Raw genomic sequence first — 72,089 nt, 5'->3', positions numbered from 1 at the left:
TCTGAAACTATTCCAATCATTGAAAAAGAGGGAATCCTCCCTAACTCATTTTATATACAACATCATCCTGATACCAAAGCCTGGCAGAGACATTAACAAATAAAGAGAATTTAGACCAATATCTCTGATGAACATTGATGCAAAAAATCCTCAATAAAATACTGGCAAAACCGATCTGGCAACACATCAAAAAGCTTATCCACCATGATCATGGGCTTCATCCCTGGATGCAAGGCTATTCAAATATCTTCGCAAATCAATAAACATAATCCAGCATATAAACAGAAACCAAAATAAGAACCACATGATTATCTCAATAGATGCAGAAAAGGCTTTTTGACAAAATCCAACAGCCCTCATGCTAAAAAACGTCAATAAATTCAGTATTGATGGAACGTATCTCAAAATAATAAGAGCTATTTATGACAAAACCCACAGCCATCATGTTGAATGGGCAAAACTGGAAAATTCCCTTTGAAAACTGGCATTAAGATTCTCACCAATTCTATTCAAATATATAGTAGTTAAAGTTCTGGCTAGGCAATTAGGCAAGAGAGTGCAGCAGAAATCAAGGGTATCCAGTTAGGAAAAGAAGGCCACCTGTCCCTGTTTGCAGATTACATGATTGTATATTTAGAAAACCCCATTGTCTCAGCCCAAAATCTCCTTAAGCTGATAAGCAACTTCAGCAAAGTCTCAGGATACAAAATTAATGCAAAAATCACAAGATTTTATACACCAATAACAGACAAAGAGAGCCAAATCAGAAATGAACTTCCATTCACAATTGCTTCAAAGAGAATCAAATACCTAGGAATCCAACTTACAAGGGATGTAAAGGACTCCTTCAAGGAGAACTACAAACCAATTGCCTATGAAATAAAAGAGGACACAAAACAAATGGAAGAACATATGGATAGGAAGAATCAATATCGGAAAATGGCCATATACTGCCTAAGGTAATTTAGATTCAATGACATCCCTCCCCATCAAGCTACTTCAATGAGTTTCTTCACAGAATTGGAAAAACTGCTTCATAAAGTCTATATGAACCACAAAAAAGAGCCCAAGATTCCCAAGACAATCCTAAGTCAAAAGAATGCAAGCCGGAGGCATCACGCCACCTGACTTCATACTACAAGGCTGCAGTAACTAAAACAGCATGGTAACTCGGTACTCAAAACAGAGATATAGACCAATGGAACAGAACAGAGTCCTCAGAAATAATGTACTCACACATCTACAGCCATCTGATCTTCACAAACCTGAGAGAAATACAAGAAATGGGGAAAGGATTCCTATTTATCAAATGGTGCTGGAAATTGGCTAGCCATAAGTAGAAAGCTGAAACTGGATCCTTTCCCTTACCCTTATACAGGGCTCAATTCAAGATGGATTAGAGACTTAAATGTTAGACCTAATACCATAAAAAATCCTAGAGGAAAACCCAGGTAGTACCATTCAGGACATAGGCATGGGCAAAGACTTCATGTCTAAACAACAAAAGCAACGGCAGCAAAAGCCAAAATTGACAAATGGATCTCATTAAACTAAAGAGCTCTGCACACCAAAAACTACCATCAGAGTGAACAGGCAACTCACAGAATGGGGAGCAGGGCCTTGCACCCACTCAACTTGCATGCTGGCTAATATCCAGAACCTACAAAGAAATCAAACAAATTTATACAAGAAAAAACAAACAACCCCATCAAAAAGTGGGCAAAGGACAGAACAGACATTTCTCAAAAGAAGACATTCATACAGCCAACAGACACATGAAAACCATCATCACTGGCCATCAGTGAGAAATGCAAATCAAACTACAATGATACCTTCATTCAAGCACCAGTTAGAATGGCTATCATTAAAAAACTCAGGAAACAGGTGCTGGAGAGGAGGGGAGAAATAGGAACACTTTACACTGTTGGTGGATTGTAAACTAGTTTTCTCAACCACTAGAAAACAGTATGGCGTATTCCTCAAGGATCTAGAACTAGATGTACCATATGACTCCAGCCATCCCATTACTGCTGTATATATCCAAAGGATTATAAATTATGCTGCTATAAAGACACATGCACACGACAAGTTTATTGCAGCACTATTCACAATAGCAAAGACTTTGGAATCAACCTGTGATGTCCAGTGACAGATTGATTAAGAAAAATGTGGCACATATACACCATGGAATACTATGCAGCCATAAAAGGATGAGTTTGTGTCTTTGTAGGACACGGATGCAGCTGAAACCATCATTCTTGCAGGCGTAAACTATCACAAGAACAGAAACCAAAACACCGCATGTTCTCACTCATAGGTGGGAACTGAACAATGAGATCACTGGACTCCAGGCAGAAGGGGAACATCACACAATCAAAGCCTATCATGGGGAGGGAGGAGGGTGGATTGCATTGGGAGTTATACCTGATGTAAATGATGAGTTGATGGGTGCACACCAACATGGCACAAGACATATGTAACAAACCTGCACGCTATGCACATGTGTACCCTACAACTTAAAGTATAATAATAATAAATAAATTAAATAAATAAATAAATAAATAAATAAAATAAAATAAAATAAAAAGAAAAATCATCAAAATAGAGATAGGTACTTCTAAGAGAAAATAAATATTTGAAAAGCTAATCAGCACAACCAGTAACCAAGAAAATCAAAAATAAAATAAGATGTAATTATTAGTATTGGTTATATCTGGCTTGGCACGGTGGAGACAAATGGTCATCTATACATTGTTGATAGGAGAAAGTACTATGGCGGGATGTATCAAACTCAAAGGTGAGCATGATGGCAAACAAATAGTCCTGTCTCTAGAAATAGACCTGTTAGAAATATTCAACTTGTGGGCCAGGCACAGTGGCTCATGCCTGTAATCCCAGCACTTTGGAAGGGAGAGGGGGGCAGATCACCTGAGGTCAGGAGTTTGAGACCAGCCTGGCCAACATATAGTGAAACTCCATCTCTACTGAAAAATGCAAATATTAGCCAGGTGTGGTGGTGCCTGTAGTCCCAACTACTCAGGAGGCTGAGGCAAGAGAATCACTTGAACCTAGGAGGCAGAGGTTTCAGTGAGCCAAGATCACGGCACTCTACTCCAGCCTGGGTGACAAAGTGAGACTCCATCTCTAAACAAACAAACAAACAAACAAAAACTCATTTGTGCACTCAGAGATATGAAAAAGAAGTTCATTAATAGCAAAAATATAGACAAAATTCTCAATAATGAAGAAATTATAAATACAATTGACATGGACAGGAGACAGAAATACTGGGTAGAAGACGGGGGTTCCCCAGCATAGGCTGCTCCAACCTCAAGTCTGGAAACTACAGCCCTAAGTGAGAACAGGCATTTCTGTTTTAGCGCTCAAAAAGTTGCCTTTTGGTCTGCCATGCCCCCTGTCCTATACCCATATAAACCCCAAACCCCAAGCTCCAGGAGAAGGCAAGCAGAAGAATGGCAGAACAGCGTGGCAGAGAAGGAGAAAAAAGGAGCATCTGTAAGCCGAGAGGAGTTCAGCTGGGGACAAATGGAGAGGAGATCGGCCTCTTGGCAGTCAAACTCCAGGGGAAGATGATCTTCCCACCCATTCCCTTTCCAGCTTCCCATCCACCCTGCTGAGAGACACTTCTACCACTCAGTAAAACCTCTGCATTCATCCTTCAAGCCTGTGTGTGACCTGATTCTTCCTGGACGCCGGACAAGGACCTGGGTACGGAGAGGACACTGAGCTGGTTAACACAAGCTGTCTGTGGATGGCAAAGCTGAGAGAATGCGTTGTAACACATGCCCACTTGGCCTTCAGGAGTCACAGACACCCACCCCTAGACACTGCCGTGGGGTTGGAGCCCAGACCATTCATCCTGGCTCCTGCACTTCCCTGTCTTCATGCTTCCCCTCCCATAAAGGGTTTGAGCTCGCAACGGCTGAACAGAGAGCCACACACCTGTTGCATGTCCTGGAATGAAGGCCAGGGAACTCTCCCGTCTCAAAATTATATCATATCTCTACTATGGAAAACTATGAATTAATTAAAAAGAACAAAATAAATTGTGGGAAAAGAACTCCGAGATATATTTTAAGTGAAAAAAGAAAATTAAATACCGGTAAATAGATAAGAAAATTGCAGTTATGTTGGCAGAAGGAAATAGAATTTGCTGTTGAGAGCCTAAAAGTGGGCTTTCATATTTTAATTCTATATACATCTGGGTTTTGGAATAGCTTATAAAGTATTCCTATGTTACAGATATAATTAAAAAGCAATACAAAAGTGAAATTCTTTCTGAATCTCCTATTTTTCTTGAGAAGTTATGAGGCTCAAATACACATATAAAATTGTTTTAGTTGTGTTTTAAAATACCTCAAAGAAATTTAAAAATATTTTAAAAAAGTAAAACTCACCATTTTAGAAAGAGCAGCATATTTAGAATCATAGAACTTTGCACTTACTCTTTATACAACCTGTTACAAACATCTTTGAAATCTGAACCTCACTCTTCCGTTTTCAAAATGCTATCTGTCCTGCTGATTTCTCATTTCCATAATCATACCATTCCAGACTCAATTTCTGGAGCTACTGCCAAGTTCAAAGGGGTTCTATAAAATTCATTCTGCAAACAGCATAGCATTTTATACATTGATAGGTATAGATGTAGATATAGTTAAGCTGAGACTATTGGGGAAAAATATAAATAAGCCTGTTTCTGTATATTTTAATGTAATTCACTATGTATCATATTAGAATCCACAAACAAAACACAAAATGCAGCTACTTATACTTAATCTCTTACATTTTGAAATTAATAATGTAATCTGTTTTATAAACTAAAAACTAGCTATTATAATTGTTTCAGAAAACAATATTGAAGTTTTTCTGCATTTCATTCAACAAAAAGCCAAAAGAAGAAGAAAATGTGTATGTTTTTACTCATAAAAGATTAAGGATCAGTTAGCAGCTTGCAATAAGTACTGTATCACTGTCCAGGGGCAAGGCAATTATAATAAGTATAAACTATACTTGTGTATTGCTGTAGGGGGAAAATACTTATTAGATTTATTCATAAAATTGAGTACATTTTTAACTTACAACTGCTTTATTTAAACCTCATGATATGGTTTAGCTGTGTCCCCACCCAAATCTCATCTTGAACTGTAGCTCCCATAATTCCCATGTGTCATGGGAGGGATTCAGTGGGAGGTAATTGAGTCATGGGAGTGGGTCTTTCCCATGCTGCTCTCATGATAGTGAATAAGTCTCATGAGATCTTATGGTTTTATAAATGGGAGGTCCCCTGCACACACTCTCTTGCCTGCCGCCATGTAAGGTGTCTCTTTGCTCTTCCTTTATCTTCTGCCATGATTGTGACGTCTCCCCAACCATGTGGAACTGTGAGTCCATTAAACCTCAATCCTTTATAAATTTTCCAGTCTTGGGTATGTATTTATTAGCAGCATGAGAACAGACTAACACACCTCATATGCTAAATAAGAAAGACAGATGAGATTAGATAGACAGATAGATGCACACATATAATCAAGGAAATATAAAGATGCATGTTCATAAATGACATTATACTCAAGAAAAAGTAAATAATTTTCATTTGTTTAACATTTACTCAGAACTTTTCACAGAAAATAACCTGACTAATAAGCAATTGCAATGGCTTAAAGGTAATGTGCAAGAATAGTTCTGGGGGTGGAATACGAACATTTACTTACGAAAGTGACAATTAGCTCACAAAAGAAAAAAAAAGAGAAAGAAAAGAGAAAGAGAGTAAAAAAATAATTTAGATTGAAGGTTATAGCAGCTGTGCAAATAAAGAAAATGGTACAATCAACAGTTCACATCCTTCTGATGGATCATTGAAAAAGTTCTATGTAAATAGTTTTAATGTTCAAACTCCTGTACAAAATAATGCAGTGAAAAAATGCAAGTAAGAAAATGCCTACAAAGTATGAAGAATCTTGCAATCATTTTCTTCCAGCAGATATGGACCACCAATCAGCTGATTTATATATTTAAAAAATAACTCAGAATTAATGACTTTTAAAGAATGACAAATAACCACAATCTTTGATGGAAAACAGTAGAAGCTGTAAGTGTGATATGCCCTATTGGATCATGGGTACCATGCAAATGACAACACAATGGCCTAGAATTGTAGCCTGAATGCTAAATCAAGTCTCCAAACAGAGAAATTTTTCTCACCTTAAGATTTTTTAATAAAATAAAGTAACAAAAGTTAATGGCCTGCCAGATGTTCACCACAGGGAGTTTGTTTCACGGAAATTGAAGAAGGAACTTAATTTTGAATTTATGGGAACATTTCCCCTCCATTTTCCCTTGTTTGTCCCAGGTTGCTTTTCAGCCTTGTTGACCAAAGCCAGAAGTGCCACACTGGGACTCTTTCAGTGCTATTCATCTCTGCATTAGAACAAGATGTGTTTACATTTTTCTTTATTTTTTTTTTCCTTGCCAGGGTACAGCTAGAAGTAGCAATAAAATTATCCTAAAACCAACGATTGTTCTGATAATTTTTTATCAGCTCAACAGAAAATGTATCAAATGAATCAATGAAAATATCTTGAAGCACAATCAGATATTCAATCTGTAGTATCCTGTGAAGATATTTTGTTTTTCAGCTTCCATATTTACAGTGTGTGTGTGTGTGTGTGTGCATGCGCACATGTGTGTGTTGTTTATTTAATTAAACATTTTGAAAATCAAGCGAAATTAAAACATTGCATTTGGGTGTTATTCAAGTTTATATAAGGACATAATAGTAGAAGAATCCACATTTTTCAAAGCCATTTTAGCTTAAAGTGTTAGAGACCTATGTGTGTATGCCTTGGGCAGGGGCTGAAGGAGTTGAGAATGAAAGAATAAAAACAATCAGCTAATCCTCAAATTGTAGAACTATACTTAACAATTATTTAAGGAAATGTTTAACATCCATTTACATGTGGAAATCTGCACAAAGGGTAGACTACCCACTCTCTTTCTTAGTGGCTCCTAAACTTTCAAGTATGAATAAAAATCACCTAAAAGTTAGTTAAAATTGTAGACTTCCAGACCCCGCCAAGAGAACTTGAATATTGGGAAGAATCTCAGGAGACTTTCCTCCAGATGGTGCATGACCCACAACTTGCAAAACACTGTTTTCTATTCTTATGACAAAAAAAGCACACAAATCTGTTCAGATAATTGTACCTAACAAACAATTGTGGACGTCTCTCTTTTCTTTGATATCAACAAAAATGAGGCCAATAATTTTTGTAAAACATGTATATGATAAGTGTTTTATAGTCAACTGAAAGAAAAAATAGAAACCTAATAAATATTTATTGAATATACAATTGAAAGAATAAATATGCAAACAGATTTACCCACCTGTAATCCCCTGGATACTCAAATTTTGTAGCCAGAAATAAAAAATCCCTCCTTCAAACTGATTAACTTTCTGCACAATTTACAATTTAAAAACAATTCTTGTGTTACCTTAAACCAGAATAAGCAAAATAATATATTAGTAGGCAGTACATAGTGCTTATGTTTTTTCACTGGAAAATGTTATCCTAATGCACTCTCTCTTGTTCATTGGTGTTGCGAGTAGCAAAATGCTCAGTATCCCTGACTGAGGGAAGACATATGAACTGAATGAAGAATATATCATTTACCTAACCAATCTTTCACTTTAAGGGCAGTATTTCTCAAAGTTTAGCCATGAGTATAATCTCTTCATAATTTTGGCTGCCATATCCTTGTAAGAGGTGTTAATATATCATGAAAAAGAACACAGGAATTTGCTATAGTCACTACCTATTATAGTGCATGTATATATTATATACAATAAATATATTATAATATTAGCATATGGTACCTATGAAAGAAGGACTGTTCCAAATCTTTCCATGTATAGGAAATTCTTAAAATGTTCAAAACACCTTACCCTTAAAGAGCCAAGGACTCATTATCTTCTCCAATGACCTTTGGCAAAGAGTAAAGGGAGGTGGTGATGCTACTATGGGGAGTGTGTATATATATATAAAATAATAGATATATCTATAGATTAATTTCAGTTATCTCACTAAATCTCCAGTGTGTTTAATTAGCTATATTTTTCCACCTCATATTTAAAATTTTAAAAATCTCAGCTATTAAAGTTTAAAGGTGTTTGTTCATCTACCACCTAAAATAACGTTATGTCCCAGCAGCAATTCATTCACTATATTTTGAGAAACTATGCTTCCAGACTCCAAGTCCTAGAAATTAGCAGTCCTTCAAATAATCTCATACTCACCTATGAATGAAGGACTCTTCCAAATCTTTCCATGTATAGGAAATTCTTAAAGTATTCTAAACACATTATACTTAAAGAGCCAAGCATTCACTATCTCTTCTCTAATGACCTTTTGAAAAGAGAATAGAGAAGTGGTGACACGAAATGTCTTCATCTACATATTTCACAATGTATGCTCTGTTAAAGGGAAGTCACCAGTCAAATGACAGCAGAGGACTTGGGGTCACTCTCTCTGTTATTTACAGAAAAAAGTAAAATCTACACAATTCAATTTGCCAAGATAACTCAGGCTAAAATGAGGTGAACATTATCCCCAGATTACTGAAATAATCATCTCTATCTATATATTTTTCTAGGAATAATTGACCTTAGTGTGATGGCTCAAGATTTTTTTTAATTTGATTAAGTCTACTTTGTACTGTATCGGTTTTATTGTGTTTAGTTTTACCTAAGTTATTTATTCTTCCCAGCTGGTTTGAGGACTTAAACAAAAACAGTTTATTGGGTAAAGTGTTAAAAGTATATAAGAAGGCTATGTATGTTTCTATTAATATATCCCAGAATAAAAAACTCAGGGATAAACATGAGTAGATTGCCCTCAAACTTTGAAACTATTTCAGGTATTTATTGTATTGTAAATAAGGTCTGCATCTATAGGCATTTGAGGAGGAAATTTCTAATGAGGCAGTATTTTTGTTCCTATACATTTGTATCTAATCTCAAAATAATAAATTAGTTCCATCCAGGAATGTGAAATATGAATAATACTTACTCACCTACATGAAATAATATATAGTGAATTGAAGCCCAGATCCAGCACTTTGGGAGGCCGAAAATGACACAAGTTCAGCAGATCGACCATCCTGGCTAAATACAGTGAAACCCTGGTCTCTACAAAATACAAAAATCCACGGGCTGCAGGTGATGGGCTTCTGTAGTCCCAGCTACTTCTGGGAGGCTGGAGGGAAGGAGAATGGCGTGACCTCGGGAGGCTGAGCTTGAGCCGAGATTGCCCCACTGCACTCCAGCCTGGGCTTACAGAGCTTACAGAGCTTGGTGACCCGGCCTCAAAAAAAAAAAAAAAAAAAAAAAAGAAAAAAAAAAAGAAAAATGAATGCTTAAATCATGATCTATTTGAAATGCTTACACTTTTTTACATACTTGGGGTGGAATTTAACTTCAAGTGATCCAGCCTTGCTATTGGTAAGCTTCCAACATACCAAATCGTTTACTCAACTATATATACCGTGAATTAGAGTCATTTCTGTAATTTAGCTTTACATTTTCATTAAAAAGTATTCATTACCTAATATGACTGAAATTCAACACAATAACTTTATCACATTATTAGAGTATTTCCATGTCCTACTGCTATTTAAAATATTTAACTTTAGAGTCAGCTAGGATTTTACACAAATCACTTAGTGTATACTGAGAGATCCATATCCTTTTTCAGAGCAAGTATTCAGGAAGCCCACAGTTTCCTTGGAGGAACAAAAGTAACCAAGTAATTAAACCACAATGATAATGCAGAAATGTACATGGTAATAAAGGAAGGTACATAATGTTTCTACAGCAGTGAAGAGGAAAATAGCTGTTCAACTCCTGAGGTTTCCTAGGAAGGTGTTTTAAAATCAGTAAGATCAAATAAGTACCTTCTGTTGTGACTACTATAATAAAATGCAAAAGAAGCTATGAATTAACACAGAAGACTATACATGCACCACTAATTACATGACAAGCCCTTGCTAAGTATTTTACACATAATAATATTTTATTGCATCTTTGTAGCAATGCTGTGAAGTAAATATTATTATTCTCCCATTTTACAGACAATGAAGCCAAGATTTAAAGAAATTAAATATATTGTCACAGCTTTGCAGCTAGTTAATAATGCAATCAGATCTCAAACTACATTTGTCTGATTCCAACAACTGAAATCTTGACTACTAACCTGTGCATCAGTTTGTGAACAAGTCCTTTGAAATTATAGGTAGAGTCGAAAGCTGCCTGCTTCAGGCATGGCATCCCTTTGAAATTTTGATCACTTCAATTCCTGTGAACCCTACCTTTACCCAACAACAATAGCACCAACAATAAATGTTTATATTAATACTTAAGCTTTGGAACCTCTTCAAAAATTGTTGGAGCAATACTTTTATACTTTACATGAAGATAGTGACATTTATTCTCTGGCTTTATTATGCCTCTATGAGACCTCTACAGTTTGAGAATCTCAGCTAAATGATATATGAGAATTACAAAAAAAAAAAAAAAAAAAAACCCACAATAAAATAAAATAAATTTTTTAACAAGAAGAGAAAAAAACACAGAGGAAAATGAAATGAAGATGGAAAACATTTGAGGTCATAAATGAAGTTAATACTGTAATGCCTTATCAACTTGTGACTCTGACAATCATGTTTTTATTTTTCTATGAAATGGTTATGTATAGCTGCATAAAATGTTCTAACTGCATGCATATATTTTTACACAGAATAGTTTCAATCTCCTTAAGCAAAAGACTCTACTGAAATTTCACTTCTCTACTCCGGTGGATCACTTGAAAGAATCTAGGGGATTCTGCAGGTATAAGGCATCAAGTTAAATCCCATGATCTCAACATGCAGATGGAAGAGTAGAAATACATGTCCTTCAGGAACTCGGTAATTTGTGAACATGCCAAGCAAGTACACAAGCATTTGTCTGAGACTTACTAAAAATGCAATGGAGAATGCAAGTGTAAGATACATTAAATTTCAAGACAGTAAAATGTAGTTTGAAAATTTTACAAAAAAATACACTCCACATAATACAAAACTTCTAGGAGAATCTGCCTCAGCAGAATATACCACTTCTATAATATCACCTGAACAAACAAAACTGATTCCAGAGAAAAGTTCCACGTGTGTGTTTGTATATGGATGTGTCTAACTAGTGCTTTTGTTTTGATGAGATGGATAAATTTAAAGTAGGTATTTAACTCAGATTGATCTATTTTATTTTAGAAGTGGACTTTTGCTAGAAATTTTATTTACTGGGGTTTAATTTTTAGTATTTTAAATGGAATGTTTTTGCAGTCTCTCATTTTTGTCAACTATAGTTTTACCACACACAATACTTTTCTGAACTGTATTACCTGTGGTTGGCAATGGATTACTGTGCAAAAAACAGATGCCAGGATTACACGGTATGCTTAGTAGATGCGTAACATGGATTTGGACCCAAGATTTTGAAAATGCAATCGATTACGTGATTCACAGCATCTGGAAGACAATAATCAACCACTGACAGTCAGGACATTCTTTCTCTTCCATACTGGATTTCTCATCCAGGCTCAAAGCATCTGGAGTCATCTCTGACATCTCTCTACTTCAGGTCCCATATTTAATAATCAAGTCCCGTAGTTCCACTGTCATGGATCTCTCAAATCAATTTCTTCCTTTCTATTCTCATTGTCACCACCATATTTCAGACTTGCATTACTACAGTCTGCTCTGTCACAATACAGGCTTCACGCTAATCAATCCTGAAAATGCCATCAGGTTAATCTTCATAAAATGCAATTCTGGACATGTCACTCACCTGCTCAAAATTTTTCAACAGCTCCTCCGTGCTAGAGAACAAAGTCTATGCTTCTTAGCTTAGAATTCAATGTCCCCTGTGTTATTATTATCAGTGGATGTTTAGTTTCTTCTTGGAGGTAGGTTCATTTTTTTTCCTTTGTGTGTAGAGAGTAACTGACAGAGATTTACACATAGAAGTATGTATTTATTTCCGTAGATTCTACCATGATTCACACTCATCTCCCTTTCTCAATTCCATCTTACATTGAATTATCATAGGAGTGTGCTTGTATATTTATAATTTGCTTTGTACTATGGTATTTATTACTTCAGTATTTTTTTCTATTATGTTTTTCAGAATTAAGGATCAGAGACAGTCTCTCAAAAGTAGCCATCCCTGCTTTACATTGTTGTCATAAAAGAGACTCTATTACTTATCTGTGGAGTATAAAGTCCTTGAGATCATAGATTAAACCTCATCATAGCCCTCCTAAACCTTTACTTCTTTTTCCAGTTTTTCATTGACCTGGTATGAGCACAACTGTGTTCACTGACTGCTGAATATCCAGGCACAGAAAAATCAGGTAAAAGAAAAAAAAAAAATTGCCAGTGATATTTTCAAAGGTCCTATTTGCCTGAACAAATTCTTTTACTTGAGTGCGAGTTAGATTATACTGCTGCATTCACAATCCCCCTACTCAGGTTGTTTGTCAGTGCTGCATCTCTGTGCACACAGAATGATTACAGATGAATCTCCACATGGGTAATTTAGATGGGAGATCACTTATCAGACCACTTGTGTTCAATTCAGAACTAAATACACTATTGGGGCCCCATAAATGTTAAATAGCTCTAAGAATAATAATAACTAACCTCTTCTTAGTACATGTGCTCCTGAGTACACACACTTGAATTTTTTCCAATTACATTCAAGAACATTGCAGGTCCCTTTATTCAGGACCATTATTCAGGCTCTTCTGGAAATGTTTTATTCAGGTTGCACATCTCTTCTGCACAATCTTTGATTTAGAATTCAGCTCTCTAATAATGAGTGGAAATTGGGATCTGAAAGAAAAAAACACTATTTTCTTAAATGATGAATGCTACAGGCACACATTGTTTTAATCTGAAAAAATAAATAAATAAAAGCCTGAAGCATTTTCCTAGACTGCTAAAATGCTGGAACTTTGAAAATAAAGACAAAGGGCAAATTAAAATAAAATTCAACTTTTTTTTTTTTAAAATGAGTGATCACATCTGTAACATTACAGGATAATAACATGACTAACATCAAAAAATGAACTGAGAACATTTTAGCAATAGTCTCCAGGCAAATGCACAACCTGAGTAGACATGCGTTGTTGGTATAAGTAAAAGTAGAAAATACCTGTTTTGGGGGTGGTGGTTATGATTATCATTGTTTCTGGTGATAATATAGATAAGGTCTGATCTCTATAGGACAGCTTTGCTCAACCCTTTCCCTGGGCTGTACTTTACTCTCTTATACATACCTGAGGGCAGTCAGGGCAGCCCCATTAGCATTGTAATGAGATCTGAGCAAGAAAGCCTTCAAAATAAATCAGCCTTGTTTCTCCCCAGCTCAGAAAGTTGTGGCAACTCATTGTGAGACTTCCCTGTTTTCAACTGTGGAGCAGGCCGTTTTGTTTTGACTCCTTCATCAACCCAAGTCTAACACATATCTACTTGGCCATTCTTGGAAAAATGAAAATAAAATCAGCCAGTCATGGAGCATCTGGGTATTGTAAGTTCAGCTGAAGCAATGGGGAACTCACAGCTGAGTGACTGCTCTTTAATGGAGAAGTGCACAGGACACGATGGTGGCAGAAGCCATGTCAGATAAGCATCTCAGTGGGGAGATCGGCCAGCCAGACAATGACTTGCCCAGAAAATAGGGACATATTTAGTACCACCTTGTGTTTAAATGACCACTATGACAAGAGCTGTTAAGCATTAAGCAGGTGTGTGCTATCCGTGATTGCATTTGGATCTCCCAACTTAGTAGTGTCAGTAGAACTAATGACTGAGACAGATAAAGTGGCATACTTCCTGCATGGATTAAGATTCTGTAAGCAAGCCAAAATAAAGTTCTGCACACCTGCCACATTTGAGAAAACAGAGTCATAATTCCTAAGATGCTTATCTAAACTTGCTGGTCTTAAATTCTCAAATGGATCAGCTCAGAAAGATTTCAGATATTTGTAGGTTAGAGAAAAATCACAAAAACTTCTGTAAGCATTTATCTGTTCTGAATCTCTTACTCATGCTTGCTTCAAAATTACTTTTGCTGTGACTCCTGCATGTGATCTGATAAGATCACTGACATAAATTAATTACTGTGAAATGGAACAAAACAATGACTTAGAATGAATAAAACATTGGTTTAAAAAAAAAAAAAGAAAACTCCTAATTCCAATGCTCTATACTTGAGTTAGTTACATTTTAAACATAAATGCCTAAGCTCTATTTGGCAGGTGAAATAAAAGCTTAAGTTGAGAGCGATTTTGACATTTCCCCTTAGATTTTTAAGCTGCATTGTAAACATTATATTTTCTTTGTTTTTGTAGATTCTATATAAGAAAGACTGTAATTGCGCCATTTCTGAAAAAAATCTTCTCAGCTCAGTAATTCAAAAAATCTTCTGCTCTATTCAAAGTGTTTGCTATTCATTATATGATATAAAATTATAAATAAGGCATTGGTCTATATCATCAAAAAACTTATTCTATGAGTGGAAATTACATATTCAGAAAAACAAATATTTTATATATATATATTTTTATATATATGGAATTAAATGTCATCTGAGAAACAAAATAAATAATGGAATGCAAAACATTTAAATTAAAAATTATTTTTCAAAAATTAAGACACATCCGGGACGAATGAAAAAATTTGAACAGAGACAAAAGGAAAGGCCTTCTCAGAAAAAAAGGATACTTTAAGTAATATTGAAATAGATGCCACAAAATGAAGTTATTTTTATGTGTTGGTTAGGGGCTCAGTTTGACTTGAACAAAGGGTTAATGAAGAGGAAGCAGTTACCTTCATGTACTTCGCATAAAACTGCGAAGCTTTTTTCGCATAAAAGCTCTGGATACTTCGCATTAAACTGAATAAAATGCACTAATTCTCTGCTTCCACAGAAATTAACATTCTGGAGTCATGATAACATCTTTATACATGTGTCTTTAGCACAGAATGAATTTTGGATGAAAATTTTCAAAATCAAAATAATAAAATGAATGCCTGTAATCCCAGCACTTTGGGATGCTGAGGTGGGGGGATCATGAGGTCAGGAGATCGAAACCATCCTGGCTAACACGGTGAAACCCTGTCTCTACTAAAAACACAAAAAAATTAGCCGGGCATGGTGGCAGGCGCCTGTAGTTCCAGTTACTCTGGAGGCTGAGGCAGGAGAACGGCGTGAACCCAGGAGGCAGAGCTTGCAGTGAGCTGAGGTCAGGCCATTGCACTCCAGCCTGGGCAACAGAGCGAGACTCTGTCTCAAAAAAAATAAAATTAATAAAAAGAATTCAATGTTTTTAACTGATGCATAACATACAATCTGTGTATAAGAGTGTATTTCTCCCCATACCTCTGATAACATTGCTAAGATAACAAATTTCAAATTTCAAATATGTAATATATATCACAAAGGATATATATTACATATTATTTTTTATCATGTCCTTTTTTTTTTTTTTTTTTGGCCAGAGAGGTTTACAATAATTTTGGCTGTGGTATCATGTTTTAAAATGGTTTACTAATGTCAATACTTACATAATTTACCTATATTTCCTCTAGTACTATAAAAATATTTTCACATTTAAATCATCAGCAATTTATTCTGTGTGATGTAGGAGTCAAATTTGTTTTTCTAAGAGGTGAGCCCCCTACCTTCACACCATTAATTGATTAATCCATTACTTTTCCTCAATTATTCATTCTCAAATAGTAAGTTCTTCTGTATAACAGCATTCTTTCTCTAAAATATAAGGTACAATATTTTTAAATAGTTCATTAAAACCATTTTTGCTGGCTTTAATACCATATGCCTCCCCAAATATTTCAGTAAATCCTGCAAGTATTATGACTGTTATGACTCATTTCTTACTAATTTAAAAGAATTCTGAAACTTTCTTCTATTTTTTCACAAAAGCTGATGATTTCAAAATACATTGTATTTTTTAATTTTTAAATATCTTACTCTCTAATATTCATAATTTATTTCATTTTCTGATCTGATTACATTGGCAAAATCTTTTCCTGGATATAGCTAGAAAAAGGTATAGTAGCTGTTGACAGACTTCTACCTATAATTTAAAATTCATGCTATCTGGATAAACCCTGAGAGCTAACAAACACCTCCATATCCCTATTAAACAGAAATCTTAGCAGGTGTCTATTACAGCTAAGTCATATTCTTGGATGAACCATTAACTGTAGCACCCTATATTCTACACTGATGGAAAGTAAAGAATTGCCAGGTGATAAATAATACTATTAGGAATAGAATGAGAAAATGAAGGCATAGATAGGTAATTGGTTAGCCATTGTCTTCTTTTTCCGTAGTATCCAACTAATGAGGTCTTTTTTTTCTCCCTAAGTTTTTAGTATAAAGATTTTCAAATTTGTATTAAAACAGTAGCTGATTTTGGAAGAATTCAAATGACTGTTCTTAAATTACTAAATCTAGTCCAGAAGCCATATTGCACAGATAAATGTATCAGAGTCATCTGGGGACTTTTCCAACTGGACACACACACACACACACACACACACACACCCCTCATCTACCTCAGACTCATAGAGACCTTACTATGCCTCCTACTTTCCTTTAAAATGCTACAAAATGGCTGGGCACAGTGGCTCACACCTGTAATCGCAGCACTTTGGGAGGCCAAGGCAGGTGGATCACAAGGTCAAGAGATCAAAACCATCTTGGCGAACACGGTGAAACCCTGTCTCTACTAAAAATACAAAAATTAGCTGGGCATGGTGGTATGCACCTGTAGTCCCAGCTACTTGGGTGGCTGAGGCAGAAGAATCGCTTGAACCTGAGAAGCAGAGGTTGCAGCGAGCCAAGACTGCACCATTGCACTCCAGCCTGGTGATAGGGCAAGACTCCATCTCAGAACAAAACAAAACAAAACAAAAAACACTACAAATAAACCATTGCTTCTAATGGAAGTGGATCAAATGTCGGGAGTGTGTTATGAATCACTTCTGTATTAACTAAGAAATTGAGAAACAATTCTATATTAACTAAGAATTTAATCACTGAATTACTCAATAAACAAGTCTTGAGTAACTACCACCTGCTTAGCACCTAGCCTCTAGAACACAACATGTAAGATCTAGACATGGTATTAAATAAAGCTGCAAGTTCAGGATGGAAAGACTTATGATAGGAAAAAAAAAAAATAGATCATTATAGGACTATTCAGAAAGAATATTAATCTGGTTTTGGCAAGTGAGGGAAGGATGTCCAGTGGTATTGGTATCCATGCTGAAACCCAAACATTGAAATAAATGAGTGAGGCTAAAATAGAAGAAATTTCCTAACAGAGGCAACAGCCTATATAAACACTCTGAAGTGAGAGACTGAACTGTGTTTGAAGAAACAAAAGAAAAAAAATGTAGAATGACGAGAGTGTAGAATTCAAGTAGAAGAAAGGGAGAGAAAACCAAGAGAGTTACTGAGATAAAACCTGAGGCTAGGAAAGTAAACAAGAGTCAGATAATGAAAACCCTACTAAGCCTTGTAAAGGCATTTGGATTCCACTAGAGAGCATGGAAGATAAGATGAACATTTTAATCAGGAAAGTTACCTCAATTCCTTCTTTAGAAAAAAAAAAAAAAAAAAAACCCTCTGACTAAATGAGAAGAGCATATGAGAGAGAGAGAACAAGTCTAGAGTCATGGAATCAAGTTAATAAATAAAACTGTTTTATGTTGACTTCTGATCAAAAGTTCAAGTAAATATTAAACAACCAGAACTCTTGCTAGCCATTGATTACTATGGGAATTATCTAGTTAAAACACAGTGTCTTGTTATACTTAATAATTGCACTATTTATAATCTAAATTGTTTACTCTCTAAGGTTTAACACTCAGAGAATTGATTAAATTGGGTAACTTCTCCCTTGGATAGAAGCAATAACCTTCAATGGAATGCTAACTACCTCAGAGAATTATGTTTAACTCAGACCTTCATTGCCATAGGCAGAACTAATTGATTTTAGGCCGGGTAAACTGGTTCTTAATACATACGGCCACAGGGAAAATGTTATTTTAATAAGATGCTTCTATAGGCCACATGCTACTTAAAACAGAAGGTTTTCTCTTTGTCTTCATAAGCAAAAATTGAAAGACCCTTGTTTGTCCTTAAGTTCATAGTAAACAACCATAAAGTAACTTAATACTGTGTCCGCAGTCTGCAAAGTATGTCTTTGCCAATTCAGCTATTTACTTTCTTTTTTTAAAGAAAACTGTAAATTTACTAGAAAAATAAATCTATGTTTAACATTCTTGAATACCACTAATTAGGATACCTAAATCTACTCTTATTGATCCTTCAGCAGTTGTTCTTTCATTTCGTTATCCATTGTTTTGCTCTAACTCTACCCTACAACTAAAATTAAAGTATATAAATAATTGGAAACCGTGAAGGGGGTAATAAAGCAAGAGATTAAGGCAAATAAATAGAGGGTCTTTAAGTAATGTGAGATGATTGATTCACATGAGCAGCCAAATCCTGATGTTGATTTCCAAATTTCATCTAAAGGAGTATAACCACTAGAGATTACTCAAGACTATCAACTGAATAGTGGAGAAAAAATGTTTCATGTGTTTTTCTATACATGTTTCTATACCATCCATTAAAATTTTTAATTTTGGTCTATGTTTTGCATCTCATATTAACATCATATATTATATCAAATTTATTTATAAATACACAAAGGTTTATATGTTCAAGCCTAAACCACCAATATAGCAATGTGAATATTATCTATTTAAATTTGCCAACTATTTTTATTACTGTATAGCCCCTGGTTTACAAAAGCCCACTTTACTCTTTTAGACATATTTATAAGATCAAACATTTATTTTTAAAAAAATAGTTGCTTTAGGCCGGGCATGGCGGCTCATGCCTGTAATCCCAGCACTTTGAGAGGCTGAGGCGGGTGGATCACGAGTTCAGGAGATGGAGACCATCCTGGCTAACACGGTGAAACCCTGTCTCTACTGAAAAAAATACAAAAAGTTAGCGGGCGTGGTGGCGGGCGTGGTGGCGGGCGCCTGTAGCCTAGAGAAGCATAACCATCTTGTAATTTTTGCATTATCAAAGCACCATTTGTACTTTTGTACTTGGATTGCTTTTTTCCATCTGTCTACACACACAGACACACATTTCAAATATATTCCTTTTTTGCTATTTTATTTTACATTTATTTAAATATTGTCAAGAAAATAATGTTAATATTACATTTATAGAGCACATATAATAATGTTAATAGATTACAATAATACATACAATAATGTTATAGATTACAAAATAGACCAGTTTGTGCACTAGCTCTATTTCCCCAAAGGACAGTAACATAAATACATAATTAATACAATTTTAAAAAATCTGTGTGCCACATAAAATAAGCTGATTACCACCAATGGTTTGAGAAAAATTAAGTTTGCAAAAATTATTTTTAAAGGACCATAATACCAGTCACAACTCGAAAAGTTTAAAGCAACTTTTTTTTTTTTTTGAGAAGGAGTCTCGCTCTGTCACCCAGGCTAGAGTGCAGTGCCATGATCTCAGCTCACTGCAACCTCCGCCTCCCTGGTTCAAGTAATTCTCTTGCCTCAGCCTCCCGAATAGCTGGGACTACAGGCATGCACCACCACACCGGCTAATTTTGTATTTTTAGTATATACGGGGTTTCTCCATGTTGGTCAGGCTGGTCTTGAACTCCTGATCTCAGGTGATCCACCCACCTTGGCCTCCCAAAGTACTGGGATTACAGGCATGAGCCGCCATGCTCGGCCAACTTTTATGAGAGTTGCTGGCAAAAGGACCACATCAGCACTTGAGATTTTATACTTCTACCAAAGAAGAAATCGCTTCCTGCTTGAGTTACGTATCTCTGTGTTCTATGCTTAGGGTTGAGGTTTGGAAACACTCTTCCAGCCAGAAAGTCTTGCTGGGATATTTATAGCTATTATTTAAATGTGGAAATTGTTAAGATATTTCAAACCATCTTTTCTGAATCCCAATTAATAATGAAATTTAATTCAACATATCATGAGTATGTATCCTTACTGCTTGTAATGGTTAATTTTATGTGTCAGCTTGACTGGCCCACAGGGTGCTTTGATATTTGATCAAACATTATTTTAGGTGTGTCTGTAAGGGTCTTTTTAGATGAAGACTAACATGTTAATTGATAGACTGAGTAAAGCAGATTGCTTCCATAACGTGAGTGGGCCTCATCTAATCAATTGAAGGCCCGAATAGAACAGAAGACTGACATTCCCCCAAAGTAAGAGAGAATTATTTCCGCCCATTGGCCTTTGAACTGGGGCCTCAATGTTTTCCTGCCTTCATACTTCAACTTAATCATCAGCTCTTCCTGCGTCTTAAGCCTGCTGATTCACCCTGCAGATCATGAGACTAGCCAACCTCCATAATTGTGTGAGTGCCAATTCCTTACAATAAATCTTTTTCTATATGTATATATCCTATTGATTCTAGTTCTCTGGTATATTAGTCAGGGTCCTCTTGAGGGACAGAAGCAATGGGATAGATGTATATATGAAGGGGAGTTTATTAAGGAGTATCGACCCACACGATTACAAGGTGAAGTCTCACAATAGGCCGTCTGCAAGCTAAGGAGCAAGGAAGCCAATCTGAGTCCCAAAACCTCAAAAGCAGAGAAGCCAACAGTGTAGCTTTCAGTCTGTGGCTGAAGGCCTGAGAGCCCCTGGGAAAAAAATCACTGGTGTAAATCCAAGAGCCCAAAAACTGAAGAATTTGGAGTCTGATGTTGGAGGGCAGGAAGCATGCAGCACAGGAGAAAGATGATGGCCAGAAGACTCAGCAAGTCTGCTTTATCCTAGCCACACAGGCAGCTGCTGAGATGGTGCCCACCCACATTGCAGGTGGGTCTGCCTCTCCCAGTCCACTGACTCAAATGTTAAACTCCTTTGGCAACACCCTCACAGACACACCCAGGAACAATACTTTGCATCGGTCAATGCAATCGAGTTGACAATATTAACCATCACAACGGGAGCACCTTGAATAATATACCCTTATAAAGGAGGAATGTAGACAACACTTGTATTCTAACATGAGGACTAGGTCAGTTTAGGCTTCATATGTTAACCAGTGAGAAAAACAACATAAAAAGAGCAATTATCTCTCAGCACAACATGATAACTTTGAAAACACCTGCACATTTGTATAAAATGCTCAATTTAAAAAGTAAATAATTATTGAGCCAGCCAAAGATTGTCAGTCTCATTAATAATTGTATTTTTAATTTTCTCTTCACTTAATGATTTACTTTCACGCGCTTCTGATCCTGAAAGTATACTTTAATAGAGCCATAGAGTGGTGTTAAAGAGATGGCACATTTACCATTGTGCAGTAACATAAAATCAATGGCAGCTAGTCATACAAGCTTTTTCAATTTCCATCACACATGGTACGCAGACCTTGGTTCAGTGGATAATCCAATTGTAAACAGGGACTCACTGTTAACAACTTTAGGAAATAGGATTAGCAATTTCTAATTTCAAAGCAAACCTATTTCATTTTTGTCCTCTAAATAAAAACAATGTGTTCAGAGATGTAGCTTTTCAGCTTTCAGAGCTCCCCAGAAACAAAAATGTTGGAAACACATTATTTATTGTACTGATGCCACTAATAGAAACCATCCAGTATATGTTTCTAATAGCCTTTTAATAGTTTGGTACTAAAAAAAAATAACAAATTGAAGTTTAATTGGATGAAACTTAAAATTTGAATTGAAAAGTAAAATTTAACCAAACATCCAAAAACTAGAAGTCTTGGTAGTGTCCCCTACTAGAGGTGATCTGGAGAAAAATAAAAGGCTTGTATATTATTAGAAAGCTTTGTTTCCAAAACAAAGGTTTTATTTCCAAACAAAGGTAAGATTTTGGGAATCTGGTTTGTCTCAACACACAGTTAAACTGAATCAATGATTTTCTAATTTTTGTGAATTATTTATTGTACCATCGTAAACCTATTTTCCTCTATTTTACAGTGAATTCCTTTACTAGAACATTGCCTCAATCGAAATCTCTACCTTTACACTAAATTACAGATTCCTCCCAGCTCCCTGTTACAAAGAACAGAGAATGTTGGCCTTTATCTGCTTTTAGAATGAGAAAGTGTTACCATATTGGGCCACAGAGCCTCTGTCAATAATACTGATCTCTGACTTTTAAAATCTCCATGCTTGAATCTAGTCCCCAGAAATTTCTTTAATTGGTCTGGGCTGGAAACTGCTAATCTGTACTTTTTAAGCTCTACAGATATTTATCGTGTACAGCTATAGTTGGGAAGCACTGACCTAGATTAACCAAGGAAGTATTACTCCAAAACAAAGCCTGATGCTACATACCTGAGATTTAGGACCACAATATTTATTGTCCAGGTCTTTAGCAAGAAAACTATACTGAATCTAAAGAGCAAATCAGATCAATCAAGAGGCAGAATAAAATTAGTAGACAGGAAAGTCAATATTGCAGACTGGAGGAGTTTTATGGAACAGATTTTATGACTTGTGATAATTAGCACAAAGTAGATTCCGTAGGTAGGTTGAATGAGCAATTCCAGGCTGAAAAAACTAAGTGTAAATATCTTCCTAGCTTCTTCAAAAAGAAGTTCTGTGGGAAACTTGATTACCTGTTAAGACAAAAAATTATACTATCCTAACAATGTTGTTAAATGTTTTATTGAACTTGTTAATCATTAACAAATGTATTCAAATCATTTTTGATACAGATTCATACTATCTAACATGAGAGTAAAGACGGTTTGTGTTATGTAGAGAGTAGTTAAAAATCAGACAGCGCTCCATATCCATGGACAAATGAATGCCATTTGCCTTTAAAATCTCAGTCAACTTATACATTTATAAAGTATTTTTATAAATCTACACTCTAATTGGACTTTACTAGCCACTAGAATTAATTCATTTATTAATCTTTTATTCCGTATTAGCTATATCCAGCAAACACTATGCAAAGCACTAGGCACTCAGAAAAAGATACAGCTCTTGTCCTCATAGATCTTACATTCTCATAAACTAGATAGAAACTTACCCAATAATTGAAATATGCATATGTATGACATAATTAGTTGTATGCTAAAAGATAGGAACAAGGTGTTAAAAGGACACAAGATAATTCAACAATTGTTTCTTGTGGTTGGGGATAGACTGTTGAGAAGCATTAAATATTTTTGAGAGATTATAGTTATAGTAATTTTTGAAGTAATCCTGTTGCTAGGTATATAGCCAAAAGATTATAAATTCACTCTACTATAAAGACACATGCACACATATGTTTATTGCAGCATTGTTCAAAATAGCAAACACTTGGAACCAACCCAAATGCCCATCAATGATAGAGTGGATAAAGAAAATGTGGCACATATACACCATGGAATACTATGCAGCCATAAGAAAGGATGAGTTCATATCCTTTGCAGGGACATGGATGAAGCTGGAAAGCATCATCCTCAGCAAACTAACACAGGAACAGAAAACCAAACACTGCTCGTTCTCACTCATAACTGGGAGTTGAACAATGAGAACACATGGACACAGGAAGGGGAACATCACAAACTGGAGCCTATTGGGGGATGGAGGACTAGGGGAGAGATAGCATTAGAAGAAATACCTAATGTAGATGACGGGCTGATGGGTGCAGCAAACCACCATGGCACACGTATAGCTATGTAACAAACCTGTATGTTTTGCACATATATCCAGAACTTAAAGCATAATAAAAACAGAAAAAGAAAAAAAGAAAGAGGACATTATGTTTAAAGCCAAAGATAATCCAAATAATATGTATTAGGAGTGGTGTCCAATCTTTCGACTTCCCTGGGCTACACTGGAAGAATTGTCTTGGGCCACACATAAAATACACTAACACTAGCTAATAAGTCAAAAAAAAAAAAAAAAAAAAAGAGAGAGAGAGAGAGAAAGAGAAAGAAAAAAACTCACAAAAAAATTATGTTTTAAGAAAGTTTATGAATTTGTCTTGGTTCACATTCAAAGCCATCCTGGACCACATGCGGTGTGTGAACCATGGGTTGGACAAGGTGTGGTCCAAACAGAAGCTGCAAGCTGGGAATGACATGAGAAAGATTTAATAAGACCCATGTTTGGCTTTTTCATATTCAAGATAGTTTACGTTCTGTTTGAAGGTAATAAAGAACATCTTAATTACACAAATCAAATTGTTAAAATATTAAATATAGAGAAGAATTAAAGGAAGTTAAATGGGAGACAGAAACATCAGTTAAAACACAATTAACATAATACAGTGGACAATTATGAGAAACAGAGATAAGACAGAGTTTGTGAAAATGTAGATAACAGAATCATTGATGAGATGTTTAGAAATTGACAGTATTCAGTAAACAGTAGGAATGAAGAGGGCTGGAATAATCTAGGATGATTTCCAATATCTGGCTTATAAAACCAAGGGAAGCAGAAGTGTCTTTTGGTGAAAGGATAAATTGAAATGATTGATTTAGGACATAGAAATTATAAGCACAGTTTTATACCAGCTGAATTTCAGGTACAACTGCAAAGTTAATGGGAGTTTCCTTAGATTTCTTAGAGATATATTATGATATATCTCTAAGCTATATCTAAGAGAGAAAATTTGTATTTGAGATATGAATTGTGGAGTCATCAATTTATATTTGATTCTATAGCCACAGGCCTTGTTAGAAACACTTCTACTTCTAATGCAGAGGAAACCATAGAAGTAGTTGATAGTAATATTCAGGTGACAGAAAATCTGGCAGAGTTCACAACTTTCTTACCCCTTTTTTCTGCGAAGATAATAGGGCTTATGATGAAACTATGGAAAACAGAGAAACAAAGGGTGTGGTAGAGGATATAGGCCTAAAACGGGAGCTAAAAAAGATAGCTCGGGCCGGGCACAGTGACTGCTCACGCCTGTAATCCTAGCACTTTGGGAGGCCAAGGTGGGTGGATCACCTGAGGTCGGGAGTTCAAGACCAGTCTGACCAACATGGTGAAGCACCCTCTCTACGAAAAATACGAAAAAGTAGCCAGGTTTGTGGCACATGCCTGTAATCCCAGCTACCTGGGAGGCTGAGGCAGGAGAATCACTTGAACCTGAGAGGCGGAGGTTGCAGTGAACTGACATAGTGCCATTGTATTCAAGCCTGGGCAATAAGAGCAAAACTTCATCACAAAACAAACAAACAAACCAAAAAGATAGCTCAAAAAGTAGAAGAAAAATACACCCAAGAGATGAAAGCATTTTAATGTAAAAAATGAAATGGTCAACTCTACTAGCGAATGTTCCTCAGAAATTATTTATTTAAAAACCACAAAGTACCCATTAAATTATGCAATGAGACACTTCTGGTAATTGTTGCAAAAGTAGTTCCATAGATTTCAAGGGGCAGGATCCTAATTACAGTGACCGGCATGCCGGTTGTATTGAGTAAGAAGTGAAGGATATTCTTTCAATAAAATTTATTATCAATGAATTAAATTATATAATGTGACGCCTGGAAGAATGTATCAAATTAAAGTGAGTTCTGGGTTTATTCATTGTTTTAGGTTGGAAAAACAGAAATTTGAAGAACAGAGTCTGTGTAGAAAGAAATGTTGACGTTAAAAGAGCGAGCCATGATACTGGATGGGTTGAAGTCCCTGAGGAACCAGGGATGATGAGCTCCATTTCAAAGTAGGCAGGATTTTAAAAGTTATTATTAACAGAAAGAATCACTGCTTTCTTTGAAAAGGTAGGGAAAAAAGCTAGAGTGGACACAGGTATTTTGCAGGAAGATTAAAACTAGGAGCGTCCTCCTAGTCTAGCCTGTTTTCTCTATGAATTCCAAGGCATAGTCAAGTTCTAGGACTCAACGGGTAAGGATAGGCAAGGGAATTTGAGAAGAATTCCAGGAACCTAACATAATAGTATATGGAAGAGACACTGTGAGTAAAAGCTTAAAAGATCTACAGGAAGATCTAAATACCTAATATAATAGTATATGGAGGAGACACTGTGAGTAAAAGCTTAAAATATCTACAAGAAGACTTAAGTACCCAGCTGAAACTAGGAACTATACATCTGCTCTCTCCAGTCCTCCTATATGTATGTGATATCCTTTAACAATGCTCAGAAGCCTGGATGTAGTCAACAGAGACAACAAACAACCTAGGTTGACAATTGAGCCTTAAAGTTCAGGGACAGAAGACATAGAGACAAAGCTGTTGAAGATATTGACGAAAGAGGGTCTAAAATGAGTTTTCATGACTTTAAGATAAGATGCAGGAGAAAAGAAAGCCTGGATAGGAAAACAGAAAACTGAAGAATTAAGGAACTAAAAGTCATCATGAATTCAAAGCATAGATATAGTGAGGGGAAAAAGTTGAAGGTTGAAAAGATTATATTCAGGTAGTAGCGTGTTACAGTTAATGATTGCAGAATACAGCAATTATTTTATTTTGTACACTCATCTTTCTCTACTATGGCTAGCACTCAATAAATCTTTGTCAAAATAAACTTATTCTGAGATAGAGATTTTTAAAAATACATTTATAGAATCGAGAGATAAATCATATAGTGACTTAAGTTGTAAAATCCTTTCCTCCTATAGGCAAAGCATAAAGGCTTTATATCCAAAGTAGTAAGCCACTCAAAAGCAATAGCCATCACTAAGCCTTCAATTTCAAGATAAAACTCAGAGGATGTGATTCAAATACCGTGTTTTTGGGCAGCAAGATCTAATTTTACTTTTAGATGTGACATCCTATTCATGGGATATTTTAACTAAAGATTTCACTCCATGAAGAGACTTCCTATCAGAGCTTAAAACTAATGCAGGGAAACACAGCAAAGTATACATGATCTTTATTTTATCTTTATTTATAGATATTGTTACAAGTGATTGTCAACATATGCATCCATAGGATTAGTTTCTTTAGCAGAGTAAAGTGATATTCTGGAAAGTAATAATCTACTTCTCTGTGGAATAAATTTTAAAAACCCAACACTTGTAATGATATCTACTGTTTTCATTTTAGACAAAATAAAGGTCTTTAGAGATCACTTAATCCAAGCATTTTATTACACTACATAAAGAGCAAGTCCTGAAAAAGATTAAACGACTTGTTGCTAAGATTATATACATGGAAAATAAGCAACTACACCATCACAACCAGGACCAATACACCGTAACCAGGATCTCTCTTCCACTACAGTGAAAATCACTGAAAGAGTAACACAGGGCCAGGCACGGTGGCTCACGCCTGTAATCCTAATACTTTGGGAGGCCGAGGCGTGTGGATCACAGGGTCAAGAGATCGAGACCATCCTGGCCAACATGGTGAAACCTCATCTCTACTAAAAATACAAAAATTAGCCAAGCGTGGTGGCGGGGGCCTGTAGTCCCACCTACTCAGGAGGCTAAGGCAGTAGAATTGTTTGAACCCAGGAAGGCGGAGGTTGCAGTGAGCCAAGACCATGCCACTGCACTCCAGCCTGGTGACGAGTGAGACTCCACCTCAAAAAAAAAAAAAAAGAAAGAGTAACACAGGCATACCTCATTTTATTGCACTTTGCTTTATTGTGCCTCACAGCTATTGTTTTTATTTTTGCTTTTTTTTTTTTTTTTTTTTTTTGAGACAGAGTCTCACTCTGTTGCCTAGTCTGAGTCTGACTCTGTCGCCCAGTCTGAAGTGCAGTGGCGCAATCTCGGCTCACTGCAAGCTCTGCCTCCCAGGTTCACACCATTCTCCTGCCTCAATCTCCCGAGTAGCTGAGACTACAGGCACCCACCACCATGCCCGGCTAATTTTTTGTATTTTAGTAGAGACGGGGTTTCACCATGTTAGCCAGGATGGTCTCAATCTCCTGACCTCATGATCTGCCCTCTTCAGCCTCCCAAAGTGCTGGAATTACAGGTGTGAGCCACCGTGCCTGGCCTTTTTTTTAAGGAAAAAAAAAAAAAAAAAAAAAATTGAAGGTTTGTAGCAACTCTATCAAAAAAGAAGTTTGTTAGCAACATTTTTTCAATATCATGTAATCTCTTAATTTCTTTCCATCTCCTTTTGACAATTATCATAATTTTACAATTGTCTCATTATTATTTTATCTGTTATGGTGATATGTTTTCAGTAATTTTTCATGTTTCTATTGCAATTGGTTTGGGGTGTCATGAACTTGGCCCATACAAAACAGCAAACTTAATTGATTGATATTTTGTGTGTTCTGACTGCTTCACTAATTCGCCATCCCCAGTCTTTCTCCCTTTCCATGGGCCTCTCTATTCCTAGGGATACAAAAATATTGAAATTAGGCACATTAATAACCCTACAATGGCCTGTAAGTGTTTAAGTGAAAGGAAGAGTCACATATCTCTCACTTTAAATCAAAAGCTAGAAATGATTACTCTTCCTGAAGAAGGCATATCAAAAGCTGAAATAAGCCAAAAGCTAGACTTTTTGCACCAGCTAGCCAAGTTATGAATGCAAAAGAAGAGTTATTTAAGGATATAAAAAGTGCTATTCCAGTGAAAGAGGCTCATCACTGATATGAAGAAAGTGTGAGTGGTCTGTGTAGAAAATCAAACTAGCTACAACATTTCCTTAGGCTAAAGCCTAATCCAAAGCAAGGCCCTAACTCTCTTTAATTCCATGAAGGCTGAGAGAGGTGAGGAAACTGCAGGGGAAAAGCTTGAAAGTAGTAGAGGTTAGTTTATAAGGTTAAGGGAAGAAGATATCAACGTAACATAAAAGCACAAGGTGAAGCAGCAGGTGCTGATGTAGAAGCTGCAGCAAGTTATTCGGAAGGCCTAGCTAAGATCATTGATGAAAGTGGCTACACTAAACAACAGATTTTCAATGGAGATGAAACAGCTTTATTTTCTTTATGTTGAAAAAAGGTGCCATCTAGAACTTTCATAGCCAGAGAGAAGTCAATGCCTGGCTTCAGAGCTTCCAGCTGAGGACAAGCTGAGTCTCTTGTTATGGGCTAATGCAGCTGGTGACTTTAAGTTGAAGATATTGCTCACACACTATTGTGAAAATCGTAGGGCTCTTGGGAATGATTCCAAATCTACTAGGCCTATGCCCTGTAAATGGAAGAAAAAGTCTAGATGCCAGCACATCTGTTTATAGCATGGCTTACTGACATTTTAAGCCCACTGTGGAGATCTAGTATGCAGAAAGATAGATTCCTTTCAAAATATTACTGTTCATTGACAATGCACCTGGTCACCCAAGAGCTCTGATGAGATGTAAAAGGAGATTCATGTTTTCGTTCCTGCTAGAAAAACATCCATTCTGCAACCCATGGATCAATAAGTAATTTTGACTTTCAACTCTTATTATTTCAGAAATACATATTATAAGGCTATAAGTACCACAGACAGTGATTCTTCTGTTGGATCTGAACAAAGTAAATTGAAAACCTTCTGGAAAGGATTTACAATTCTAAATGTCATTAAGAATATTTGTGATTCATAGTAGGAAGTGAAAATATCAACATTAACAGGAGTTTGCAAGTAGATTCCAAACCTTGTGGATGAATTTGATGGGTTCAAGACTTCATTAGAGAAAGTAACTGCAGATGAGGCAGAAATAGCAAGAGAACTAGAATTAGAAGTGGAGCCTGAAGATGTGGCTGAATTGCTGAAATCTCATGATAAAAACTGAATGGATAAGAAGTTGCTTCTTATGGATGAGCAAACAAACTGGTTTCTTGAGATGGAATCTCTTAATGGAGAGATGCTGTGAACATTGTCCAAGTGACAACTAGGGATTTGGAATATTACATAAACTTAGTTGATAAAGCAATGACAGGTTTTCAGAGAATTGACTCCAACTTTGAAAGAAGAAACTCATATTCTAGAGAAATCCTTCATGAAAGGCAGAGTTCATCAGTGCAGCCAATTTTATTGTTGTGTTATTTTAAGAAGTTGACACAGGCACTCCAAACTTCAGCAACCAACACTGAACAGTCACCAGCCATGAACACTGAGGTGAGACCCCACACTTACAGAAAGATTAGGAGTCACTGAAGGCTCACGTGATTGTTAGTAATTTTAATAATAAAATATTTTAAATTAAGGTTTGTACACTGTTTAGACAAAATGTTATTGCACGCAACAAACTACAGTATAGTATAACCATAACTCTTTCATGTACTGGGAAACCAAAAAAAATTAATGTGACTTGCTTTATTGTGACACTCACTTTATTGCTGTGTTTTGGATCAAAATTCACAGTATCTCCAAGGTGTGTCTGCATTAAAGAAGCACTTTAGCTTATTTACGTACATATGCATATCAAGGAAATTGAGTGAAATGGCCATGATTTCAATAGAAGCAAGTGCTTTTCATCTATGGTTTATAAGAATACTTTTGGCCTGTAAATTTTTCTCATGCATTCTTTTTTTGTTGCAAATAAGTAACATAAAGATTGAAATAGGTGATGTACATACATACACAGAGAGAGAGAGAGAGAGAAGACAGACAAAGATAGGAAGAAGGTACATGAAATGTATTATTCACAAATGGAACTTTTTCTCCCTGGACAGTTAGAAACAGACTATATTTGCGTATCTTTTTTTTTTTTTCTTAAATCTCTGATGTGTTTGATTAAAATGATAATTAGCTACGTTTTCCATTTTGGTTGAGACATATTGTATATCATGTGTAGTGTAGTCCTGGTCTCAAAAGGGACATGGATAATCAGGAGAATATTTTTCAATGTCTCTTCTCTGTAAAGATTTACTGAGTTGTCTCTAATGTATACTGACAGCTTCTGCATTAAAATTAGAGGAAAGTAGACATCGATATTGTCAAGCTAAAAAAAAAAAAAAAAAAACCCTTTCCTTTCATTTTCATTCCACTAAAATAAATCAGGTCCATATCTTTTAATATTTTATGAGAATTGTTCATTTCTGAAGGTCAAGAGCAAAAGGACTTTCAAAGTTTAAAAACGATTCAAAAAAGGTGGCAGCTAATTGATAGTCTCCAGACACCAACAAAGGTCTGGACTAGAAGCCTAAAAGTCATTATTAATTTCCTTGCTCAAGTTGCTTGTGTTACTTTAACAATGTTACTGAACTTCAGGGTATCCTGCATTAGAGTTTTTTGTTTGCAAACAAAAGAAACCCATTCTAGCTAACTTAAGTAAAAATAAATTTATTTGAAGGCTATGAGAGAGTTATCAAATGGACGGGGTTAAGGAGAACCAGGATTGAATCAGAGCAAGAACCAAGACTAGAACTGCTTTTCTGAAAGAGAAAACTGCTGGAATAAATGAGCTTCCACTATTGCTTCCATTCTGTTTCATTCCTCTCAAGCTTTATGATCCTAAAAGAGGAAACCATTTGGCTGAGCCTAGGTTTTACATGCACCCCACAACGGTACCTGTGTATAGAGATGTGGGGATTCCTTCAGCTTCCCTAAGTCGAAAAGAAGTATGATGTGATTTACTTCACCATCCAGACCACACGGAACGGGAGAGAGATCCTTTTTCAAAAGAAAATCAAGGTACTGATAAGAAATGGAAATTGATGCTGGCCAGTTAAAATATAGAAATTGTCTACTTCAGGCCAAAATGTTTACTGTTAATTGTGAGGAAACCAAGACAAGTAATTCTAAGGGTCTTGGTTTCCTAACATGAAATATTCCTGTTAACAGATAAGAAGCTATATTCATTATTAAAATGTTCAAAAATCTAGACAATAGAATGTATATTGAAAATATGGGACAAGTTTCTCCCTAAAGTGATAGTGTTTATGAATAGGGTTTGCTTACCAGCAGTAGTCTAAGTACCTATGGTGACCAACTATTTGTTTTTGCTTTCTAGATCAAGCTCTATATTTTATAAAGGTCTGGTGACTCACCATCAGTTTGATGTTGAGGTTGTCAGCAATGCCTCAAGAATGAAAAATAATCCACTACAGAAATGACTGAGCACATGCTTTCAACTAGCATTTGTGTCCTGAAAATCATTCCTGATGGTATGAACACATGAGAGACATTTGCATTCAGTAGTTTCAATCTGACAACCATAAACATTAAACCCGAATAACATGCAACGTTGCAAGGCTTTTCACATATCTACATTCATAAAGCATTATCTGTCTTGAACAAATATAAACCATCAGAAGTAGATTCAAATAGCTTCAATTTAATGTGATGACTAATAAAATAATGCTTACACTGATCAAAACTCTAAATTCCACCTCAGTGGTTCTGAAAATTTTCTATTTCCCAAAAGAATAATTATCTTAATATAAATAAATCTTATACAATATATATTTTTTCTTATGTGCATTGTATTTTGTTCAAAAATATAATATTCGACTGTATAATGAAATCAATAAACAAGTTTGAATAATTACAAAAAAATTAAATATCCACATTTATGGACAGATGTGATATTTTAGTACAATTTCTAAAGGATGTTACATAAAATTTTCAGACATATATCTTCAAAAAGTAACTGAAAAACCCTTTAGTCCAAACTTTTTCATGAGATTATCAATGCTCTAAAAGTGCATACTGTATAATTAAAATCAAAGACAAGTCAATACAGAACACAGCATTGGGTTTGGCCAGTTTCCAGCATGCTTCTTAATGTGTGTGATAACTGCTTCCAAAAAAATATATGGAAGTTGATACGCTATCTACTTTTGCATCCATCTTCAGGGTGAAAACAATGTCATCTTGAACATTGACTCTTGCCCTTTTTTTAGCCAGAGCTGCCAATTTTCAAGCTGCTCATGGAAAATGTACTGCTGTATTGGGTCTCAAATGCCTTTTTTTGACTCTTTCTTTCTTCCTTCCTCAGTATTACCATAGATCTTTACTGAGAGCAAAGGTGCAGATCAGGACCACAATATATCTAATAATTTCCTTAAAAAATTCCTGACGAAGTTTTACAGATTGAGATGTCAGGGGGAAAGAGAGGTTTTCATAAAGAATTATCTTAAAAATGTGCATTTTTTTATAGAGTAAATCATATGATTGTTCTATCTGTTTAACAAGACAGACGCACACTCATGCACACACACACACACAGAATCATAAACTTTTAGCAATAGACAGAATTGTACACATCAAAGGGTCTATTCTTTTTCCTAAATGTAGTGGGATTATTTTAGGTAGAGGAATGTTACCTTTTTAACAGGTGTATAGTACTTACATGTCAGAAAAAAATATACAACTTGAATATCAAAATCCTGAGTTTCCAAATATTTTCATTAAGAAAAAGCTAAAAGATTGTTGATGTTGTCATTGTTGTTTGGTTTGGTTTTGGTTTTTCGAAATGTTATTTTAGGATGTTAACAACTGTTAAATACAGGTGAATTCATATATGTATTCATTATGTGATTCTTGAAACTTTTCTATATACTTGAAAACTGATAAAATCTTATTCATTCCATGCCTGTGTATTTTTGCACACATCGAACCTCCCTACCTGCTTTGCCTATCTAATTCCAGTTATTGTTTAAGCTAACTATCATTTCCTCAGCCTGACAATTCACCCACACAGAATCAGGCACTCTCCTCTTCATAATCGCACTACATATTGCACCCTACAATAATATTTGTTTCATTCCTTTAGAATTACTTGTTATCAAGGCCCGTTACACTACCAGGGGTACTCAGCTGCATATGTGGAACAGAAGCACATAGAGAAAAATTTTGAGACACTGAATTCTTCACTCAGACTTGGTGAGGAATAAGAATCTGTATTTTTTACAATCCCCAGGTTGAGGCCAATGCTTGTCTACAGTAAAGAATAACTGCACTAAACTATGAATTTCTCAATATCAAGGAGTTTCACTTACTTGTTTACTTAAAACTTGTCTTTAGCGCTAATATAGTACATGGCAGGTACAGAGCAATGCTTAAGAAAGCATATAATATGTAGTAAATATCAATCAATATGATGATAAAGACAGGAATATATGAGGAAGTACCGATCGAGTTGGAAGCAGTAGACAGGCTTCCATTAACAATGCATGAAGACTTGCATTGACCTAACCTTTAAGTAAGACTTGGCTGAAGAGACAAGAGCATTGTGGAAAATCATCAGTTCTAGAAGCACAAGTTGCTTTATGTAGTCAGGCATAAATCTATAATAATAAAGTGTAAATACTTCCTGCTGTAGGGATTAGAGCTCCTAGTTAAGTCGTTCCTCTAACAGCAAAAGATTATGATGCTCCAAAGTAACTGTAAACTTTCTATTAATAAAGAACTAAGTTGCATTTAAATATTTTCCAGTGGTTATGAAAATATTTCTATGAGATTTTAAAAACTGGACCTTTTTATTTTGTCATCTCTTTTTTTATGGAGTCTTACGTCTCCTTCCTCTGTAAAACTACATTAATTCTTCTTTAACATAGTTTCCTCAAATTGAGTGTTCTGGATAATACAAAGAAACTCTTTATTTCATATAATTCAGATAAATACAACAGACATGCAGGAAGTATTCGGTTTAATGAGTCACTATCTGAACTAAAATATAAGAAAAATATCCTCGTCCCAAAGACAGCCACTGGGGATGAGTGAGGTAAGAGTAAGTGCCTCAGCATCATTGCTATCTATGATCCTTCTCCCTTCCTTTTCTCTCTCAGTATTCATACAGAAGCCATTCCTTCTCTCCTAATAGTCCCTTAATTTTGTGAAAAAGAAATCATCAGATTTCAGACGGTAATAGAAACTGAAGTGTTCAGAGACAATCTCAATATGTAACACTAATAACATATTAATTCAGTAGTAAAACGGGAGAGCACTGTAAAAACATGGGCATTGCTGTAATTATCTCTGCATCCCCATTTCCTAGAACAACACCTAGTAGATAATAGGAACACATTTGTTGAAAACAAAATCAATGAATTAATGTTATTAGATCCACTCTTCCATAGGGTAAAGTAATGCAGATGTAGGTTGGTCTTCCTGTGTTATAAAATATATTACTTCTCAAAAGCACTTAAGAGAATCCAGAGTAGCGTATCTTCAAGTTCAAAAAGTTGCAGTCAACCACAGAAGTAAAACTTGGGCCCCTCAATCAATTCTCCTGCTTGCCCTCTAAAGGCTGAGTTACAATGCCCTTGAAAATAATCCAAAGTAGAGTGAAAGAGGATTCAGAGGGATGTGAAGTTTCTTTCTTTTTTTTTTTTTTTGAGACGGAGTCTTGCTCTGTTGCCCAGGCTGGGGTGCAGTGGCCGGATCTCAGCTCACTGAAAGCTCCGCCTCCCGGGTTTACGCCATTCTCCTGCCTCAGCCTCCCAAGTAGCTGGGACTACAGGCGCCCGCCACCTCGCCTGGCTAGTTTTTTGTATTTTTTAGTAGAGACGGGGTTTCACCGTGTTAGCCAGGATGGTCTCGATCTCCTGACCTCGTGATCCGCCTGTCTCGGCCTCCCAAAGTGCTAGGATTACAGGCTTGAGCCACCGCGCCCGGCCGTGAAGTTTCTATTCAGTAAGTCAACAATAGTTATGGCATCAAAGAAAATTATAAGACCATCCAGAAATGAAAATTGTATATTTTATAAGGTAAAAAAGCATTATCTTCTATAATTTATATGTTTATAAAATGTGAGATAGTTTCCTATTATCAAATACTCAGAAACCTGAAAATGTATTTCCCAAATTATCCATAACTTAAGGAAAAAAAGTTCATGACAGATATCAGAGGACCTCTGATCCAGTGTCTTTTTCTATTTTTGCTGGGTACAAGATCATTTACAGAGAAATACACCTTGACTAGCATGTCATACAGAGGTCTTGATGCCTTTAATGTTGCTATTAATAGCTAGGAAAATTCAGAGCCTCCTACTTATTCTCTCTCATTGTTTGCACCTGATGTCAACTTAGTCAGAATGATTTGTTTAAAATATGTAATTCAGTAGGCACCTCAAGAAGTAATGTGGAATGTATAAACCTGGCCTGCCTAATTTCAAGTGAAATACAAGAGAGAAATGCATATTAATGTAAAATGACTATAAATCAAAAGCTATTTCATTTTCTAAGGTAGTGTAAAAGCCAAACCTGTTTGAAACCATAATTCAGCTGTCATAATCTCTTAGATATACCACTGACCTTCCTTGGAAGTTTCTGCCACATAGAATTGAATGGATCAGGAGGAGCAACTTTAAATCACATGGCAGTACTGTGAGCCAGGTACTTGAAGGTAATTTAGCTCACATGAGCAAAGTCTTAACCTCAAGGCACGCTTTCCTAAATACAGGTTCCTTGTGCTATACATGTACACATATTGACTTTAAAAGCATGCACTGTGTAGACTATACAAAGAGATTCATTGTGTATTCCATGCCTGTGCTTACAGATTTTTTTAATCAATATTGAACTTGATGCTCCAATGTTTCCAAGGAACAGCTGAAAGATTTTGTGTTGTAATTCCTGAAGCCACATTGTCTGATTAACTTAAGAATGTATATTTTATCTTGGTGTTTTACATTTATTATTAATAAATAGCAGTAGCTGACATGATTGCTTGGCTGCTTACCTCTCAAAAATGAATTATTCTATTAAAATTGTGACTTTCAGCGTTAAGCCTGAGGTAGGAAATGGGCTTGAATCTGAAATCGTGTTATCCACAAAGCTTATGGTGCTAGGGATCAAAACAATTCTTTTAGAAGGAGGGTCAGAGGAAAATCTGCCTTTGCAATTTAGGGGAACTTTTAAACTAGAGGAAATAGGTGATGCGCATTCAACTCTATCTGCAATTGTTACTGAATTTTCAATGAAGAGCTAGGGTTGTTTCTACAGATGATAATTATTTCATAATTACCCCAAAAGGCATAAGAAGATGAAAATGTTACTTTAAAAACTTATTAGGTAAGTCAGAATGTCTTATACTTGTGCATGAAGGAAGAGGGTAAGATGTGGGACACAGAGACCCCTGCTCAGAGCTTCAAACAACTATCTGGGAACTGTATTACAAATGGGTGGGTCTATATTCTACCTTCAAGCATATTTCTTAATGAATATCTGTTCATCTCTAACAGTTTGTATAGTGATAAGGAGAAAAAAAAAAGTCATTTTACAATTGAGGAACACAGCACAGTAATTGATTCCTTAAAGAACTTACTCTATCCACAAGGAAGAAACATTTTAAGAGTCATTTCTACTATTTACCACAAAGACTGACTGAGAATATGAAGTCCTTGGCTCCATTTCAAACTCTACCAGTCCTTTTCTGGGTGAATTACTTTGTACCTCAATTTTTTTACTTAAAAGACTTCCAAGTTAGGTAATGAAAAGCTAAAAGTGAACACCCTGCATACAGCAAACTCTGAGTTTCTTTTAAAAGATACATTAAAACATGATTTCAAATTATTTTTGTAAATAATGAATGACCAATATTTCTTAAATTTCATTTATACGGACAACACATTGGGATATATGACAAATACTATATTTTAAAATAACATGTAGTTCCTCACTTCACAAATGTTACAATTTATATGGAAAAGCCGAGTTTTCAATAGTTTCCTTCATATTTTCAGAGTCATTTATAGATTGACCATCAACGATTTTATAATAACCTTATAGCCACCCCTCACACTGGATGAACAGAAGCCTACCACAAGGGGCTGGGTCACTTTTAAGGAATCTGGTATAACTTCACATAGTTTTTTGAGAAACACAATACAAGACAGGTAATAAGGTTTGGCTGTGTCCCCACCCAAATCTCACCTGGAATTGTAGCTCCCACAATCCCCATGTGTCATGGGAGAGACCCAATGGGAGGTAATTGACTCATAAAGGCGGGGTTTTCCCATGCTGTTCTCATGATAGTTAATAAGTCTCATGAGATCTGACGGTTTTATAAAAGGCAGTTTTCCAGCACACAACCTCTTGCCTGCCACCATGTAAGACTGTAAGAGGAGTCTTTGTTCCTTCTTCGCCTTCTGCCATGATTGTGAGGACTCCCTAGCCGTGTGGAACTGAGTCCATTAAACCTCTTTTTCTTTATAAATTACCCAGTCTCAGGTACTTCTTCACAGTAGTATGAAAGTGGACGAATACAACACGTAGTTCCGTTTTTCACATTCCCAAACCGCCAGCTCTTTTAAGCTCTTACATAGAAATAAGATTAACTAAGGACTATAAGAAAACTATTGCTTTAGTTGTCACATAAAATCTGGAATTATTTCTTCCCATCACTGAATGTACTCAATTTGCTATCTCCCACTTCATGACTCTGTTCAGAATCTCCTAAAACTACTGTGGCACATCCTGCTGCCTGGAATAAAAATAATGCACTTGTGATTCCCAGCCCCCACCACTTCTTCAGACACATGCCTTGTTTCCAGTCACATTTCTAAGCATCATGCTCAGTTGTTCCACATGTAAGGACTCTTCTCAAACTTACTCTAAAGAAAAAAAAAGCCATGCCCAAAACAACTACTCCAGGAAGCTGCCACCAAACTCTACCTTACACGATTCATTTACAAAATTTGGTTCTGCTTCTGACTGGTGAGTAGATTTATTGAATTCTCTGTTATCACAATCAGTGGCAAATTAGTGGCCAGCTCTACCTCCCCCCCCCCAAAAAAAAAGGAAAGAAGTTTTTTATTTTCTGAAGTTCCAAACTCTTTCTCCTGAGAAAGTATCATTTAGGTTTGGGTCATTTACAAAATATAAAGAAGGATAGTGAGAAAGAAAGAAAGAAAATGGGAGGTGTTTGGGAAAGCCCCTGGAGAGGATAATTTTTTTCAGGGGCATGGATGTAATAGAGAAATGAGTATAAGATAAAGACGCTTTGCTTCTAGCAAGTTCTTAATTATTAATCACCAACGTCCTTGAAGTACCTAAATAATCAAACCATGATATATATGATGATATATATCAGATGAAATAAAGAAGTAACTACATTAAACAAGGAAATACATTCCTTAAAGAAGAAGGAACATTCCTGATGAGAAAGATATTCAGAGAGTGAAGTGTGGGGAAAGTGACTACAAAGATAATTTTTCCATTGACTCACTGGTGAAAATGGGAAATTTATATCAGAAACAAAAGTAGCTACAAAGAATAAAGGTAGGATATTTTATTTAACCAAGAGCTGAATAACAAAATGCATATCTCATATTCACTCTCATGGTTTCAAAGATTACCTATATTTTGAGGACCCCCCATGAAGTTCTATTTCTACACCAGAGATATCAATTGAACTCCATATCCACATTTCTAGTATATACTGGACACCTCTTAAGTAATGTCTGAAGGCAATTCACACTCAGCAAATCTAAGCCCTGAACTGCTACATTTTACTATTGACCGATTATAGCTTATTTAGTGAATTTATCAGTTACTCTATCATTTATCAAATATTTATTCAGTAGCTCACTCTGTGCTTGACATTCTTCTAGAAGTTGGGATGCAACAGAAAACAAAACTTGCACAAGTATCTTGCCACTGGAGTTCATATTCTAGTGAGATTGCACAAACTAGAAAAAGATATAGAAGATATGGTTAAGTTCTTAAAACAAATAGCTGGATGCAGTGGCTCATGCCTGTAATCTCAGCATTTTGGGAGGCCAAGTTGGGCAGATAGCTTGAGCCCAGGAATTCGAGACCAGTCGGGGCAACACGGTGAAACCCCATCTCTACAAGAAATACAAAAATTATGCAGGTATGGTGGCATGCACCTGTAGTCCCAGTTATTTGGGAGGCTGAGGTGAGAGGACCACCTGAGCCTGGGAAGTTGAGGCTGCAGTGAGCCAAGATTGCATCACTGCACTCCAGCCAGGGAGACAGAGTGAAACCCCACCTCAAAAAAATAAAATAAAATAAAATAAAATAAAATTAAATAAAATAAAATAAAATTGAAAAATAGAGTCTCAAAAATAAAATAAAAATAGAGTAGAAAATGGGAATTGGGGCCGGGCGCGGTGGCTCAAGCCTGTAATCCCAGTATTTTGGGAGGCCGAGGCGGGCGGATCACGAGGTCAGGAGATCGAGACCATCCTGGCTAACACGGTGACACCCCGTCTCTACTAAAAATACAAGAAAATTAGCCGGGTGAGGTGGCGGGCGCCTGTAGTCCCAGCTACTCGGGAGACTGAGGCAGGAGAATGGCGTGAACCCGGGAGGCGGAGCTTGTAGTGAGCCGAGATCGCGCCACTGCACTCCAGCCTGGGGCACAGAGCAAGACTCCGTCTCAGAAAAAAAAAAAAAGAAAAAGAAAAAAGAAAATGGGAATTGGTTGAAACTTTAGATGGGAGAGCTTCTGCACAGAATTTGGTCCCCCTCCTGTTTTTTGTTTTTGTTTTGATTTTTTTTGTCTCAGAGATTATACCAACACACACTTAACTGCCAATCCAAAGACAAAGGTTAATTTTTGATGTTGCAATTGTTCTATATTCATAATAACTCTTTAATTCCTTCAGTTATTTCCTTCCCACTGCTACGACATTAGGTCAACCTCACATAATCTCTTGCTAAAATAATTACAACAGACCTCCAACGGTTTTCCCTAGTTCCAATCTTGCACAGCTTGAATCTGCTTTTCATACGGCAGCCAAAGAGATCTTACTAAAGCATAATCTTTAGGACTGCTCAGTTTTCCGTGAATAAAATCCAAATGAGCTATATTCCTCTCTAGCCCCTTCTCCATCACCATCACTCTCTACTTCACTGTACTCTCAAGCCATGTATTGAACTACTGACAATCCCCTACCTCATCATCCTTTCCTTGTCCCTACATATGCTATTTCCTTTCTATGGAATGCTTTTTATTCTCTCCCTCTCTTCTCTTTTATCTTTCCTCCCTCTTTTATTTTCAACTGGATAGATTCTACCAGTATTTCAGTTTAGACATCACCTTTTGCAGAAAATCATCCCTGGGACCCCCTGGAACAGAATCCCGGGGCTTACTACAGCATGCCCTGCATACCCATATCAGAAATCTTACAACATTGTATTGAAAACACAATCGCTTATGTGATAGGATAATACTTTATAAAATTAAATATATTTTTTATCCATCTCTTTTATTCAAGCAGGTTGTTGGCCCTGTAAATGTTGCTTCAGGGAGTGATGCATAAGGGTAGAAAGGAAAAATTGTCCATGGATCCCCCAGCTTCCAGAGGGTGGAGAGGATTTTTACATGTAAGCAAATGACTAGGTTGAAACATGAAGGCAAATTTATTTCCCTACAATTAGAAATAAACCATCAGTTATGGGACAAGGAAGGATTTGAGAACAGAGGTCTGTGAGATCAAGACGAAAGAGAAACTGGACTTGACTCCTACAGCAGTCTGTGGGGAATGACTGTCGTGCATCTCTGCACATGGGTCCATAGGCAGTTTCCAAAGATTTTCTAATCCCCAACGTGGCCATGTGAAAAGGAGAATACCCCCAGACCTGAAGCAGCCATGCAGATCAGGGTGGTGGGTGACCCTACGGTAGTCTGGAGCAGTGGGGACTGAGGACTTTATGCTTTGGCGCTGCATGAGATTCTAGATTTTTTGATGGAAAGATCTACAATTACCAAAGGTAACTGTGGAAGACATGCCTAGCTGCTTACTCAATATCTATCTACTCCTCCACCTTATTAACAAGAATGAATTTTCTTCAGGGTGGCAATCTGCCTACAAACAACCTATGATTTACAGCCTTCCTCATAGCTAGACAATGAGATGCACATGTCCTTGGAGAGACTTTCTGGAAAGCTTTTGAAAACGCAGCCACCGCAGCTGACATGCAGATTTTGCCCTTTGCCTTTCCTCAATTTCCTGTCTGTGCGTTAATTGGTGACATTGAAGACTGTCTTTGCTACTGTATTATCCCCAGCAAAGTACATGCTGCAAAGGGATCATTTAGTAGCTATTATTCAATAAATGCATGAGACCATTTCTCTCCATATATGTAAGTTACTATTATTTTTGAGCATCAAGTTTCCCAAAGACCTAAAATAAAAGAACAGCATTTCGGTCACACATTCCTTAGCATAAGGACCTAACTATTATCTATATTAGGAACATTTTTATAAAGCCTGATGTGATTTTTTGTAATTAACTCTAAAACAACAAAAATAATCAGTGGCAGTTGTGAAAATCTACTTTGAATCACTATTTATTCTATTAGTGTAAAGACTTTCTCTTTACTGTCAGTGTAAAGAGCCCCTAAAATTTTCTGATCATGCTGACTTTTCTATGAATAAAAAAGTAAAAGCCAGGGCAGGATAGTTTATGCAAAGATAATACACAGGCTTCAAATCTCAGGGATTTGTCTCCATGAACATCCTTTTTTCTCTTGCTCACACTGGGTCTATTGACAGTGTATGTGGTTCTCCAGAACAGCTCTCCTCCCAGGCTTAGCTTAGCATTCTAGGTTACTTTCATCCTTGGCACCTTTATGTCAATAATATGCCTCCAAGGTCACAACTGGGGGAAAAGAGAGTGCTTAAAGATCTCACAACAGCCATCAGATGTTCTGAAATGACAGTGAAGCATGACACTGCCACCTACAATATATTGCTAGAACTAGTCCCACAGGGCTGCTTAATTATAAGAATGTGAGGAAATATATTCCTTCCATGCTCCCAGAAGAAGAGAAATGGACATGATGATCATCTGCAATCTATACTGCATAAGCAATTTTTAGAAGAATGTGTTCATATTCCTTAAGACAAAGGTTCTCAAACTTTTTGGTTTCAGGGTCTCTTTTTACCATTAAAATTTATTAATGGTCTTAAGAACTTTTGTTGATGTTGTCTATTAATATTTTCCATATTTAAAATTTAAAACTGAGAATTAAAAACATATACTTATCAACTCATCATATAATAATAATAAGCCTACCATGTGTTAACATAAATGTCTTTTTAAATATAAAATAATAATCTTTTGAAAATGAACAACAAATAGAGAAGTGGTATTATTTATACTTTTGGAAGTATCGTTAGTATGTTTAGTAAACAGAAGATAGCTACAGTCACATATATCTACTTCTGAATTCAATCTGTTGAGATATCATACTTTATGTAGCCTCTAGGAAAAAAGTCTCTGTGTAGTTTTGAGAAAATGACATGATAAATGCAAATAACATCTTTGTGTTATTATGAAGGTTATGTTGACCTCATAGAACTCTGAAAGGGTCTCTGGGAACTCCAGTGATCCCACATCATGCTTTGAGAGACACTGCATGAAGGTAGTTAATGTAATTGCTCAATGGCACTGCCAAATGAACAAAGGTAAAATGCTCGCCACCTGTAATGTCTTCTATTTTTCTTTACTTTTGCTCTGAAAGCCTTTATTAGGTGAACTCATTGTACTTTGATTGAAAGTATTCAGTTCCTCAATAAAGGGATAAACTTGCCTGCTGATTTTTCCAGAAACGATCTGTGAAGAATGTCTCCATTATCTTAAATAATAGTATTGTTTTCTTCTTCTGGTGTGCCTTTACAACTTCCTTAGTGAATCCATCTGTCATTTTCTGATCAGAAGCTGAATAGGCACATTTGCTTTCATGTCCTCTTTAATCCACTTTCTCTATCTGTCAAGACCCTAAATCTCATACTATAAGGGTCGTTATCCCTAGCACACTCTTTCCTCCTACCTGTGGAGTTTAATATCTTACCCTTTTTTCGATAGCCCTCTGGCTTAAATCCTTTTATCAATAGGACTCATGGATTCACCAAAATGGCATAAAGACACTGCTTCCCATCTTCTTTCTAATTAAAGTATTCAAATTAGCAAATAGTTACTGAAAGACTACCAAGTACAAAAAAAACCTAGTACATACAAAACATTCTGCAGTTATTTAAATAAATTCAGTTTAAATTATGGGCTCTCAGCAGTGATTTAAAAGTTAGCAAAACAAATAATATATTGGAATAGAAAATAAGATATAAAAAGTCAGAGGATGAAAATAAAAATGTTTTAATTTGAGATTTCACACTTTACATAAAAACAAAGCTAACATAGCTATTTTCTATCAATCCAAAATATGAATATATTATGTATCATCGCAAGGACAGAGATGAGCACCATGGATTTTAGTGGTATCAGTCTCTCAGAACCTACTCTCTCTAAGAATATAAGAATTGGGGCTGGGTGTGGTGACTCACACCTGTAATCCCAGCACTTTGGGAGGCCGAGGCGGGCGGATCATGAAGTCAGGAGATCAAGATCATTCTGGCTAACACGGTGAAACCCCGTCTCTACTAAAAATACAAAAAACTAGCCAGGCATGGTGGTGGGCACCTGTAGTCCCAGCTACTCGGGAGGCTGAGGCAGGAGAATGGTGTGAACCCAGGAGGCAGAGCTTGCAGTGAGCCAAGATTGGGCCACTGCACTCCAGCCTGGGTGACAGAGCGAGACTCCGTCTCAAAAAAAAAAAACAAAAAAAGAATTGGGCTATGCATTTTCTTACTTCCAAAACTAATTTCTTTAAAAAGGGCATTTTCATAGTCTGTTTTTCAGTAAGTTCAGAATTAGAACATATTATTTATTTCTAAGAATAGTACAAGTGCAAGCGCCTAACAAGGATGATAAAAGTCCCAATACAGGGCAAGTAATACCCTCAATGGGGATTCAGTTGAATTATTTGCCTTCCTCACACTATATATAAACTCCTTGCCATGGATAATTTTAAAACATTTAAGTGCATAGAACTAGTTAGAGAGTGAGAGTTGTCTGTTGGTTTGTTTAAGATGTGGACATGGGTAGCATTTACTGAGTGCCAATCATGTGCTAGACCTCACATTAAGGTTTTGACCTTCATTCATCTTCATAATCACCCTGTCAAGTGCTGACCTCCTGAGATAGACTAGGAAACGGGAGATACAAATAGGTAAGGACACCCACCAGACAGGAGCCCTACCTAAGTCTGTCTGGATCCAAATGTTATAGCCCCTGATGTGGTTTGGTTCTGTGATCCCACCCAAATCTCATCCTGAATTATAATTCCCACTTGTTAAAGGGGGGACCTGGTGGAAGGTGACTGGATGATTGAGGCAGTTTTGCCCCAGTTGATCTCATGACAGTGAGTGAGTTCTCACGAGATCTGGCGGTTTAAAAGTGTGTGGCAGCTCCTGCTCTCTCTCCTGCCACCATGTAAGACATGCCTTGTTTCCCCTTCTCCTGATTGTAAGTTTCCTGAGGCTTCTCCAGCCATGCAGAACTGTGAATCAATTAAACCTCCTTTGTTTATAAATTACCCAATCTCAGGTAGTATTTTTACAGCAGTGTGAGAACAGACTAATACAGCCTCCAAAGCAAAACAACTTGTCGGGAGTCTCAGGTACAAAACTGGGACCCACCTGTGAGTCAACTTTCAGTGGAAGAAAACTCCTACTCCACACTAATGTCCCGATGAAAGCCCCAGCTTGGAGCATTCTGCTATCAGGGGAGGGGAGACTTTGCTGCTTAGAGCCTTAAAAGACAAACAAAAGTCCTCTATACTATTTAGTATGATCAGTTTGAGGGCTACGTAAAGGCTGTCAGCAGATTTCCTCAAGTTCCTTCCTCTCTCTCTCTCTTTTTTTTTTTTCTTTTTCTGAGACAGAGTCTTGCTCTGTCACCCAGGCTGGAGTGCAGCGGTGTGATCTCCGCTCACTGCAAGCTCTGCCTCCTGGATTCACGCCATTCTCCTGCCTCAGCCTCCCAAGTAGCTGGGACTGCAGGCGCCCACCACCATGCTAGGCTAATTTTTGTATTTTTAGTAGAGATGTGGTTTCACCGTGTTAGCCAGGATGGTCTCCATCTCTTGACCTCGAGATATGCCCACCTCGGCCTCCCAAAGTGCTGGGATTACAGGCTAGCCACTGTGCCCAGCTCCTTCCTCTCTTTTTAACCTCAGTTTCCCAATCTATAAAATAGAACAGAGTTCTCTGGTGTCTGGGAATTACTTCCTCAGTTGGCCAGGGAGTGAATCAGCTCCTCATTCCTTCCTTCCTTCTCCAAAAATAACTTCACAGGTGCCCTGGGGCTAAGCCCTCAAGACTAGTGGGACAAAGTAGCATTCTTCCCCATCTGAGGGCTAGCAGACGGGCCTGCTGAGCCCCATGCACCTGACCAGACGTCAGAGTACAGCTTCTCTCCCAGAGAGAACAAACAGAGACCCCTCCAGAGTGGAGACACCAGGTGGGGATGTACACAGGGGCCCTGGAGATGAGGTCCCACTGGCAAGAGCAAATGAGGCTCAAAGCTCTGGGCTGCTGGGCAATGGCCCCTTTCATGCCCTCTATATGGTCATTGTTTTTAGCAGCTTCACACTCACCTTGGGATTCCTCATCCCTGTTTTCTTCTCCTCTATGGTAGCTGGAGGCCAGAGCCTGCATGTCTTGGTCATGTCAGCCTGCAGTAGGGGGAAAGCATGCTGACTTGATGCCACTGAAGCTGTAGGTGAGAATGCCACCCTGTGGATGCCCATGCCCTGCAGATGCCCACTCCAGCAGGAAGACTTCGAAGTATCCTTGTCTTGGTCCAGTGTGAAGGGCCTCAGCATTCAGCAACTTCCCCTCCCACAGAAGCATCACCCTCTCAAGAGGTCTGAGTTCCAATGCTGGCTCTGCCACTCACTGGCTATGTGGCATTGTGCAGTTCCTTGATTATGTGACATGACATAATATGGACATAATTATGAAAATGATATAATATTCATAACATAACATTTGGGACATAGTAATTGCTTAATACGTGTTAGTTTATTATTATTATTACCATTCATATTTATTAGCTGTGCAACTTTATTAGTCGGTCAAGGCTATCATAATAAAATACCACAGACTGTGTGGCTTAAAAACAGAAATTAATTTTCTCACTGTTCTGGAAACTGGGAGTCTGAGACCATGGTGTCAGCATGGTCCAGTTCTGGGTAGGGTCTCTCTCCCTGGTTTGCAGTAGCTGCTGTCTCAGTTATATCCTGGAGACAGAGAGATATTTCTCTTTCTCTCTTAGTCTGTTTGTACTGCTACAACAAAATATCAAAGACAAGGTAATTTATAAACAATAGAAATTTACTTCTCACAGTTCTGGAGGCTGAGAAGTCCAAGATCAAGGGTCTGGTAGGTTCAGTGTCTGGTGAGGGGCTACTGACTGCTTTCAAGATAGTGCCTTGTTGCTGTATCCTCCAGAGGGCAGGAATGCTGGGCACTCACATGGCAGAAGGGATGGAAGATGCAAACTCACTCCCTTAAGTCCTTTTTAAAGGTTATTAACCCCATTCATGAAGGCTCCACCCTCATAACTTCGTTATCTCTTTTTTTTTTTTGAGACGGAGTCTTGCTCTGTCACCCAGGCTGGAGTGCAGTGGTGCAATCTCAGCTCACTGCAAGCTCTGCCTCCTGGGTTCACACCGTTCTCCTGCCTCAAGCTCCTGAGTAGCTGGGATTACAAGCACCTGCCACCACGCCTGGCTAATTTTTTGTATTTTTAGTAGAGATGGGGTTTCACTGTGTTAGCCAGGATGGTCTCAATCTCCTGACCTCGTGATCCTCCTGCCTCAGCCTCCCAAAGTGCTGGGCTTACAGGTGTGAGCCATGACGCCCGGCCCATCACCTCTTAAAAGGCCACACTTCTTAATACTACAATATTGGCTATTAAGTTTCAACAAATGAATTTTTGGAGACATTCAGACCATAGCACTTTTATTTTTATTTTTATTTATTTTTTTTATTTTCTGAGGCTGAGTCTCGCTGTTGTCCCCCGGGCTGGAGTGCAATGGTGTAATCTTGCCCCACCACAACCTCCACCTCCCAGGTTCAAACAATTCTCCTGCCTCAGCCTCCAAAGGAGCTGAGACGACAGGTGCCTGCCACTACGTGGCTAATTTTTGTATTTTTGGTAGACACCTGGTTTCATTATGTTGGCCAGGATGTTCTCGAACTCCTGACTTCAGGTGATCCACCCGCCTCAGCCTCCCAAAGTGCTGGGATTACAGATGAGAGCCACCCCACTCAGTCACACTTTTTTGATAATGCCACAATCCTGTTGGATTAAGGCCCCACCCTTATGATCTCATTTAATTGTAATTATCTCCTAAAGACCCTGTCTCCAGATACAATCACATTGGAGATTGAGGCTTTCACATATGAATTTTGGGGGAATACAGTTTAGTCTATAGCGGCAACCTTCATCAAATAACTATTTAAATAAACTGCTTTAAGCCTACTTTCATCATTTGTAAAATGGAGACAATTGTACCTTTTCTCTCTACAGGGATGTGAGAATTATTAATATATAGCAAAGTACTTGGCACTGAGTGTTCCATAAATGTTAGCTCATTTTACCTCGATCTCTACTTACTAGCTATTTGACTTTCACTTGTTACTTCACTTCTCTGATCTTCAGTTTCCTAGAACTGTGAGTTCTCAATGAGATGACGCTTAGTGCACAGTAATGCCAAACACATATTTGCTTATTAATATTATTATTGTTCCTGTTGTTATTAGCCCTTCTTACTAGCTGTGTGACCATGGACAAGTTGCTTAACCTCTCTGAGACTCAGCTTCCTAGTAGGGGAAGAATCACCCACTCTCCCAGCTTTGCTGTGAAAATAAAATGGCTGCACCAGTGTTCTCTTCTCAGCTTTGCCTCTTGACTCTGTGACTTCAGGCAAGCTCCCTTCCCTCTTTGGACCTAGGACCCTTCAACAGCCCCATGGATCCCAGGATCTTGGTCTTAGCAGCTGTGGGAATGATGAAGAATAAGGAGAAAACACTTTCAGTCTGATGCCTGACTAGAAACGGTACTGACCTGTGAGGGCCTGAGCCTATGCCTGGGGGCAGGGATAGGCTCACTGCTGAGGAGGAACTTGCGTCTGTCTCCATAGAGCTTCAGCAGGCCTGCATAATTGTCTTAGACCAGCAGGCCCAGCAGATACTTTCCCAGAAGCATCACAAACTCCTGACTCAGAATGGGGATGGGGAGAGGTACCACTTCCTCCCCAAATGTGAAGGGCACCATTTGAGGTCAACTGCAGGGAGCAACCTCCACCCATCTTGTGCCTAAGAGACCCAAAACCCTTTTTAAGGCCTGTATGACCTTGCCCTACTCTAAATACCCTTCCACGCCCTACTGGAAAATATCCAGAACCCTTGGGCGATGTGAAGGGTGGGATATGGACTGCAATAACCTGAGGTCAAATTCCTACCCTTTCATTGATTATTTCTGCACAAATTCAGTTTTTTGCCTTGGCTCTGCTATCAAATAATTATTTTTTAGACCTCATTTCCCCCAACCAAAAGAAGAATAATTTATCTTTCACATGCATTGACCTTTCTCATTCTATGATTGGAGTCAGGGTCTGATTAACATATCTATCTATTATCTTATCTCTTGACATGTGTTCCTTTTTCAGCATCTTTTCCACATAGCTGTGGAAACAATACAAATATTAATGATTATATGATTGTTAATCATCATGTGAAATTCAAAACGAACTCTAGACCAATCTCATAACATAACTGTCTAAGATAAACAATGAAAGTGAACAGCTATATGGAATCTCACCAAATAGCTGTTCACTTTTATGCCTTACCAAGTGGTAGAAGTAAATTAAATAGTTCAATAGTTACTAAAATTTTTAAAATATTAATAATCATATAAAATATGCTTGAAACTTGAGAACATAAAGTTCTCTAATTGCTATCCCCAAATACCATTGCTTATTGAGAGACAGTTGCATATGATAAGGGAAAGCTTGAATTTTGAAATGCATGAATATTGAGCCTCTTCTCTCAAATTTTAGTTTTCACCCAAACTATTTCTCTTATTGAATCATTTAAAAATGTAGGGACAGGTGAAAGCCCGTCTCTACTAAAAAACACAATAAATTAGCCGGGTGTGGTGACGGGCACCTATAGTCCCAGCTACTCGGTAGGCTGAGGCAGGAGAATGGCGTGAACCCAGGAGGCGGAGCTTTCAGTGAGCCGAGATGGTGCCACTGCACTCCAGCCTGGGCGACAGAGCCAGACTCTGTCTCAAAAAAAAAAAAAAAAAAAAAGCGGAGAAAGACAACAGTGTCAACAATGAAAAACCTTAAATTCTACATCCAAGATTCAGTATGCATCCCTGAATCTTAGACATAGAACTTAAGGTTTTTTATTGTTGATACTGTCTTCAACAGTTCGGGTTGCAGGGCAGTTCTCCAGGTGGCCTTGATTGACCCAGCTCTCTCCTCTCTCTCACTTGTAGTTCTCAACAATAACCACAGAAAGGCTGGGCACGGTGGCTCACACCTGCAATCCCAGCACTTTGGGAGGCAGAGGCGGGCGGATCACAAGGTCAGGAGATCGAGACCATCCTGGCCAACATGCTGAAACCCTGTCTCTACTGAAAATACAAAAATTAGCTGAGCGTGGTGACGCATGCCTGTAATCCCAGCTACTCAGGAGGCTGAGGCAGGAGGATCGCTTGAACCAGGAAGTCAGAGCTTGCAGTGAGCCAAGATCACGCTACTGCACTCCAGCCTGGCGACAGAGTGAGACTTTGTCTCAAAACCAAACAAACAAACATAGAATGTGCTGGAAATGCAGCATCCTGAAATAGGAAGAGACTGTTCAGAAGAGCCCAGAGGCTATTTCAATCTCCCCTAAAAATGGGATACCCTTCAAATCAGTAGTCCCTCATTTGTGATACAAGTGGGGCACTCACAGATGAGATCCATCTGCCCTAAGCAGCTTCCTGAGCCTTGGTGGACTGGTTGGCGGTGAATCCTAGGCTTCTGTTGTTTCTGGCTGCGCATCTGTAAATAATAAATCTGGTTTGTCTACCTTGTTGTGTCTGGGGGTATTCTGTCTTACTGGACTCAGACAAGTTTAACCAGGGCACAGCAAACCTACTTTGCAGAGTTCACTACCAAAAAGTGTGAAAGAATCATTTTAATCATTACAGGTAAGACAAGGAAACATGCAAGGAACTAATCCAGTAATTCAGTGGATCACCATCTTTGGACTCAGAGAAACCTAAATCTATCTCCCACTTTTATCGTTTTTGGAGGTAAAATACTAGGCAACTTATTCAATCTCTGTGGTCATCAGTGTCCTTATATGTATGGAGTCCTCATCTGAATGATTAAAATGACATAGTGCTTGTAATGTACCTGGCATATTTGAGGAATTCAAACTAATTGGCTAACATCTTTCTTTTGACTAAGTTATAAGACTGATATGGATTTGAGTTCTAATTTATATGAATAAGCAATTTTTAAAATACCCAAACTTTCTGGAGTATTCCCTTTGTCCTATTCACTTTCATGTGCTTTGCTTTGATCACTATAGAGAAACCTGCATCATTCAAATAAAGAGTAGTCTAAGAAGAGAATCAAAGGTCTTATCTTCACTTTGCTGACTGAAGGGTCTTGAAACATCCTTTTACCAAAATGTTTTACACAAGATTTAGAAACACAATTTTTAAAGGATTAAGCTAATACAAACTAAATATAATATTTAACCAGCTTTATAAATTAAGTTCTTGAGAAAACTCTCAATTAAGTGTCTGTAATATTAAAATTAATATGTATAATAATAATACTTATTCCTATAATGTCACTTACTGCAGTCTCAATGAATTAACTTTGTTTTATCAGCCTTAATTTCATGTTGGAGAAGCAAAGTGCACTACTAAAAATAATGCAAGACTGAAAGAAAGGATTAGCATGCAAATGAGAATGCAGTGCCTTTTGAGTCCTTTTGAAAGGTAAAATGAATGAGGACTGACAGCTTTCATCTAAATGATTAAAAATGATTTCAAAGGAATTGAAGAAAAAGATACAATTGACAGTTTACTAAAACAGCTCAGATGGGCAAGGGTAGGTGTGTATAAGAATGGTGTGGTCAGGAGGAATATCTTTAAGTAGTTTGTTAAAATGTTAAAGGTGGTCTTCTTTACAATGGAAACAATCTCATATTTGAACTTAAAAGTGGAAAATAAATCCAAAGAAATGAACCTATCAAATAAATGATTCAAGAAACAAACCTAAATTCTTCAAATCTGTGAAGAAGACTGCACATGAAGCATAACAAGAAGTTTTCATTTAGAAAAATAAAATAGATTTGAATATTCCTTCATATATAATAACTCTACATAATAAATGCAATGATCAGTAGTCTTATTACTCTACACATGCACACACACTTACAATAAAATCCTCACTGTGATAATTTCCCATAGAAAATATTTTTTTTCTTTTTTTTGAGACGGAGTCTTGCTCTGTCACCCAGGCTGGAGTGCAGTGGCGCGATCTTGGCTCACTGCAAGCTCTGCCTCCCGGATTCATGCCATTCTCCTGCCTCAGCCTCCCGAGTAGCTGGGACTACGGGTGCCCGCCACCACACCTGGCTAATTTTTTGTATTTTTTTTAGTAGAGACGGGGTTTCACTGTGTTAGCCAGGATGGTCTCAATGTCCTGACCTCGTGCTCACCTTGGCCTCCCAAAGTGCTAGGATTACAGGCATGAGCCACCGTGCCCGGCTGGAAATGTTTCTTTAATCATTACTCTAACATGTCTCTAAGCCTACATTTATAGATACAGAAATAATTCTGATAACATCTCTATGTATTTGTATGCCATTTTCAAGCCATCCTATACATGTCTCTACACTTCCATATCTACTTATCTGGAAGTAGAAATTATTTTGTTAATATCTGTAGCTGGTAAATATTCCTATGTCATTTTCAAGTCTTAAATCTATTTTACAAATGAGACAATCCCATGAAAGCTTTTCTCAACTTATTGCATTTGTCCATAAAGGTGGCACCTCCCAAGAAGAAGTCATTTGGGGACTGTTGACAAAGTGTGATTGTGCTCATTTTTTGACTTAAATCAAATCATTTCTGACACAGTTCAAATCCTTAGGAACCCATCTACAGCCAATTCAAACAAATAAACACTCAAATAAGAAAAGTAGAATGAAGTCCTGCTGTCATACATTTCACTTAATAGTTGCTTTCCTGATGTATCCTAGAGGAGTGTTTGAAAGGACAGTATGTATTATTCTGTGATGTCAAAATGTCAATTCAAAATCCATCTGTTTTAGCAGAAAAATAATACTTTGTCATAAAGCTGAGCTAACAGCCAGTGTTCTACCTGGCACCCAGAGGAGATTGCGAAAATCCTCTATTGTCCTACCACAATGTTAGTTATTATTTATAAGGCCTTATGGAAAAAAATAGTTGTCTGACATTCATATAGTTTTCTTAGGGGAAATATTATCTTTTTCCAACAGTGTTTAAAGCACATTCAGGCAGCTAGTGGTATGGTTATTTACCTTGATATTGAATTATTTTTCTAAAGTTTGTCATTTTAGAGAAAAGATGATAAATATTGATAAGGTTTAGTCATTTCCACAGCTTCCATACCAAGAAACAACAGAAAACTAGGAATAAAATAAACATTTTCTCCCACTGTGTGCAAAATACATTTCATTCAAATCTAGTGTGAACGCCCCCTCGAGGCTGCAGTTCATAGAATTTTGAGAATGGAAGCATATCAAAGGTAAGATTACCAAATTAGTATCAATTTAGTATAGTTCTGTAATCTTGTATAAGAGAATACAAGCTGAGACTCTCTTCTTTAGTATATTTGTAGCTGTCTTTTTGGTCTTTCTCGCTTCATTTTGCAGGTATGGCAAACATCTTTTCAAAATATGTGGGTTTCTGACTAACAAAACATTTGGAGGCTAATTGGTCATCTGGTGCCTATCTATCTTTCAAAAACCACAAAACTTAATGAGCTTGCCAGAGAGACCAATTTACTTTTAATAAATAAAAATTGCAAAAGGTCTAGCCTTAACATTTTATCTGAGATGTGATAAAAGTGTGACTGATGATTTTTTTTCTTTATTTCTTCTAAAATAAATGGGATACATATGCAGAACATGCAGATTTGTTACATAGTTATACATGTGCCATGGTGGTTTGCTGTATCTATCGACCTGTCCTCTAAGTTCCCTCTCCTCTCCCCCGACCCCACAACAGGCCCTGGTGTGTCATGTTTCCCTCTCTCTGTCCATGTGTTCTCACTGTTCAGCTCCCACTTATGAGTGACAACATGCAATGTTTGGTTTTCTGTTCCTGTGTTAGTTTGGGGAGGATGATGGCTTTCGGCTTCATCCATGTCCCTACAAAAGACATGATCTCATTCTTTTTTATGGCTGCATAGTATTCCATGGTGTATATGTACCACATTTTCTTTATCCAATCTATCATTGATGGGGATTTGGGATGGTTCCAAGTCTTTGCTATTGTGAATAGTGCCGCAACAAACATATATGTGCATTTGTCTTTATGGTAGAATGAGTTATATTCCTTTGGGTATATATCCAATAATGGGATTTCCAGGTCTAATGGTATTTCTGGTTCTAGATCCTTGAGAACCACCATACTGTCTTCCACAATGGTTGAATTCATTTACATTCCCACCAACAGTGCAAAAGCATTCCTGTTTCTCCACAGCTTCACCTGCACCCATTGTTTACTGACTTTTTAATCGCCATTCTGACTGGCATGAGATGATTCTTTTAAAAGCAGGTTTCACAAAGAAAAATAAACATAATGTATACAAAAAAGGGCTAGAGAAGTAGGGAATGGAGTAATGATTTCTTAAACTAGACAATATTCCTGAATTTATTTTGAGTATCTCTGAGCATTGGAGAAAATTTCTTCCCAGCCTCACACCAATTATAATAAAATACCTTTTTGATTACAGTTAAGGATCTCTGGAAATACTCATCTTATCAAACCCCACACCTTCGTGTGTAAAATGAGAGTGTTAGATCCTATCAATCTTCCATTCCCTTGCTCTTTCCCTTCCCGAGTATTAATGAGCATGTCAGGCTTGTGGTTTACACTGGAGCTATGTGCTAAATCAGTGAATACAGCAGACCTGGTATCTGGACCACTGAAGACCTACGGCCTGTGAGGGAAGGCTGACATTATCCACACACACATATTTCAGTTTCAATTGTGATAGGTAGTATAAAGAAGCAGTGCAGGGTGATACACACGCATTTAACAAGGAAACATGACCTAGTTTGTGGTTGGAAGAGAAAGTCTTCCAGGCAGAGAGAACTATATCTGAAAAGGCCCTGAGGTGAGACAGAGCCGGTCAAGTCTGAGACATCAAGAAGAACATGTGGGTAGAACAAAGAGAGCCACAGGGCAAGATCAGGCAGCAGAGCTGGCAAAGAGTCAGATCCAGGGAGTCTCTGAGGCCACATTAAGGATCTGGGGACTTATTCTGAGAACAAGGAAAACTATCTAAAGATTGTAAGAAGGAGAGTGGTATGAATCAATTATCCCTGAGGTTAATTCCTACTCTAAAATTGTCTATAAATCTATTTTTCTCTTATTATTAAAAATGGAAGTAAGCAGGGCTAGCATGATTTTGCTATAGAGATTATAAATTGACATAGAATTCAGGTTAATGAATTGCAACTTTAGGCCAGGCGCAGTGGCTCACATTTCTAATCTCAGCACTTTGGGAGGCTGAGGTGGGTGGATCACGAGGTCAAGAGATCGAGACCATCCTGGCCAACATGGTGGAACCTTGTCTCTACTAAAAACACAAAAATTAGGCTGGACGCAGTGGCTCACACCTGTAATCCCAGCACTTTGGGAGGCCAAGGCGGGTGGATCACGAGGTCAGGAGATCGAGACCATCCTGGCTAACACAGTGAAACCCCGTCTCTACTAAAACTACAAAAAATTACCCAGGCGTGGTGGCAGGCTCCTGTAGTCCCAGCTACTGGGGAGGCTGAGGCAAGAGAATGGTGTGAACACAGAGGTGGAGCTTGCGGTGAGCCGAGACCACGCCACTGCACTCCAGCCTGGGCGACAGTGGGAGACTCCATCTCAAAAAAAAAATATTACATAAAAAAAAAAAAAAACAGTAATTAGCTGGGCCTGGTGGTGCATGCTTGTAGACCCAGCTACTCGGGAGGCTGCGGCAGGAGAAACACTTGAATCGAGGAAGCAGAGGTTGCTGTGAGCCGAGATCCATGCCACTGCACTCCAGCCTAGTGACAGGAGACTCAGTCTCAAAAAAAAAAAGTAATAATAAAATAAATAAATTGCAACTTTATTATTACATTGTTAAACTTAATTTAGCTCATTAGCCGCCATCCCTCAATTTCTAATGATAACAAGATAATTCAATCTTTACAACTCAAGGTAAACAGAGTCACTTCTTCTTTAACCTTGATCTCTGTTTAGATCAACTCAGTCAATTCAGGTTGTTCCTTAGGATTCTTCCACAACTCCCACTCCCATCTGGTTTCCCTTTCCCTGTTTTATTGGACATCATCTATGCTTTCAAAGGCTCTTTCTATTGCCAGGTATCTGACCCAAGGATTTTGACTCTCCACATTTTGTGGAATTTGTCTAGTCTCCTTTATAAGACGCTGACATTTTCCGCTGATGTCCTTCATCCTGCCATAACCCAGATCAAGTATGGATCGACCCCTTATCCTGACCCAGGCTTCTTTTTTGTACAATCCCCTTCCCCACACTTATGAGGACAGGACTCTGAGTACCACCAGGCCTACTGCCAGAGCCGTTTCTCTCAGCTTTTGCTGTTCTGCTTCTAGATACGAGTCTTCCCAAAGAGATTTATAGTGTCACCAACCTACACATTCTGTGAGTCAAGACCAGCCCCTTCCACTCACAGATTCCCCTAAACATATGCATGTTTTTATTTACTCTCAAGCCCCACTCCCCACCCCACACTGCCCAGACCATGATTCCAGGTAGCCTTCGAGTTCTAGTCTCATTCCCTCTGATCTTCCAACCACTGATCAAACCCGGCTCCATTTGACTGGGCACACTGCTTTCATGTCATTCATACAGTCTTCCGTAGTCTGTGGCTTATTGTATGAACTCTGTGCTATGAATCCTCTAAGTTTTGCTCTTGGTATTCAGAGCCCATCGTTTGGAATTCAAACAAAACAAAACAAAGCTATTCTCTCTGAATATATTCCATCCCTTCCAACTCAGAAGAGCTTTGACTTTCAGACTATTTACTTTGCAATAGATTTATAAAAGTCTACCTGAGAGCTCAAAACCCAAGAATTGCACTCTTTATTCCCTTTAAATTATTTTCTGTGTTCCCTTCACTGGGGCAATGTGCCTCGGCCTGTCAAACTAGTTCTATGGGTAGGAAAGTTCCAGGGTACAAACAAAAAAGAACTGTGGAAAGGATAAACTACATCTGATATTCTTTCAAACTTATAACAAAATACATAAAAGTAGGCACTAAGATAAGATAACAGATGGGAAGATTTGAGATTGGAAATATAGCCTCTTGTGCTAATTTGCAAAGGAATAGAAATAAAACATTTCAGCTTTTGTTTCCAGAATGAGGCTTCTCTTTTAATATGCTTACTCTTATAAATTTACAACAAAGATGCCACCTCTTATTGACGTATGTCAGGAAATACGGAATTTTTACCTAGAACAATGAGTATCCTTGAATGCTGAATTTGCTTTCACAGGTTCACAGGAAGTAATTAGAATGACTTTCCTCATAGCTCTGGCACTCACAGAAACCAGATTCCAATAACAATCAAGGCATGTCTTTCCCTAGATACAAGGTATTTTCATTTAAAATAAACTTATATCAATGTGTTGTCTAAGACTTTGGTACTCAAAATATAGTGCAGGAACTACAAGCAAAGTCATCAACTGAGAGCTTGTTGGAAATGTAAGTTTTCAAGCTTCTCCTCAGATCTAATAAATTAGCATCTACATTTTAGCAGAATGGATCCCCAAGTGAAGGATCTGCACAAACTTTGAGAAGCACTAGCCTAAGATATTACTCTATTTGGTTTCTCTTTTACAATAAGCAAATGGGACATTTTATTAAAGATAGATGTAACCACTGTAGCAATTAAAAGCTTTCATCCGAAAATAAAAGGTAATGTTAATGTCATTGTCACACCTTGCAATGCTGATATATGTAGTTACCTAACAAGGTACAGCACTTAGTCACTGATGACCCAAAAATACAGAATATGAGTGAGACTGAACTATCTGTTCTTAATCTGTTATTTTCATGCTAACATAAATTATATCAAATGCAGTGGCAAGACAGAGTCTGACTTGGTGGAATTGAATTACTCATCAGCACTCACTGTATCTGGTAACTAAATTGACTGTTGTGGCCTAAAATTTTTGGTGTCTTTAAATATTTTCCTGAGAAATGTCCTCATGATTTCTCTTGTGTGTTGTCTGCATGTGGGCACACATGCATGGTTTTAAAGCTATCACAAAACTGAATAGTATAAATAAAAGAAAAGGCATTAAAGAAAGAGTTACTTTCAAGACTTTAAAAATATTCATTGGAATAATTCATACACTGATTGAAATTGTGTTGATGAATATTACTTAGTTGAATGTAATCATATTGACGATTGTACCATCAAGCACCTGAAACCATCTGTGGCATGTCTTTTCAGCATTCACAATAAAATCTTACTGTGATCATTTTCCATCCCGCTCCCTTATGCAACAATGCATGGCTATGTCTCCAGAGCCAAAGTGAAATTGAGAGTTCAGCAATCATTCTGTAATTTCCAGTGCCAGGTATGGTCTTGGCCCTAGTGGATGCTTATAAATGTTTATTGATAATGATGTCTTATAAAGCTGCCACTATTTGCTATGAATTACCCAGATTGCCTTTTGGAATTGTGCATGTTTTCTGAATAACTCTAAACTTCATTTTGATTCTTCAACCATGGCATGTCTGTCTATCTTGAATTACTACTTCCAAACTGCTGTGGAATATCAAATTTTGAAGGTTTAATGTGCTATTCCACTTTCAGTCATCTAATTCTATCTATGAAAATAATATAATACTGATGAACTGCGAAGACCAAACCTCAAAATTCATTCTGAATTATTTCTCAGGCAGAGGAAGTGGCTTGTTCCAAGCCATCTATAATTTCTTTGCTCTTGTAGTTGATGGCACATAATGGTGAGGCAGCTGGTTGGGTTGGAAACATAATAGAAGGCAATTCCACCACCATTACCATCCCTTTCATGAAACTTAGTGATCTAGAAAGAATGACAACAATATCTGCTGCCTATTTATGGTTTCGTGCCTATGATATGGTTTATCATATACCACGCTAGGTCCTTTTCATTTGTTACCTCAGTTAATCTTAAAAACACCTTATGAGGTAGGTGTTACTATCATCATTATTCATATCTTACAGATGAGGACACTAGGAACCAAAGCCAAATAGCTAATAAGTATCACAACCAGGATTCAAAGCCAAGCTGTCCTGCTCCAAAGCCCACCTCTAAGTCTTTCATTATCATGAAAAACTAATATCATTCCCTGACTAAAAATATCCCATCCAAACTTAAATAATACTGTTCAGATGAATATAATCAACCTTTATATGTCTTAAGTAGAAACCTACAAACATATATGTACTCAAAGAGACTTAAAAATTGAGCTGTTTCTGCATCATAATTGCTATGCATGAAGTGCCACACACCTGGTACGAAATGTAAAATGCAAATGAAGTAAGAATGACTATACCATTCCCATTGGATAATACCTAATCTCACAGACATCAATGCAGATGGCCAAATACACATGAAAGTAAGAATCTGTATTCTCTAAATAGGACATACATGTATCATACATTCCATTTTTAACCTACATATGTGGACGTCTACTGTTTAGACACACAAAGAATTATTCTTGCCTAAGAAAATCTTCAAGACCCACTGAATTCAGAAGTCCACTTCAGGAATTTGTTCATTCCATGCACAGGGACATCATTATGGACTGAAAAGCTTATTAACTATAATCAAGAAGGTCCTTTTGGAATTATCTTTCTTAGCCTACTTCCAAGGGAAATCATTTGTGGTTTTCTTCAGGGCAATGGTTATCAACCAAGTGCGGAGACTCATCTTCAAATGTTCTGGACTAAATTTACTATAATAATGATAACTGCTCTTTCGGTATCCTGATCTTTTTAACTGCTGTACATCTTTTCATCTATTTCCATTTCCCTTAGGTAGAGTGCAGGCTAAGAAATCATCAGACCCATTTTTCAATACTATATATCATCAGAAACAATTTTGATAATCATATTATTAGTGTGCATAACCCCTACCTTCAGAACTCTGCTGAAAGAGTCACCTAAATGTCCTGCTCTTGTTCACATGCTCTATTTATATCTGCAAATGTCAAAAATTCTAAATGAAGTGTATGAGCCTTGCTTGATAAAGTGAGATGGCTCTCTTTTGTAGCAAGCAAAAAAAAAAAAAAAAAGTTAATAATATCCTAGCACCTACTTAAAACTGATCTCTAAGATTCTTTAAAAAATGTTCTTTAGTTAATTCAGGTGATGTACATTTGTATCCTGGTTCAGGAATAGTTTTTTAATTATGATTATTTGGGAGAGAATATTAGATTTATTACCTTTGCTAATGAACACTTTGATAAAAGTGGTATTCTCAAGGTAAGTATTCTCATGAGATGAACTCATATTACCATATATTAATTTTCATTTTAGTTCAGAATTATATAAAGAATGAACCTAGTGGCTTTTACATATAGAAAATGGGACCCCTCCAAAGTACACTCTGCCATAATTTTCAAGCGTCCCTGTCACTTTTATAATGTCACATATCAGTAGAAACAGAATTCATCATCATGGAAGAAATTTCAGAGCTTTCAAGAAGTACTAGATGAAACTAAAAGACACAGTAATTAAACCTCAGTTCTTTCAAATATGTGTTAGCCCTGTTTCAGTGGGACTAGAGGAACTGACTTTAAGAGTGGTAGGTGAATTGGTTGATCTTTCCCTTTCATGTATATTCTATATCAAAGAGTCCTTTACTTACCTGCTCCTGTTTTCACAGCAGCGTTTAACATAATCAAATGCAACAGAGAATGCAATTCTTTTGTAACTCCAAGGTGCAAACTAATCAACTCTGCATCTCCAATATTGAGACAATGCCACAACTTCTCAGTGCCAAATAGTACCTGCAGGACCATAAAACTCACATTCTCTTAAGGATATTTCCTTTTTCTGAGGAATCCTGGGCAGAGGAGTATATTAGGAAGCTAACATAGCCACAATTTTACAGGAAAAAAAATTGACTTGATTGTATAACTAACTAGAATTGAGCAGGGGAAAAATTAAGTGCTTTTATGAACTTAAAGAACTATTGGTACTTTGACCATTGTGTGCTATAAAAATGTATGCAAGGTATTTGGTGTTCTGGTAGACCTAGGAAATAACTTAGTATACAACATTTGCTACAATAGAGAAATGCATATTTACATAATTAATTAGCCTGTTCATACCTAATAGTATTTTTATTCTGTGTATCTTTTTAAAAGTTTCTCTTCGAATGGCTACTTTTGTAAAGGTAGCATTTAAAAAGTTGATCAAAATTAGCATTAAACTAATTTTGCTATGTATTGTAATATACATACAGAAAAAATTCACAAAAGTATATAGCACAGCAAATTATCACAAGGGAAAACCACCAGTGTAAGAAATAAAGTATCCAAGTCTCTCACTCCATGTTTCTTTTCAATAACTATCCCCTCCCTTCTTTCCAGTGGTTTTGCAGTTTTTAAATATGTGCCCAAATTATTTGATAATCCTTTCTTCAAAAGGTGAAGCCTAATCCCCTCCCCATATGTGTACTAGACTTAATGACTTGCTTCTAACAAATGGGATATGGCAGAAGCAGCTGTGTTTGACTCTAGGGACTAGATTACAAGAAGCATTATGCGTCCTTCTAACATGGGCTCTTAGATCACTAACTCTGGAGGAAGCCAACTCTCATGGCAAGAGAACACTCAGGCTGCGCCCCTATGAAGGTGCCCACATGGAGCAGACTGGAGGCTCTCTGCCACAGCCAGAAAGGCACTACGGCCTCCTGCCAAAAGCCCTGTGAGTGAGCCATCCTGAGATGTATTCCCCCACCCCAGTCAAATCTTCAGACAACTAAAGCTCTAGCTGGCATTCCGACTGAACTTCGTGAGAGACTCTGAGCTGTAACCACCCAACTAAGCTTCTCCAGAGTTCTTGACTCACACACACTGTAAGACAATAAATGTTTATTGTTGTTTTAAGGCATTAAGTTTTGAAGCAATTTGTCTTTCAGCACTAGAATGAATACAAAAGATGGCCACTCTCCTGACTGCTAACACTATAGTTTAGTTTATGTTTTTGAATCTCCTATGAAGGAAATCATTATTTTTTTTTCCTTGGAATTTAACTTATTTCACTCAATATTCTGTTGTTTAGATTTATTCATATATCATGTGAAGCTGTGGTTTATTTATTTTCAATGTTGTATAATGTTCCAATGATGATAAGTATACCAATATTTATTTATTATTTCTACTAACATTGTGTTAATTTTAAGCTTTTCACTATTGTAAGTAATATTTCTATGAACACTCTTGTACTTTTCTTTGCTGCATATGAAAGCATATTTTTATTGGATGTATACCTAAGATTAAAATGATGGCTCACAGGATTTGCACATGCTGAAATTTAGTTCTTAGTAACAAATATCTTTTAAAAGTGGTTGGAAAAATTTACACTGCCATTAGTAATATTTGAGAAATCCTATTGCTCTCTATCTTTGACAGTAATTTATATCATCAGGAATACATATTTCACCACTTTTTCCAACTTAAAATCGATCCCATTAAGATATATGCAGGCTCTGAGAAGATATAAGCAATTCATATATCTGACAAAGAACTTATACCAGAGAATATAAAGAATCCCTACAAATAAGTATAGGAATATAAATGAAAAAATAAATCTTATTATTTTAAATGGGCAAAAGATTGGGAGAGACTTTTTCCTTTTTTTTTTTTCCGAGACACAGTCTCAGTCAGTCACCCAGGCTGGAGTGCAGTGGCACGATCTCGACTCACTGCAAGCTCCGCCTCTGCATTCAAGCAATTTCCTGCCTTAGCCTCCCAAGTAGCTGGGATTACAGGTACCCGCTACCACACCCAACCAATTTTTGTATTTTTAGTAGAGACGGGCTTTCACCATCTTGGCCAGGCTGGTCTTGAACTCCTGACTTCGTGATCCACCCACCTCAGGGTCCTAAAGTGCTAGGATTACAGACGTGAGACCATGCCCAGCCGGAAGAGACATTTTTAAAAAGAGAATGTCAAATAGCCAGAGACAATATGAATAAATGGTCAACATCAATAGTTATCAGGAAGGAAATGCAAATTAATATTACAAGGATATACTTACCATATGACATACACTCACCAGCAAGGCTAAAATTCAAACGACTGATAAAACCAACTTTTTACAAGATTATGAAACAAATGGAACTCTTACACATGGCTGGTGAGTGTAAGGTGGTACAATTTTGTGAAACTTTATCAATTTATTTTATATTTAAATATATACTTACCCTAGGTATTATAGATATTTACAGTAGAGAAATAAAAATGTATGTCCACTTTTTAATTGCAGCTTCATTTACAATTGCCCAGGCCGGGCATGGTAATTCACGCCTGTAATCCAAGCACTTTGGGAGGCAGAGGTGAGTGGATCATGAAGTCAGGAGATCAAGACCATCCTGGCCAACATGGTGAAACCGCATCTCTACTAAAAACATAAAAATTAGCTGGGCAAGGTGGTGGGCGCCTGTACTCCCAGCTACTCGGGAGGGTGAGGCAGGAGAATCACTTGAACCCGGGAGGCACAGGTTGCAGTGAGCCAAGATTGTGCCACTGCACTCCAGCCTGGTGACACAGTGAGACTCCATCTCAAAAAAATAAAATAAAATAAAATAAAAACAATTGCCCAAAATTAGAAAAAAATTCAAACATCTATCAGAAGACAATTGACAGATATATTGTGATTTATTCATGCAGTGGAATACTACTCAACTATAAAAATGGGCAGTTTACACTCAGTAATGGGGACTCCAAGAGACAGTGCAGAGGTTTCCAGAAAATCCAACAAGGAGGTTCAGGACTCTTAGCTTGTTCCAATCTGTCCAAATCTTTTGAGTTTCCTCCAACTCTGAGATACTGGCCCCTGTCTCCCTCTCCTGCCTCAGTTTCCTACACAAACGCAACATTTTCCACAGGTGTCTTGGCTCCTGCCCTTCAAGACACCCACAATTCCCAAAATGTGCCGTGTATCCTTGTATCTCCCTATCTTTCCTGATATAGTTCCGCTCCATGGAACACTGATTCCTTCCACTTCTCTCTAGATCTTGGTTCTTCAAGATCTACAGGGAAAACAGCCAATTTACTGATATGCATAACAACATGAACGATTCTTAACACACGCTGAGTGAAAGAAGCCAGACACGAAATGAGTATAATTTCATTTATGTAATATTAGAGAACAGACAAAATTCATCCGTGATAATTGTAATCGTTTGCTAGGCCTGCAAACACTACAGGTTGGAAAGATTAAATAACAGAAATTTATTTTCTCACATTTCTGAAGGTTAGAAATTCAAGATCAAGGTGTCATCAGGCTTCCTTTCTTTCTTTCTCAATCTCTCTCTCTCTCTGTCCCTTTCTTTCTTTTCTTTCTTTCTCTCTCTCTCCTTCCTTCCTTCCTTCTTTCTCTCTCTTCCTTCCTTCCCCCTCCCTTCCCCTCCCCTCCCCTTCCCTTCCCTTCTTCCCTTCTTTCCTTCTTTCTCTGAGTCTCACTCTGTCACCCAGGCTGCAGTGCAGTGGCGCGAGATCTCGGCTCACTGCTAGCTCCGCCTCCCGGGTTCACGCCACTCTCCTGCCTCAGCCTCCTGAGTAGCTGGGACTACAGGCACCCACCACTATGCTCGGATAATTTTTGTATTTTTAGTAGAGACGAGGTTTCACCATGTTGGTCAGGATGATCTCAATCTCCTGACCTCATGCCCACCTTGGCCTCCCAAAGTGCTGGGATTACAGTCCTGAGCCATTGCTCCTGGCCAGCAGGCTTTCTGAGGACTCTTTCCTTGGCTTGTAGATGGCTGCTGGCTTCTTCCTATGTCCTCACAGGGTCTTGATGCCATCTATGTTAGCTGTGTCCTAATCTTCTCCTCTTCTAGTATTATATTTGAGCCCACCCCATGACCTCATGTTATCTTAATTACTTCTTGAGGGATTCTATCACCAAATACAGCCACATTCTGAGTTTCTAGGGATCACAAGTTCAATAGATAAATTTCATGGAGGTGAGGATTCAGCCCATAACAGGAACAGAAGACAGAATAGGAATTATCATATTGCTGAGAGTAGGGACAGGAGGAAAGAGGCATTAGGCAACCTTTCATGGTGCAGGAAATACTCCATATCATGATTTCAATGGTGAATATATGTGTATACATATGGAAAAATTAATAAGATTTTACTTTTTTTTTTTTTTTCTTTCTTTCAGATAGAGTCTCACTCTGTCGCCCAGGCTGGAGTGCAGTCGCACAATTTCAGTTCACTGCAACCTCCACCTCCCGGGTTCCAGTGATTCCCCTGACTCAGCCTTCTGGGTAGCTGGCACTACAGGTGTGCACCAACACACTGGGCTAATTTTTGTATTTTTAGTAGAGACAGGGTTTCACCATGTTGGCCAGGCTGATCTTGAGCTCTTGACCTCATGATCCACCCTCCTCAGCCTCCTAAAGTGCTGGGATTACAGGTATGAGCCACTGCAACCCGCCTATTTTATTTTTTTTAGACAGAGTCTCACTCTGTCACCCAGGCTGGAGTGCAGTGGTATAATCATAGATCACTGCAACCTCCACTTCCCAGATTCAAGGGATTTTCCCACCTCAGCCTCCTGAGTATTCGGGATTACAGGTGTGCACCACCACACCTGGCTAATGTTTGTATTTTTAGTAGAGACAGGGTTTCATCATGTTAGCTAGGCTGGTCTTGAACTCCCTACATCAGGTGAGCCACCTGCCTCAGCCTTCCAGAGTGTTGGGATTACAGAAGTGAGCCATGACGTCCAGCCAATAGAATTGTATGTTTTTTTGTGTGTGTTTTGTTTTGGTTTTAGGTTTTGTTTTTGAGATGGAGTCTCGCTCTCTTACCCAGACTGGAGCTCAGTGGCACGATCCTGGCTCACTGCAACCTCAGCCTCCCGGGTTCAAGCAATTCTCCTGCCTCAACCTCCTGAGTAACTGGGATTACAGGTGCCTGCCACCATGCCCGGCTAATTTCTGTATTTTTAGTTGAGACGTGGTTTCACCATGTTGGTCAGTATGGTCTCAAACTCCTGACCTCATGATCCGCCCACCTGCCTTGCCCTCCCAAAGTGCTGGGAGTACAGGCATGAGCCACTGTGCCGGGCCAGAATTGTATGTTTTAGAATAGTATATCACTTAACATAATGTAGGAATTACTCAACAAAATATAATTAAAGATACTTTCAGTATTATGATGGATAACATTTCTGAGATTATAGTTATGGTGCCTTGATATTCCATGTTCAATGAAACATTGGTACCTCTTCATTAATTTTAATACTACAAGATGTTCATTCATAAAATAAATATTTATTGAGAATCTTCTAGGTGCTATGAGTTGGGATATAAATATAAAGGCAGCTTCCACAAGTCTTGCACTATTTAACTGGAAGAATTTGGAAGAACTTTGGAAAACCTTACTTTCATTTCCTCATCCAAATTTGCACTATTCTTACCTTTTGAAAGTGGGAGAAAGGCCGGACATGGTGGCTCACACCTGTAATCCCAGCACTTTGGGAGGCTGAGGTGGGTAGATCATGAAGTCAGGAGATCAAGACCATCCTGACCAACGTGGTGAAACCCCATCTCTACTAAAATAGAAAAAACAAGCCAGGCGTGGTGGCGTGCACCTGTAGTTCCAGCTACTTGGGCGGCTGAGGCAGTGGGATAACTTGAACCCAGGAGGCAGAGGTTGCAGTGAGCAGAGATCGCGCCACTGTACTCCAGCCTGGGCAACAAAGTGAGACTCCATCTCAAAAAAAAAAAAAAAAAAAAAAAAAAAAGTGGAGGGAAAATTCATCAAACAGAAAACATCAGTTTTTTTCTTTTAATAAATGTGTAATAATTTTAAAATATTAAATGTTCCTAAGGTAAGAAGAAAGGGAAATATGCTGTAAAACTTTTTTCTGAAATCATATATTTGTTTCATAATATGGTAATTTAATATCATCGGACTTAAAAGAGATAATGTTTCATGTTGAAAAAATGCTTTATAATCTATGTAATTAATAGTGTCCATGCAAGTTCGTATTCTAATGGTAAATGAAAGGACTCCACATCTGTATTTTGCCTGGAGTTCAATATTCTTTATTATGTTCAAACAAATGGAGCCCAATAAGGTACTGGTAAAATATAACATAGCAGGTAAGTCATTTATAATATGATCTACTTAAAATTCTTCCCTACACATGTATTACTGTTTCAAAGGCAGGTGATATGTTCCACAGACTCTTAGTTATGTTTAACATCATGACAAATAGGAAAATGAAAACAGCTGATATAAAAACACATTAGCCCGGCCGGGCACGGTGGCTCACTCCTGTAATCCCAACTCTTTGGGAGGCTGAGGCGGGCAGATCACGAGGTCAGGAGTTCGAGACCAGTCTGGCCAACATAGTGAAACCCTGTCTCTACTAAAAATAGAAAAAAAAAAAAAATTAGCCAGGAGTGATGGCGGGCACCTGTAATGCCAGCTACTCAGGAGGCTGAGGCAGGAGAATGGCGTGAACCCGGGAGGTGGAGGTTGCAGTGAGCCGAGATCGCACCACTGCACTCCAGTCTGGGCGACAGAACGAGACTCCATCTCAAAAAGAAAAAGAAAAAAGAAAAAAAAAGAAAAATTAGCTGGACGTGGTGGCAGGCGCCTGTAGTCCCAGCTACTGGGGAGGCTGAGGCAGGAGAATGGTGTGAACCCAGGAAGGGGAGCTTGCAGTTAGCCAAGATCGCGCCACTGCACTCCAGCCTGGGATCTAAAATGGCAATCAAGAGTTTCACTCCCTAAAGGAGCCGTTCCAGGTATTTCTTGCATAACCTACTCATGTCACCAGGTAGTAATGAATCTTTAGATATTTGATCCCCTCTGGTGGTTAAGATACCTACCGAAAAAGATCTTACACTTCTCCATTTTACACATTAAAACTGACACCAGTGAAAGTTGGTTGCTTGATCAATGTTGCACTCTTTTACTGCTATCATGTACCACAATGTCAGAACCCTAACAGCCCTACTGTTGAAACTCACTTCCTCAGGTCACTTTGGAAAGAGTGACCAAGGCATTCTAAGCCTTCTGAGAATCCAGTTAGTCCGTGTGAGGGAAAATTTGTTATTGTTGTATTCTGAAATCTCAATGAATAAGACCATGGACTTTGTTGGGCTTGTTTATTAGGGCAGTGTACTCAGTCGTTATTTTCAGAAGATCAATAACAATACCATTTAAAATATTTTTTCAATCCATTTTCAATTAAAACATAACAACAGGCATTTCCTAGTACCAGAACTTTAAAGAAATTCTCTGAACAAAAAGAAACCATTCTAATTAATGTGGCATTAATTCTGCTTTGAAGGAATGGGAAGAGGATTGTAGAGTTTATTTTTCCTTAGACTGTCTATGCTATTCACTTGGACTTTGCCTTAGTGCTTGGCAAATGCAGGGAGAATAATTGAGGATTATGTTTATCCTTTCTGTTGACATCTGGAAAAAACCTCAGGCAAAAGCCAGCAGCTGTTAATTCAAATAAGTATAGTTCCTTTGACAATGCAGTTGAACATCTTTCTTTTCCTAAGATGTAAAGTCTCCTTCTAATCCATCATGTTTTTAGCGCATCTAAGCCTTGCCACATAACTTACATGTTGGAAAGTTGTTCAAATAATATTGTAAGTACTTCCTGAATTTCTAATAAAAGTGTAATTATTAAAAATAATATTTTTCAACAGCTCAATTTGGGGTAGCTTCACACATATCAGAAACACCTGCTAGCTACCTCTACAAACGTCTTCCTAACATTGTGTATTTTAAATATTCCTATGTATTACTCATTAAATATTCCTAATTGGTATTTGTCATTCAAATGAACTTCAAAGCTCTAGATCTTCCCATTCTTAAAGAGCAGGTAGTCTGGTATACATGAAATTCAAATCAAATTCAAATACTTTTATTATTTGTTTGTTAGTTTTGGCAAGCAATGTTCATTTGTATTCGTGACTAGCAACTTCTGGCTCCCGCCTCCTAAAAAGGCAAAATGGTCTGACCACCGAGACTGTCAAAAGCAACTTTGAAGTGCTTTTGACAAATTTCTTATATCTCAGCTGCCTGCTGTGTGAAAGAGCAGCTTATTCAAAGCATACCAAAAAAAAAAAAAAAAAAAGGAGAGAATTTTAAAAGATGTAAAATAATTACCACAGCAGCAACTTAACTGCATTTGAGTAGTCACATTTTACTAGAGCTATTCAAACAATATTTTAAGTCATAATTCCTTTGTCCTAAGACCCTACATTTTAGTCCTTTTTAATAAGTATGTCATGTTTTGATCTTTTTCCTTCTTAAAAAAAAATCTGGTCCAATGCACATTGCTTACATGGTATGGATATTGCTGAGAAAGTTTATTACTTGTCTTCATTGTAATGTTTTAAGGTACAGCAAGTGGCGGCACACCCTCAACACACTAGCGAAGTCTCTGATAGCGTAAGTAAACATGTCTTTCCCAAGATTTCTTGAGAAACCTCAGATTGGTAAACCCTAATCCCACGGAAAAATGTTTCCTACTGCACTATCAATAAATTCCACATCATAATTGAGGAAACCATCTGCAGTTCTCTAGGAGCACTGCATTTGCTGCTGCTTAGTGCAAATATTCATTCATCACATATTATGTGTGTGTGATTTATTCTGATCTATTCCTAATTACTGAATTTTTAAAAGTCATCTTGAGATATCCCTAAATACATACACAGCCAGGTGACTTAACCTGTTTTCTCATTTTTTCTTCATTGCTGCTTTTGTCTTAGCTGGATGTCCTTCTATTTTAAAGTAGATTTTTTTTTCTTCTTTCTTTTTTCTTTTCTTTTTATTTTTATTTTTATTTTTATTTTTATTTTGAGACAGAGTTTTGCTCTACTGCCCAGGCTGGAGTGCAATGCAGCAATCTCGGCTCGCTGCAACCTCAAAGTAGGTGTTTTTTCAAAGGTGTCAATACTCAGTAGTCTATCCCATCATGCCAGAAGTCATTTTCCATAAACAGAGAATAAATGCCTTGAAGGGTAAAAAAAAAAAAAAAAAGAAAGAAAGAAAGAGAAAAAAGAAGAAAGAAAAAGAAAGAAAAAGAGACAGAAAGAAGAAAAGAAAGAGAAACAATGTAAGAAAGAAAGGAAGAGAAAGGAAGGAAGGAAGGAAGGAAGGAAGGAAGGAAGGAAGGAAGGAAGGAAGGAAGGAAGGAAGGAAGGAGGGAGAGAAAAAAGAAGAAACGAAAAGAAAAAAAGGTGCGGAAGGAAGGGAAGGAATAAAGTAAAAGGAAGGAAGGAAGGAAGGAAGGAAGGAAGGAAGGAAGGAAGGAGCACTGTTTTATAATCATGGTTTGACACTGATTCTGTTGAATTTATAAAATTACTGAACTTTATCTGGGCATGGAGGCTCACACCTGTAATCCCAGCATTTGGGGAGACCAACGCTGGTAGATCACCTGAGGTCAGGAGTTTGAGACCAGCCTGGCCAGCATGGTGAAACCCCATCTCTCCTAAGAATACAAAAATTAGCTGGGCATGGTGGCATATTCCCAGCTACTCGGGAGGCTGAGGAAGGAGAATCACTTGACCTCAGGAGGCAGAGGTTGTAGTGAGCTGAGATCATGCCACTCCAGCCTGGGCGACAGAATGAGACTCTATCCACGCCCCCGCCAAAAAAAAAAGAAAAAAGAAATTGCTGAACATTTTTGTTAGGAGTCCTCTGATAACCCAAAGGGATCTTCATTAACCTGAATGATCAGACAGACAAAAAAAAAAGTAGTAGACAATGTAATTTAGCTCTTTGCCGTGTTTTTTCTCGTCATTGCTGAAGGCACCGCATTCTGTCATGGTATAAAAGAAAAAAAAAAAAAAAAAAGGAATGTGAATTTCAACTGAAGAAAACTAAAACACTGTGCTATTAAAGATTCATTTATGGTGTTTACATCAACAAAACTAAGTGTTCTGGGTTAGTTTGAAAGGAAATTCATATTGGGGTGTGGTATTTGATTTTAAGCTCATAACTGCACATTGGAACAAAGAAAGACATTTTCTTCCTATGAAAAATTGTACCTGAAAGACTGATACTGAAGTACTATGGAGAATTTAGCAAATTAGCTTGACTTATTTTTGTTATATTCAATTCCTTCAAAATGTTGATATTATACCTTAAAAATAGGTATTACACTATTTTAAATATAGTGTAATACCAATTTTTAAAAACAAAATGATACATCTTTGTTTTCTCTATCCCATGAACATTATTTTTCTAGAGGATTTGAGCGACACAGCTATAGATTTATATTTAGATTTGACAGATTTAGAGTATGTGGTGTTTAATTTCTAGAGGGATGTGCCACATGACGAATAGGACTGGGAACCTTAAATATGTTCCCAAATCCAACTTGGATGTTGTCAAGGCCTGGATTAAGAAATGTATCTTCCTTTAGAGTTTTCCTCTTTCTCAGGTAAAATCATAACAGCTCTCTAGTTTAGAGGTGACTTTAATGCTTGTATTTATTTATTTATTTATTTTTGAGACAGGGTCTTGCTCTGTCTCCCAGGCTGTAGTGCAGTGGGGCAATCATAGCTCATCGCAGTCTTGAACTCCTGGGTTCAAGCAATCCTCCTGCCTCTGCCTCCTGAATAGCTGGGACTACAGGTGTATGCCACCACACCAGGATAATGCTTTTAAAATTGTAGAGTGGGTAAATGCTCTTAAGGAAAAATAGGCACACA

This window comes from Papio anubis, chromosome 5 (assembly GCF_008728515.1).
Source record: "Papio anubis isolate 15944 chromosome 5, Panubis1.0, whole genome shotgun sequence".
Classification (NCBI taxonomy): domain Eukaryota; kingdom Metazoa; phylum Chordata; class Mammalia; order Primates; family Cercopithecidae; genus Papio; species Papio anubis.
The sequence above is the reverse complement of the archived record's forward strand: the minus strand, read 5'-3'. Positions refer to the sequence as shown.